Source organism: Carya illinoinensis, chromosome 1, assembly GCF_018687715.1.
Source record: "Carya illinoinensis cultivar Pawnee chromosome 1, C.illinoinensisPawnee_v1, whole genome shotgun sequence".
Taxonomy (NCBI): Eukaryota; Viridiplantae; Streptophyta; class Magnoliopsida; order Fagales; family Juglandaceae; genus Carya; species Carya illinoinensis.
In genome coordinates, this window is record NC_056752.1 from 56,590,549 (window position 1) to 56,661,971 (window position 71,423).

The window sequence follows — 71,423 nt, forward strand, 5'->3', positions numbered from 1 at the left end:
TTCTATCTTCTGGTATACGTTTTATGTATTCCATTTTATTTCTTTCAGGGATTTTCATATATATGACATGATCCAATGACTCATATAAATATGCATTTAATCATGCATATCCAAACTCTCAGTAATCTTCAAGTTAATAAAAACCTCAAGGAGTTCTACTGATCTAGGACTAACTTACTTCTTTATAATCGCAACAATCAGTCATCTCCCTAGGTGGTACTTCGATAACTGACCAATTAATAACTTAAACTTGAGACTTTCTCTCTTATGATTGTCATAACTCTTTTATCCATCATAAGTTATCAATTATTCTAACTCTAAATGATTTGTTCCTAATGTTCACATAAATTCTCAAGACCAAGATTTTACTCTTCATATAATAGTCTTCAAAAGAAGATCGATCTATGCATCCATAAAGATAGTGCTTTGCCAGAAATCATTTACTGGCGGCGTGGTGATACTATTATCATAAATGAATCCTACTAAGGCTAAAGCTTCTCCTAATCAAATTACTCTTCCAAACACAATTTCTATCGTATTTTTAGAATCAAAACAATTCTCCAAATATGTGGAATACCATTCATCAATCCTACATATCCTTTCTTATATTACTAAAATGTATTCTATATCTACATTGGTATGAACAATAATACTTCTAATGAAAATTGTTACTCTTACCACTAGCGTAACAATTCAGCTTCCAAGCTGAATTCTCAAGCACTACCACAATTAATAGAAATAATGACTCGTTTGAATCAAACAATGTACAATTTACCAACCTCAATGACTTGACTTATTCCAAAATAATAATAATGCAATATTACCATCAATTGCAATCAGATCAACGTTAACTATGTTTACCTCAACTAATTCTTTATCCATCGGAAAATTCTGATCCTTTTGATTGTTATCTCCCTTAGGATTCCAAAGTATTCTATCACGAGTCATGTGTCCCTTCTTGAAACACACGAGTATATATATTAAAACCACATACTACCCTTCATACCTTAAGAAATTCAAGCCTACTGACGACTAAAATTTCAAGCCTAATATTTGGTGCATTTCCTAAGGACATGTGGATTTATTGCCCAGAGACGTATTGCTCTGATACCACCCTGTGACGCCCCCAAATTCCGTTTGGGATCGGACGGACATTTGAAGCGTCGAGACATGCAACACAAGGTTACCTACCCCCGTTCATGACATATAAGATGCAATATTCCTAACATGCATCTAACAATATGCAATATTCGCAGCGGATAAATTTTTTCTTTAGCAATACTATGCACCAAATTGAAAATATCTCAAATGCTTAAAACATACTTCATACATAAAAATCCATTGAACAACTAAGATCACAACACTAGTCCAAAATGGTTATGATCCAAAAAGTAGTAGAGATGCAACTCAATCGTATAAGTAGTAATTTACGTTAATTACTATATCAACATTTATGTCGCACCGTCACTTAGTCAACTGTGTCTAGTTGATCAGCTCCTGATTCTCCTTCAGGTCCTGTAACAAAATCTACCATTCGGGGGGAATGGTAGTTGGGACTACCAAAATGAGATTTGATTACAAATCTCAGTAAGTTAACAAAAAACTTCCACACAAGCTAATAATGCATGGATGACAGTAAAAGCATAAATGCATAATCAAATTCATAAGTAATTAAAGTATAACTTGGAGTACAACATAGCATAATTGACATAACTTAAATTGAAATATGAACTGAACTTGACTTGACATGAACTTGATCTGAAACTTGACTTAGCATGAACTTGCTTTGAAACTTGAATTAACATGAAAAATACATACTCCACAGTTGTTGTGGCCCCATGTATTTTACGTGTAAATACATACTCCACAGTTGTTGTGGCCCCATGTATTATACGCAAACTTGACTTAACATGAAAAATACATACTCCACAGTTGTTGTGGCTCCATGTATTATACGTATAAATACATACTCCACAGTTGTTGTGGCCCCATGTATTCTACACAAACTTGACTTAACATGAAAAATACATACTCCACAGTTGTTGTGGCCCCATGTATTCTACGTGTAAATACATACTCCACAGTTGTTGTGGCCCCATGTATTTTACGCATCACAATTGTAGTTAAATACATACTCCACAGTTGTTGTGGCCCCATGTATTCTACACAAACATAATGTACTCAAGATGAAACGTGACTGGAATACAAAAGGACTGAAGCCTTGACGTAACATAACGTGACTTGAACATAACTTGAAATACATGACCAACTTGAGATAGAAACATTTCATAACATGGCATAACATATAATAGACAACATATTTAACATGACATATTTGTAACAGTGAATATTACATGACTTGACATATATGTAATAGATGGCATACTTAGCATGACGTACTTGTAATGTACAGTAATACATAACAGAATATATTATGTAACAGATAAAAATTGATGACAGAATAAATTCTGTATAATAGACAATTACGTGATAACTTGGCATGGCATGACATATATGATAACACACATACATACACTGTAGTTCTTTTACTTAGCACACATACACAGTAGACTGCTAGTAAGTTAGAAGCTAACTTACCTCGATCTCCGCGTTTCTTATAAAACTTCAAGTGCGATCACGAGGAACTGTAATTAGTGATTCTAAAAGTTAGAACTAAATCATTAAAAATTTGAAATATAAAAAAATACTAACTTAAAAAGTAAAATTTTCATTCTACTCTCTACATGTGGAAAAATGACCGTTTTACCCATAACTTAAGGATTTTGCATACTAACTCCAAAAGTTTCCAAAATTTATATTTCTAATGTAAATTTTGTCCTAAATTCAAATATCAACTCAGAAAAATTTAAAACAAAACACAACTATGAAGAACACACTATGGCCGAAACATCCATAGGCCATTTCCCTTGATTTTTGTTACAATTCCTTCCAACTTCAAAATTCATGCTTAAACCAAAATTTTGCAACAAACATCTTCCAATCTTAAGTTCAAAACCATATTTAAAACAACCATTTAGAAAAAGCTAAAAATTAACACCAAACTTTTTTGTAAAAAGATCCAAGCACTTGAATCACAAGTTTTGACCTTAAATCAAAATATCTCCAAGAATTTCAAAAATCAAATCTTACTTCTAACATATTCATAATATCATCCTAACATCAACCATGCTTTAAATCATTAAACTAAAGTCACCAAAATCACAAAATAACATTTGGAGTTTTTGGTTTTACACTTAGTCCAAAAACAGAAACTTTTTCCTCAACTAGTTTTGATAAATCTCTTGATCTATGACTTATAAATATATGATCTTCAAACTAAACCATCACATGGTTTAAAAAGATGTCCTAAAACATATATAAGCTTCTAATTCAAGATCACATGGTTAGAAATTAACCAAAACATAAATTTAGCCAAGAATATCCACACTTTGGCTTATTTAAATATCTCTTTGCATAAAATTTCATATCTTTGACACTAACATCAAATATTTTCAAAATAATAATATAACATGTATATAAGATACTTAAGATCCTCCAATAAAATTATTAAAGTCATTAGAATAGGTTTAGACAACCAAAGAGTTAAACTTTCTCAAAACAGAAACTGTTTTTCTTCTTCCAATTTCTAAGTTTCTAAATCTAAGAAAATCTTTCATCAAAACCTTTAATCATGCAAAAATCCTCAACCAATAGTTACATATACATGTTAACAATACTCCATAAAAATTTTGGATCAATATCTATCCATTAGCTTGGTCAAAAACTCCAAACTATAACATATTCTCCAGTTTATCTCCCAGAATGACCTTTCTATAGTTTACACAATATTTTACTGACCAAATGATCTTCAAATGGGGCAAATAAGATATCCATGTAAACTAAACTCAAAAAGGAACAACTTATATGAAGGAGACTTTATGATAAAACACTTACAAAAGCTTCGAAATGGGTGTACAAAAGACCTCCTAAAAGCTGTCCGAGAGAGAGTGTTTGATATTCTTTCAATGGAAAGTGTAAATGAAGATAATTTCGTGGGAGAGGTGGCTGGAGATACTTATGGATGAGATATGGAAGAGATGAGGCTGGAGTTGAGAGTTGAGTGTAGTTTTCTTCTACCCAAAAAAAATCTATAAATGATTATCTTATAATATTCTATCCAATAATATCTAAAAAAAAATCAACTTAAGATATTTTTATCTAATAATATCTATCAATTCAAAATATTTTTACCCAATAATATTCACGAAAATTACCTCAAGATATTTCTTTTTATCCAATAATATCTACAGTTTTGAACAGACGTTTTGTCCGAAAATATGAAAAAATGTTATTGCGCCATAAGACTTTAAATAATCCTCCGAGTCTAATGGCACAAACCATAATACATTTTGACACTTCTAACTATCTCCAATAATCAAAAATACACTTATGATACCATAGTAAATAATAACACTAACTATATAGTTAGACAAAAACATATACGATTAATGGATTCGTGAAAACTTATGAGGTTTTCACGAGATTCCTAAAGTTAATAGAAATTTCACAATTGAATTTCTAGCGGGTTGTTACAGGTGCTGTCCGGATTAAAATGGAAAATTATCCCCTGTGGTATAGTCTATATCTTTGTTTAAGAGAAAGCTATGTGTCAACTCCTAATTCGTCTCCATTTATCTCATTTTAAAGGTACGTTCGGTGCGAAGCGTTTTTCAAAGAAAAATAAAAAGACTGAAAGCGAGGGCGCTGGCATTGACGTATTGACTAACATCAACCATATAAAAAATTGATTTTTTTTTTTCATTGACTAATTCAACGATGCATTTAGAGCGTTACAAATAAAAATTTTCTTGGCCTCTTTTAACATGATTATCTTTTATTTTATATTTTGATCTCACTGAGGCCATGAAAGTAGAAAAATTCTATATATATATATAAAATCTTTTTATCATTATATCTTTTTCATAGTAGATATTTTTATTTAAAATAATTTTATTTTAAGATATTTGCATCACATACCATAAATATGATATACTTTAATTTAGAATATAAATTTTAAATTTTGAATCTTCTAAAGCAAATTATATATGTCGTATAGACTGTATGTAGTATAAAAACATTTAAATAGCATTACTTTTTTTTTTTTTAAATCAAGATGATCGGCTTGTTGTGAAAAATGAAAATGCTCTCATTATAAACATCCAATAATGGATCTCAATAATCTCTCATGCTCTCATTGAACAAAAAAAAACACACACACACGTAGAGAAGGTGGAGCTGTGTCGTAGTTGTGTACGTAGCTTCTATTGTGGGAAATATAATTAGAAAAATTTTACTCATCACACAATATAATTTTTTAATTTTCTTAAAAATTCTACTTATCACACAACATAATTTTTTAATTTTTTTTAATTTTCTTCCCTTGCCAAATATATAATATATGGATAATGAGTAAAAAAACCTAATTAGTTTAAGAAGAATAAAAATAATAATAATAAAAACAATAAAATAAGTGTGGTTTTAGCTAGGTTTAGAATATATTATGTGTGGTATGATGAGTAACAAATCTCGTATAATTATAAGAAAATTCTATATAACACAATAGGTACGTACCATCTCATTTTTATTTTATTATATAGGATGTGACATATTTATTATTATTGGATGGTTATTTATCATCTAATAATGATAAATGTATTACATATTACATAATAAGATCATAAAATAATATAAGGGCGTAGTATATAATATTAATCATAATTATAGGACATGTAAATTGTGAACAAAAGGGTTAACGAGCGGCGTATCCAACTAATTATTGAATTTATGGGGTAGGGCCGTAGCCGTTGGGGGAGTTGGAAACTTGTTGCTCTCAAATGATTAATTTTTAAACATATGTGGGTGACTTTCAAAACCCCAAACCTTGCTATTTAACTACGGTTTGAATAGTGAAATAATATGAGATAGTTTTAAATAAAAATTAAAAGTTAAATAAAATATTATTAGAATATTATTTTTTGATTTTATTATTAGGTTAAGATTTAAAAAAATTAAATTATTTATTATATTTTGTATGAATATTTAAAAAAATTATAATGACGATATGAGATGAGATAAAATATTTTCACTATCTAAACGGGACTCATGGTAAGCTGCGGAGCAGGTCACCCTTTTTTTCTCAAAAAAGATAAAAATAAAAATAAAATGTTTTATTTTTTGGTTTTGCTGATAGAAAAACGTAGGAATAAATAGTGTAAATTGTAAAAAAGGTAATGGTGGAGATAAGCTACTTTTTCAGAGTTATTGATAAAAGCTGCCCTTTTTCGCTGATGATTGGAAAATGAAAAGATATTATAATTTTTATAAATTTTTATATAAAATATAATAAATAATTTAATTATTTTAAAATTTAAAATAAAAATTATATTTTAATAATATTTTTTTTCAATTTTTAACTTATATCTCATTTTATCAGAGATAACCAAACAAGTTCCATGGTCTCGGTTGCATGGAATGGTGGTATTTTTCAAAATTCAAGTGAGGATCGCCGTTGACGTGTCTTCTGTGATGCAGTTATCTATTAAGTAAACTATTAAGCATGTATCCCTTTAAATTAAAAAATAAATAAAAAAATATTTAAAAAAAAAAAAAAAAAACCCCCAATGTACAAATGGGCCGTCTGGTGAGTTGTGTACCGTCCAATTTAGCGGCAACACATTTTTTTATTTTTTATTTTTAACTTGTATCTTAAAAAAAGTAATTTTGAGCCGAATAGCGGGATATAATGCCAAGTTGGCCCATAACGACTCCGGTGAGCAACCCAGATTGATCGGATGAGCAAAGGGATACATATAACTGGGCCTTTACTTTAGGCAACTTACCAAGGCTGGGATTCCTAAAGCCCACCCCATTGGGTCAGGTTTTTCCTAGCCCATTGTTGCTCCAGTCATCGTCATTGAAGCCGAGTAATCATTGTAACTTGGCTTAAATTGGCTTAATCATTTTAACTTCACCCACTGTTTATAAAAAACTGTTATAAACGTAAAGAGATTATATAACTTAAATTTATAAATTGATATAGCTTAATGAAATCCTTTAAATTTATTTTATAATAAAAATAATTTTACAATATGATATATCACATCAAACTATATAAATTTATGAGTTTATTTTTATGTAATCTATTTATAGCTAAAATATTTTCCTTGTAACTTTAACCTTTGTATAATATTAATAGATTTTTTTTTTTCTCAAATTTTCAACTCTTACATCTATCTCTTCTAGATTTCTTTTTCTCCGCTTCTTTTTTGCACGTGCAAATAGCAATAACTATGAAAACTGTAACAAGAAAAGCAGCACAGCTACCAATGGGAAAGATTATATATCCCAGAAAAAAGTTGAGACGGATGTGTTATAAAATCAAAAGCAACCAAGTTGAGATACTCTCAATAAAATCCATTAAAGGACATTACAACCATACAAGTGCTAAGTGTCTCAAGAATAAGCAATGCAGCTATGGGTTCCCAACAATTGGTTCTTCTTCTTCATCTTCTTCTTCGTGCAAGATTACATTTATAATACAAATACCATTAATAGACAGATTAACATAAAACACAAATAAATTGACTGTATCACACTTGTCTCATCCTTTCTATCACAGTGGAGATACGATAAAACTAGGTGGGTGCCAGGTGGGGTGCTTTTCCTTTATTTTTCTTTTACTAATTACCAAACAAAAAAGAAAGATAATATCGATTAGACGGAGACGTTTCCTCCGGTCCCAATAAAAGCAGGTCTTCGTTTCCTTGACTTGGGATTTTCACGTTCCAAGAGTTGATTCTGTCCGCTAATATGTCCCCACTCCCACTAGGCGCCAGTGTGTTACCTTCCTGCTATCATATACAAAGCCACTCTCGACATGATGAAGATAAGAGGAAAACAAAAATAATAATAATATTATTGCAATCATGCGACAGAGTTCATACATCAAGACTTCAAGGGATTACGTTCAGAGGAATCCATCAATTCCATGAGGCAAATCAAATTGCAGATTTTCTTACTAAACAATATGAGTTGGACTCTAATGCTACTTATGATAATTATGACCAGCTGCCGAAGATGTTAAAAGGGCATTATGAGGATTGATAAAGTGGGTCTCCCAACCAGTACTCGTCTTTAATTAGGTGTGTGGTTCGGTTTGGTGCTTGTATTTTATAGGCTTGTTTAGAATTTTATGTTTTTTTCTTATAGACCTATTTAGTTTCTTTGGTTTGGTTTTGTCTTTTTATTTTGATTTGGATACAATGGATGATTTTAGTGTCTTATCTGTAAATCTTTAATATCTGTCTTGTTATCACGGTACTATTCCTCCATCATAAAAGAGGGCTATTAATAAAATTGGAATAGGTCACTATTAAACTTGTGGCTTTGGGCTCTTCAAAAAAAATAACCACGAAACAAGTTATTTGCACTTGGGACAATGATAGTGAAAAGTATATACCAGTGGAAAAGATTATATATGCCTGAAAAAAGTTGAGACAGGATGGGTTATAAAATCAAAAGCAACCAAGTTGAAATACTCTCAAGAAAATCCATTAGGGGACATTACAATCATACAAGTGCTAAGTGTCTCAAGAATAAGCAATGCAGCTATGGGTTCCCAACAATTGGTTCTTCTTCTTCATCGTCTTCTTCGTGCAAGATTACATTTATAATACAAATACCATTAATAGACAGTAGAGCAAAAAGATTAATATAAAACACAGATAAATTGACTGTATCACACTTGTCTCATCCTTTCTATCACAATGGAGAAAGGATAAAATTAGGTGGGTGCCAGGTGGGGTCCAACTAACAATTTCTTCTTCCTTGCTTTTCTTTTATCCGACTTTTACTTACCAAACAAAAAAGAAAGAAAATATCAATCAGACGGAGATGTTTCCGCCGATCCCAATAAAAGCAGGTCTTCGGTTCCTTGACTTAGGATTTTCACATTCCAAGAGTTACTTATGTCTGCTAATATGTCCCCACTCCCAGTAGGTGCCAGTGTGTTACCTTGCTGCTTGCATATACAAAGCCACTCTCGGCATAATGAAGATAAGAGGAAAAACAAAAAAAAATAACAATATTGATCTTGCAATCATGTGGCAGAGTTCAGACGTCGAGACTTTGTGGAAATGTTTACGCTTAAACCCATGAAACAAGTTATTTGCACTCGGGACAATGATAGCGGAAAGTATATAAAATTCATCGAAATGAAACTTGAAAGAAATTTCCAAGGGTCGTGAAAGAAACGTTTTGTCGTGACAACAATATTATATTTTGATTATCAAACGATCGTACAGCTGAAGTTTCCAGTGCAGCCAATAAGTCCATAATTGGTTGTGTTTTCTCCTAGCACTTAAAAAGTATTCCGCATCGATGAACTAAATTAAATTTATATTTATATGAATTGAATCATCTGTTAAATCTAAGACCAATCATATGAATTGAATAGGGAGAAAGAATATTAACATTCTTTCTTGATTAAAGAATAAGAGCAATCGTATTTAATAAATATGAGTATTTCTCATAAATTAATCTTGAAAAGCTTCAAAGTTCAAATAGAAAGATGCATGGTGTCATTGACAGATATGATGATACATGTGTTAGTGAAATACATAATAGTATAATAAAAGTCACAATGAAATTAACATTCAAACGAAATTAATTTGGATTAAGGCATGAAGATCTCGTTCTATTTAAGAAAATTCAAACTCTCTGTGGTATACAAAATTTCAATTTAATCGGTACAACAAAACTCCTCTTGATAGCTTGACTCCTCTAGAATACAACAATCAAATTGATTGTTGTATAGCTTGAATCAACTTTATACAAATGGTTAAGCTCAAAATTTTACCAAAAGAATACTTTTTTTTAATCTAAAAATACTCTAAAAAATATCTACGATGCAACTCTCTTTTTAGTTTCTATACCGATTTTTCTCTGTATTGTATATTGTATAGAAAGACAACACCACACTCAAAAGAAAATCGACAAGACACACATTCTGTCAAAAAGTTAAACCATTCAAATCAAAAGTAGTCGTTTTTCAACCGGCAACTGTGCAATCAACGAAAAAAACAAATTAACTTACAAAAAGTTGACGTTTTACAAAGGAACCGGCAAATAGGCCATCAAGGATACTATGGGCAGCCAATTAACCAAGAGCCGAATGCAATAATTTATTGGACCATTAACAAAGAGCAGGTAAAGTGATAAATCAAAAGAGAAAAAAAAAAAATACCTCAAAACGTATAAGCAACGGTAAGAGGAAACGTTATTAATAAATATTATTTATTAAAAAATACCAACAATATGTTAAAATGAATTAGAGGAGAGAAATTAAGCATGTCCATGTGCATCTTCCTTTCCTCTGTCCCTTCTCAGGAACAAAACTTGAGTGAAAGTTCTTTCGCTGGCCCACCCTCTAGAAACTTAGCCGAGATGTAAACGCGTGCGCCTTTGCTGCCCTTTATTCTAGAAGCCCCAGTAGCATTCAAATAGAAGGAGCCACAACCCCCTGTATTTTAAAACCGAAAATTAACCCATGTCTTTATATCTCTTTCAGAATTTTGCGTGTAGTTTCTGGTTCAAATCTGTACTGAAAATGGGTATGCAGATGCGTTTTCAGCTCTTTTTCTGGCTCGTGATGATCCTTGCTTTGTATCAAGAACCGAGAGCGTTAGAAGCCACGTCAGTGACACTCAACGACCATCACCGAGGTAAGCAGATCATCAAGAACATTAATCCCAGTACATCAAAAACTTTATAGTTACATATATCTAGTTACAGAATTGATTGGCCATTTAACTTCGAAACAAGGTAATGACGCTACTTTGAGATAAATTTGTAGGGCATAACTTGAAGACGTTTGCGGCAACTCTTGGAATTGTGTGCAAATGCTGTGATGGTTTAAACGGTGAATGCAGAACCACGTGGGACGCTTCCTGCCCCAAGCTCAAATGCCTTCCATGGAAACTTCAGTAATACATGTGTAATATTATGAGAATATCTATCATCATGCTATAGCTAGCTTATGTGTGTCATGGAAACTTCAGTAATACATGTGTAATATTATGAGAATATCTATCATCATGCTATAGCTAGCTTATGTGTGTCCTATATATATATATATATATATATGCTTATGTGTGTGGTAACGTACACGAGAGTACGTTGGTAATTTGTAATACTCAACTGGGTTTCTGGTTTTATGTCTAGCACTGTAATTGGCTTGGAAATAAAAAACGGCTTGAATTAGAATTTTCCATGACAGGCCAGGATGCATGCAAGCTTTTGGGTAACCAAGGGCAGAAACGTACGTTAAGCCACGCACATTTAAATGGATTAGATCAATAATGACTATTCCATGCTGTTTCATTGTTGAATTCAAATTCGCAAATTCGATGGCATGGCTGTATATGCTTGTTGTGCCGGCAAAGACATAGCATATTGAGAGTAACGATATAAATCACACTGACGTACAAGAAAATATAAAAGATCAGAAATAATATAGTTACCGAAGGTTGGGTCCTGAATTGAGTCCCAATAATTTTTTTTTTATTTAGTGATTAAAAATTTTTTTAATGATGTTATAATTTTTTTTAAAAAAAATATTTAAGAATATAAATAAATAAATTAAAAAGAATAAAAAAATTTCTCCAAACCGAGCTCGCGCTACATCCTCGCGGGGTAATGCAAGGAGCTAGCACTGCTCATCTTTTTTTGGCGAGGAATGCTACACAACCTCTCAACGCTTTACACTCTATTTTTTTTTAACTTTTTAATATTTTTTTTTGGATTTATTCTTTTTAAATTAATTTAATTATTTTATTCATTATTTATATATTAAATATTTGATAAAAGATAAAATTATAAAAATTAAAAAAAAATATAAAGTGTGAAATATTGAGAGGTTGTGAAAATTTTTTCTTTTTTGGCATGGTGCATGGTTCCATTCCGCGCCGTACGAACGTAAACTCATATGATATGATCACCGTTGATCTGGCTATATATTTCACGAAGTTTCTTGACATAACATTTTATATAATTTTGGTACGCAAGTTTGTAAAATTTCTCCTGATCAGCAAGACAATTTCCTATGATATCTATACATTTGTCTCTTTTTCAGTAAGAACATTATATTTTCTGTCAATGTTAATACATCAGAATTAAATGAACTTAACAACATTTTTAAATATTCCTGTGCTGTAGCTTATTACTTCTGTTTTCCTCGCTAGTTTTTTGACAAAAAAATCAAAAGCTGTGTCAGTACTGGCACACAATGAGCCACGCAAGAGACAGTACTGGTGGCCGGGCTTATTGTCAAATTCTTCAGTTTATTCTTCTTGTGTTTTTTTTCTTTGAACAAATGGTCAGATTTCCAGCAGAATAGATAAGAAAACTCTAGATGTTAATTGAGGAGGTAAGTGCCATCGATCCAAAGGAAAACAAATTCCATCAAATCAATTCATGGATCCTAGCTACCACTGTAAAATATTTGGCAACAACAGGGAAACTGTCAGCAGTACTCAAGGCCTAAGAGAATTGTTAATAGATTATCCATATGTTAAAATAAAGTAACTTTTAATTATTAGAGATAAAAAGAGATCGGCAATGAATTAGCTAAATTCAAATTATTTAAAACCAAATTTGATTATTACTGTTTAAAGAACAAATGTTTATTTTATTATTTTATATTACTCCTGATTATTAATTTAATTAGAATATGATTACTAATTAACATATAATAGGTAGAATAGTAAAATATGATAAAATTAAATAAATTAATAATTAAAAAATTAAATATTTTTTTAATTATTAATTACTCATTATTATATAATAAATAAATAGATAATACAATATGAAGATTTGATGTGAATAATTAAAATCAAATTCATCTTATATTATTTTATTGTTATATAATAAAAAAATAGTTATTCTAATGTTGATACTTATGTGAATGAAATAATCAAAAATTAAATTCATCTAATATTCATCAAAATCTTTTAACTTTAGATAATCTACTTAGGATTCTCTAAGATTATAGGCTAAAGTAAGATTTATCAAGATCTAAGAGTTCCCTCAATATTCCTCTAGATGCGGAATTTTATAATCATTCCTCATAATTTAGTAATCGCATGTTCTCTTCATCCATTAGTGGAGAATGTACAAAATCAAATCCTTATCTGCATTTGCTGTACAGGTGAAAATGACGTGACAAATTAGCTTGAGATTCCATGTATAATAGAAGGAATATATTATTTCCTCTTATCTCACAACTCGCTTCTGACTAGTGGCTATCTAACCGACCCAGCACCATTGTGATTAGAACCCTTCAGAAGTCTTCTATCACTGTAACCCTCAAATATGTAGCAGCAGTCGGTCCCAAGTCTCCAAGCATTATTAAATAGACAATACTAGGGTCACCCAGAAACTAAGGTACTGGATCTGCATAGTGCAAAATATTTTCTCTTTTGTTTTAAACATTTTTTAAATTCAATAAAACAAATTCACACTCTCATCAAAAAAATATTTTCTTAATCATTAAATAAAAATAATAAATATAAATACAAAATCGATCACTTTAAAAGTCACTTTTCTCGATTGCCCAAACATTATCGTTATTAATTAATATTTGGGTCATTAACGTACTAATTGGGAACAACTAGATATTCTGGCTAGGTTATCAAACTAAATTATTTTTTAAAGTAATACTATTATGCCGGATGCTCCCTAATTTATATTACTTACTTTATTTTTTGATGTGACATTATAATCGTTGTTTATTATAAAAATAAATAAATAAAATAAAATAAAATTAGGGAGCAAAGTAGCAAAAGTAAAATAGTTTTTTTGCTTTATTTCTTAAGGGATATAATAGCATTACTCTACTTTTTAATTCTTGAAAAATTCTTTAGCTATAAAATGACTTTTGTAATCTAATTTAATATAATACGTTAAATTATAAAATTATTTTTATTATAAAATAAATTTAACGAATATATCAGCTTATAAATTAACTTTTGTAAAATCTCTTTATATATGTTTGACTTCTCCCAATCCTTTATACTTGAAATTAAGATTATAACCTCTGTAGAATACTGAAGCATAAAGAATTTGGAGTATATGCTTTCACAACATGCATCTCCGTCCCCCATTCGCAAATTCCGCGGCGTGCCCTAGAAAATCATGTTACATTCGATGAATGATTCAACTGCATGCATGCGTTTATCCGAAGTTATCCAAAAGGAACCTCACGGCCAGAATATTGACATGAAAGAAGATTCTTAAGCAATCGCATCGATCGTTATCGCAATATAGTCTTTAATCAGTATGCCTTTCCCGCGGGGCTTCTACGTAGGATTAGTTTTTTGTTCCAGTACTTCTGAGTCTCTGACTTCTCAGAGAAGACATGATCTGCTAACGAATGAAGGAGATTTCGCCAGAACCCTCTAAAAGACATCGAAACTCGCATATATGCTAGCTATATTAATACCAGTTTAATTGTTTTGTGTACAAAGTGACAAAACGCTTCAGGCGTTTCGTTTTCGTCCATAATTCTAGTTTAATTGATCTCGTTGGTCAGGACATGGACTCGAACATCATGTTTGTCTTTTTAATGCTTTCCTTTCCAGCTGATAACCTTATCATCAGTTAGTGTTTCATAAAGTATTCCATTGTAATCACGCTCTTGTCAACATTGAAAACATCACTACGGTATGAAACTGATTAGGATAGCACAAATAATTACGATAGCACTTATCCTGATCATGAGGCCCCCGATAATCAGAGATATTAATCATTCATATGCTTTCTGCTACTTGCCACAAGAGCAGACTTTAGGTTATTATGTTACCATAATATCTGATTTCTCCCCCCCCCCCCCCCCCCCCCCCCCCCCCCCCCCCCCTCCCCTCTCTTTCCTCTATTCTATTCAACCGGTCATCCTTCTTATTGTTTCATTATATATGCTCTAGTACCCTTTTCTGGGAGTGACTGTATTGCCCAATCTAACCGAAAAAAAGCAGAAGTTTCCAACCCATGATCTTTTTTTCTTTGTTCTTTTTTCCATGTAATATTGGACTCAGTTTATTTGATGGAATCGGGTCATATTCAATTTGGTTTTCGAAGAACATTCCGTTAAATCTTGAATCTTTCTCACTTGAACAATTGAAAATCTTTTGTTTTCACAGATTGTGGGGAAGAAAAGCTACAATATCTTCATTTTATGGAATCTCGTTTGAGTCAAAGCTGTTTGGCAAAAGTAGGCATAAAAACTCAAGTTGAGCCAGCCACCTTATCCATTAATTTATCTTCTTGTGGGACTATAGCAACATAACAGCTTTGAGCCTTCCCCAAAACTTTACATGTATATTGCTGTTTATACAAATTCTCTCTCTCTCTCTCTCTCTCTCTCTCTCTCTCTCTCTCTCTCTCTCTCTCTCTCAAATAACTTACAGAATGGATCATTGAACATGGATTAAGAATGGAGACGATAACACTTGGCAGTAGGGGTTTGGAGTTGGGAACGTGTCCACATGGAAGCGAAAGATACACCCATGTGTCAGAGAGGGAGACAGAGAGGACTGAATGAAGGCACATGGGGGACGCATCCAAGCACCGTATTTTGGGGCTTATAAATAGCTGCAACCGTTCACAAGACCTCCCACATCTGCAATCTTCACGTGCTCTGCTCTGCCTTCCTCTGCTTTCTAATTAGTAGTTATCCCTTTGTTTGTATCTCTGCAAATCTTATCCAATTGCCCTTTTTGGGTCATTGGTCGTTAATAGGTTATTCATCAGAGTAGTTTTGTTCGTTGGTTGACAAAAGAAGCCTTCCTATTGATACAATCATACAGTGCTCTAAAATGGAGAACAAGAAGCAAACAGGTGCCTCGTCTTCATCCATGACTTTAGATCACCTTTTTGGTCCGAAGAACCCCTCTTCATCCTCCTCTGGATTATTTGGATCCATTTTTCCACCCCCATCAACGGTATTTCTTTTTCAGAACTTAATGCCAAAAATTTATTTTTAGGTTTTTTGTGCACCTTGTTATTCTTAAGCTAAAGTTAACTGGCATGATAATTGAATGTGGTATCGACGATGTATATTAGAGGTGTGTGTGGCTATAGACATACAATACCATTGTGCAGACTCCCTAGGAAAACTTTGTTATTATCGCCATCTAAAAGATTGTCTGCACTGCATCATGGTCTGCAGGATGTCCTACAACTGTTCCTAATATTGTTAAAACTCAAATCAAAGGATTGAATCACCTCATTTCATTTTCAGTAATGGCTACGGCTTGTAAGAAATTTAGAAGATGAAAAACTTAAAACAGGTCCAGAAAGACTGGAGAGAATTTGTAGACCTCTTCGATTTGATTGATACTAAGAAACAACGTACAGTACTGACATAGAATCATAGATAGGTGCACCGAGATTAGTGTTTTTAGCAAGATTCATCGAGATAATACTTTCTACTTTGATTTGCTGGAACTATGGATAAGGGATATGAAATGGGTTTCAAGGATATATAATAAGTGGCAATTGTTCTTATATTTTTCCTTCTTTAACTTTAGGTGCTAGGGAGGGACTCCTCTCGCAACCAAGGTGGCAGTGGCAAATATGGAACTCCAGGTATTGTCTCTGTGGTTCAAAATTATATGTAGATATATCCTCTAAAAAGTTTTCCTTTAACTGATCTCATGTTGGTCTACCAGCCGAGCTTTGATCTATGTAAGGATGTAAAGTGGTTTAGAAAACAAAAAAGGGGTGAAACTAGACCCTCCACGGGCCTCCAGTACTACATACTACTGTTTGATTGATTTATGCGCAACCATAAGAAACTGGGTTGAAGTTAAATGCTCGAATTTATTATCTGTTCGACTAACTAATTAGACTATTAAAGGAAAGTCTTGCACCTGGAAAATATTCTACGGAACATTATCTGGATTCTCTGGGTTCTTTCAGATATTATTACTCAGAGCAGCAGCAAGGGTGAAAGCGTTGGTTCAAATTATAGAGAAAAGGGATCCAATTATCAGAATGAAACAGTGGAACCTTGCTATTTTAGCTCATCGATATACTATGGCGGTCAAGAAAACTATTCTCCAATAACCCGCTCCACCGAATCCCCTCATATGGTGCGTGTAGAATTTTTTAATCCATGATCAATAAATACATATGTATGTGCCAAGTATTTCATCATCTAGACTTCTAGTGTATACGTGGGTCATGCAGCATGCCGCATGCATCGTCAGTAGCCGAGCCAGTAAATAATTATGGAAAATAATAATAATAACACTTGACGCATGTGCAAGCGTTGAAACAATTAATTAGCATCTTAACTCTAGTCACTTGAAAGATCTGTTTTTTCTGTAATTTCTTATCCCTATGGTAATCTCTGATGTGACTAAACATATCTTCAAATTTTCAGTTCAAAGACAAGAAGGATGGGGGTGACGATGACTCCAATGGAAGCAATCCAAACAGCGCTTCTAGAGGGAACTGGTGGCAGGGTATGATCATATGGCTCTGGATTAATTTCGAGATTATAAATGGGTATTAATCTAATTATTAGTTCCCTGTGGTTTTAGAACTTTAACCCTACTTTTTGTTTCTGCAGGTTCCCTCTATTACTAACACCCTGCCCCTGCATCTAATCAACCCATCGCCTTTCAAAGGTATTCAAATTTCTCTTCGAAAATGATTGATAATGGATCTCATTAATTACGTGTTCCTCTTAGAACACTATGTCGTTTTTGTACAGATCATAACACATCATTTAGGCCTGGTTTCAGTAGTGATTTGAGATTATATGAAAGTTGAAAGTTGAGTAAAATATTATTAGATTATAATTTTTTAATATTATTTTTGTTTTAAGATTTGAAAAGATTGAATTGTTTATTGTATTTTATTTGAAAATTTAGAAAAATTGTAATGATGAGATAAAGTAATATGGGATGGTTTCACTAAACAAACGAGGCCTTATTATATGACTCATAACTCATTATAATTTTAAAAAAATCAAACAACTAATCATTTTTCAACTAATTCTGTAAAAATCTTCCATATTAGCATTGCCTTAGGTGTGTTAAAAATGAGACTTTCAAGTAGATTTTTTTTATCAACTTATAATTTTACAAGCTGCATTGCCTAAAAAACCCTGCATGAAGGTTTGAAAGCACTGTTTGGATTTTCATAGACCATTGCATCCATTCATTGCTTCTTCTGTTTTTGATGTCCTTACTGTTCGGGTAAGCTTTGAGTGTTCTTTGCTTTTGCCTATCGCCCTTAACACAGCTGACTGAAATGATGTTCTTTTACTACGTTGCAGGGGGGTGGTGACTGTATGATCGAGCTTAATATTTTGGAAATAAGATGGGAATGAAATGAGTAGCTTAACACTGTCAGGACTTGCAAAAACGTGTTGGGTTGTTTTTGTCCTAACTGGTCAATTTTGGCAAGTCTTACGCGAGCTGTCGATATGGTTTTAAGAGCTTGATGCAGTCCTTTAGGCACATGAAGTCTTGTCTTGAGTAACCTAGCTAGTGTTCCATGTACTTAAATTTTCTCTCTGTATTTAGTAATTAATATATCACTCGATCTTCTTGTAACTCAATATAGACCTACAGAACTCTCGCTCTCTCTAGTGGGCTAAAATTTTATTATTAGTACAAGTTAGACAATTGTCACGACTCACTATCAATTCAAACTTGAGTTGGTTATGACAGTTTAACTCTCAATTCAAAATACAAGAATGTGAAACGCGTATTTGAGGAGTAGATGATTTAAGCAAATGTTCCCTCCTCTATAGTTCCATTTTTGGCTAATCACCGCCTATGTCATCGGGTAGATAGACCATATGCAACGTTGTTGACACGCGAAAGGACCAAACTTAAGTTCGAGTCATTTTCTTGCTGTGTAATCGTTGTACTGGGGTGATTGCTCAATTCCCCACCATTTATACCTGTTCAAGCTGAAGTATACCCAGCTTGCCTAAAAAACACATTGGTGGTTATAAAAAAAAAGGAAAAATATAATTACAAGCACAATTGTGCACTAATCTGTGTACCAATTCAATGTGATTGGTCAAAAAGTAGATTTTATTGAAAATAGTGTTAATTTAAATTTTAAATATGAAAAAATCAGTATTGGTACGCAGATTAGTACGCGACTTTGCTTGTATGTAGCAAAACTCTATAAAAAATATCAGAATTTTTAAAAACGTACCAAAAAGTGTTAAAAAGTTATCAACTTGGATTGACCTATATTATGACTCTATCATGCATGCTTGAATAGAAATCATGAAGATCGGGAGATATTGTAAAATATTAAAGCGCTCTCAAGGAAACACTACCGATTGCTAAAAGCCGGTCATGTGTCCATGGCCCCTAGTCATTTATCCACACTCATGCAATGCATTCAATACCATGCGTGGCCGCGTAATGTGAGTGTGCTTGGTATCAGTTTTTCAGCTTTCTTAAGTTTATATTTAAGAAATACGTGGTACATTAAATTTGTTATCAATGGATTGAACTCGATCCAGGCCCCTGCAATGCTACACGATAGAGTCTGTGCCCATTGAACCATTTCAAAAGTTAATAAATATTTGGGTCCCTCGACTCCTTGCATCTTAAAATCAATAATGCAAAGAGAGAGTCTTCATGGGTTTTAAAATTTCCCATGGTTAAAGCTAACCCTAGGATTGTGTCTCTATACATGCTAAGTTTCTAACCCTTACAAGTCACGATTAATGGTCACCTGTAAACATAGGCAATCTTAAAAATATCTTTTACCAGTCTAATAGATTTGTTAAAAATAAATTGGTCTAGTGACTGAATGCCTATATAGATTGGGTCAGTTTTGCAAAACTAAAGATTAGATGATGCACATTAATGCAAAGCGTGCTAATGACCCCATTTTCTGTCAAACCCAGTCTAAGAAACATTAGTTGCGTTCAACCCTGACTACTAATGCCGAAATTTGAACTTAATTAATTTGGAACCTCCCCCCAACCGACCTGACCTCAGATCCATATATGAGTATCCCTACTACAGATCGTGCAAGAGTTGGCCCTCGATCTCTAAATGCTATATAATTAATTATATATTGGTCTCTTGGGGCCTCGACTTTTTGCCTCGCCTTCCAACCTAGGGGTCTTATGAGTACCAATTTTTCATGAAATGAAAATTATCAAGTACTCAATACGATAAATACTTAAAATTTTTAGAACTTAATACATGATGGGCATAAGCTGCCATAATTAACTACAAACTGCTAAACGACGAGAATTTTCATGAAATTAAGTAATTTCAGTGACAAAAAATGAGCAGAAGCTCAAGTCATCTACAATTCAGTGTGCCTGAGATAAAACTTCAATATTAGACGAATCAGAATATGAGCTCACAGCCTTTAAGCGTATCTTCTGTGCATGATTTTCCATAGTTTAGACTTTAGACGAAGAAACTCCAACAATACGCATAAATTACAAAAGAACAGACAAGAGAAAGTAAAAAGTTACATTAACCTAGCGAGTAAAAGCGTACAAAACCATACAAACATACACGAGAAGCCCAATGGGAACCAAAATCACGAGCGGGACCACAGCTGCGAAGCTTTGTGTGCTTCCACAAGCCAAAGTCCCAAGCTTGATCTGGACCACGTTGACCAGAGCCAGCATCAAGAATCCACAACCGAGAACTGAGCCGATACCCGACACCAGCATCCCGACACGCAGGAGAGACCGGTTGATGTGGGCGAGGAACTCTACTGGCGGGTGGTAGGCGGGGCTCTTGGTGATCCGGATGGCCTGCTTGAGACCCAGGGCGATGAGACTGGAGAAGAGAAAAGAGCTGAAGGAGTAGACGTGGAAGGCGACGAGGTCCTCGGCAACCGAAGGGCCAGGGTTGCAGGAGGGTTCCAATATAAGGTTGTTGTTGGGGTCGGTAGGGTTCCAGGTCAGGCCGATGAAGACGGCTAAGGTGAAGAGGGAGTTCACGTTTACGATGCCGTCTAGGGCGCTGATGTGGATGCTAGTGGGCATTTTGGCAGATGAGGGTGATCGGAAGGTGGAAGGGGTGGAGTTCGGGAGTGATCGGACGGTAGGGTTCCGGATCGGAGAAGCTTTTTTCAGATCTTGGGTGGGTAGTTGGGTCTAGAATGGGAAGTGGTAAAGTTGCAGACACAGAGAGTGGCTTTTGACAGCTGATGCTGCAATTTTTGGCCCAAGAAAGCAATAAAAGAAAAGAAAAAGGGCTAAGAAAACAACATAGGTGTACAAATGATGTTTGTTAGGACAAGCGTTCCGCTTTGCTTTATTCGACGCACAAGACTGCTTTGTACGCACGTGTAGTAAAGTAGTGGGAATGAATTTAGTTGCACAAATTTTGTGCTGTTCAGTTCAATTCTATGCCAGATTCGTTTGGCTTGATTAGATGAATGGGACGAGAAATTTATAAATAATAGTTATATAATTTTTGAATAATAATAAAATAATTTAAATTAAATTAAATTTTTTATGAAATTTTTAAAAATAAGCGAGAAAAAGTTAAATAAAAAAAATCTAAAGTTAAAAGAGTATTATAATATAATTATTTTATTATTTAAAAAATTAAATTGTTATTTGTATTTTATTTGAAATTTTAGAAAAGTTATAATGATTATGTAATAATTAAATAGAAAAACTTAAAATTTAAAAATTTAAAATTAAAATATGTTTGTATTTAATTAATATTTAGGCAAAGATGTAGCCAAATACTTATATAAAATAACATATTTTGGAAGTTGACTTTACCATTTAAGAAAGACTTAGTCACAAAAATATTAGACATGAAGTTATATTAATTTATGAATTTATTTATATAAAATCTTTTTATATCTATAAGTATTATTTTTATTATAATATTTTATGGCAAATAAATATTATTCCTCATAACAAATAAGTTATATATTGCCGCACTTACTGATATCATCCATTTATAATAGATGTGAACTGGCCGCAGAGTTTTTAAGTATTTAAAGTCCAATAGGCTGGTTTGAAACAACCATTCAAATACCGAAGCATATTGGGCTATTGGCTCACGAGGTGCCCAACATTGTGAGTTATATCACGACGCGTAATGTCACGAGGAGAAACATGGGAGCATCCAAGATATTCCCTAATAGGCAAAGTACAAAAATTTCGCCGTTGCCGGGGATCGAACCCGGGTCACCCGCGTGACAGGCGGGAATACTTACCACTATACTACAACGACTTTGTTGACTTGGTTCATCACTCGCTAGTTAATTCACATGATAAAAAAAATTTTGTAGCCTAGACTTTGAATTGGGCATAGCTTGTTATTAACTCTCTAGTTATAGAAGCCATTTCTTTATGGAGTAAATAGGGCATATCTTATAATTAAAAGAAAGAGATGAATATTTACATCTTATTCATTGAAAAATAAGCTAATTGGTAATCCTCTGGACTGACACAAATGACCCAAATAATCGTGTGACAAGCTTACAAACACCCTAAATATTTTCATCGGTCCTGCTTCCGTTTCCCACATGCTATTATTTGTCTCTGAACCAGTTAATCCGAACTAGCTCATCCATTCATAGTTTATCCGTCCTCGTCCTGATTAAATTTCCAACAATGATTCCCTGCAAGGATCATTTCACCATACGATTGCTTTCTCGATTACGGCATAAATTTTGTATGTACATATGTGTATATAGAAAGCTTTAAGCAGCTCGTCCCAGAATCCATATGGGCATTTGGTCTAGTGGTATGATTCTCGCTTAGGGTGCGAGAGGTCCCGAGTTCAATTCTCGGAATGCCCCATCAAGATTATTTTTTTCCAACCCATAAGTGAATAGAATTAACAGATCATTCTATATATGACTAAAGCAAATCGGTGACCAATACGTTAATTTTCCGAGCTCATAACTACAAATAAGTGGTTACAGCAGAAGGTTTTTTATATGACACACGTTTGTTGATCACAAGTGAATAAATAACTAGAAGCTCAGCGAGCCTGGCTCAATTTGGTCCCATTTTGGTGTGCTGTTGATTCTTTATGACATTCCAAACCTTCTGTGCTACTACTAAGCTTTGGCGTTGAAGTTGTTAAAACTTCAGTTGGATTGCCACTAATCCTTGCCTTCGAGTCAACACCAAGATAGTTCGTCAAGACTCTTTTTACCCCAAATCCACGGCGGGGAGGCTTGCTATGGCGGTTGAAGAGAAAAGGAGTTCTCTCTCCCCTGGCAGGGCTAATTAACGGTGCAGGTGAAAAGCTTGGAGTGGAAAAAGTTGTTTTGTATGGAGTGCTCGAGTCAGGCACCGAGTATGGGATTGAAACTGTCTTGTGTGAAATCACACTAACTGTGGGAGCTGATGACAGTCGGTCTGAATGTTTGGTCAAGTCATCCACATATAGTAAGTCATCAATACGAGCCACAATGTTGAATGCCAAGCTCTCCAAGACTCTTGAATAGCTCTCAATAATGGATTTTCCAACATCCTGTAAGTTAGGAAACAGAGTTATTGTTTAAGAGATAAGAAGGGAAATGGCATTAAGAGGGACAAGTTGATCCAAAAGTAGATAATCTGAACCTTATTGCATTGGATCTTGCTAGTATCGAGAGTAGTTTGTGTCAGACCAGGGAACCGTTGCTTCAAGCAAAGCAGGAGAGTCTCAGCTTTTTCTGCAAGCAGCTCCCTCTTATCCCCATCAAGCATTAGGTCCTTGACCATTTCCCACGACGACTTTGCAGTGGAGCGATTAGGATTAGGTGGGAGTCTTGTGTGAGCTCTCCTACGCCATACATATACGGAAGCTTCAACACGGTTGGCAATCTCAAGTGCAACATGTTCTGAGGATAAATCAAGGTAATCGAGCAGGCACTCTGCAGAGAAGTGATCTGATGTGATGTAACGGTAAATAACATCCCCTAGACACGCTCTCCCATTCTGAAGCAAATTAACAAAGAGTTCAATATCAGGCAAATTTGAATGGTGATCATTTCAGGAGTTGAAGAAATATCATGAACCAAATGGAGAAAACATCAAAGAATCCAACACTTGTTTACAAATGGCAAGGCTAAAGTTTTACGGTTGTGTCAGTGTGTGTGTATGTGTGTTGTTTTTTAGTTTTGCAGCGTAGTGTGGAAGGGTTCGAGAAGGGAAGGTCCATCAATAATTTGAAATGTAGACCCCAACTAAATATGTACGTAAAACATCTACATGTCCTGCTATGCTGGATTTTCAAACCTTTGGAAGAGCTTCCAAGTATGACTCAGGAACTTCCATTTCTGCTAAAGCTATACTGTTTATGGCCATTGCAGCTTTTAATATCTGACTTGCACATTCACGTGTGTGATGCAACAGTTTTCTTGAATTTTCACTGAGGCCGCTAGGAGCAACGCGGGGTACAGGTAGCCACCACTTCTCTTCTTGCCTCTGAATTGTTTTGCGAAAGGAGGCTGACCCATCAGCATCTGGAGCTACAATACCTTGATCAACATACCAAAACTCCGTATCGACAAAGCTATCTAATATTTCCTGTCACAAAGGAAAATTCCTAACAAATTAAGAATGACTACTAAATAGAAACTAGTATAGTGTGAAACAAGCAAGACTGAAACTTACAAGAAGCATGTTGTCTAGTTTACGCAGAGCTGGGAGATTGATGAAAATATCTGACCTCGGCCTGCAAGTCATGACCTGGAGAATGCACGAGAAAGAAACAAAAAATCTTGAATTAATAGTACATTACATAACTACTTGATGATCCTTTTGGGGTCTCGCCCATATTTACTTTCAAGATTTTTCTTCCGGACAATGTTAGGGACCGAGAATGGTGTTCTTGCATTCTACCGATAAGTAAATGCACTTTTATTTTTATGTTTTTCCTTCAACCATTGTACCGAGAATGTTTTTCAAATATTTAAAAACAAAAAACCCAATTCACTACTTATCACTTCTTCGCCTTTAAGTTAAAAAAATAAAAATCATAATCGTTCAATTATAGCGGTCGTAGCATTTTTTCTTCTACTTACCCAGTTTAATAGTGAAAAGTTCAAGATTCAAACTTTTGTTATGTTCTTCCACCGTAACCAAACAATATTTTACTATATTAATCTCGAGATCTTAACATGTACAAAATTGGAATTAGGACTACCATCTGCAATACCTCAAGCTTACTCCCATCGGGAAATGTTTGCCAAGTGGGTATCAATTCGACAATGTGATCACTGACGCAAAGTAGCCATTCCATCTCTCTTCTCCACATTGTTTTCTTCTCAGTAAGCAACGGTTCTAATCTCCATAGGTTCCCAAAAATGGTAGCTATATGATTTTATAGACACGGTCAGATGAAGTAATCGAAACATTAACCTGGGATAATTCCATCAAACGCTAAACAAGGGGCGAGGGGGGGGGGGGGGGGGGGAGAGAGAGAGAGAGACAGAGAGAGAGAGAGAGAGCATACCACAGAGGTTGGTAATGGCATTTGAGATAGCTAATGCTGTACAGACCCCTTTCCCAGACCCTGACATATCTTCACCAAGCAACAATTTTGAAAATCTTTCCTTCATCATATCCATCGCTGTTTGAGCATTGTTTACAAGAGATGGTCAGATAATAAAATGAGAAGGGTATAATAACCAACTCTTAGACAGTTTGGTTCTTGAGAAAACCGGAGAAAAGATAACATATAATTCCTAAGTTTGCGTTCTCTGGCTTTCCAAAACAGCTCTATTAAGCAAATTTAGTTGAATCAGACTCAGTCCGGTGGATTTTTTACCTCTTTCTCAGGTCTTAAAATACGAAAGAGTAGTAACGTTCAAAATCTGAAGTTATTGAGAATTTCTTAAATTTTGTTAGAAACCAAGCATAACAAACCTGAGTTTTGGGAGACCGTTTTCTCAAATGTCGAATCGGCCAAATGGGGTTGTTTCTGTTCACTTTGACCAATATCAGAAACCGAACTTTTGCTTACTTGAGCCTTACGAATAGGCCAACCCAACGGAGGCGGCGACGAAGACCCTTTTGCTTTCACTTCCCCACTCGTAGTCTCGCTGCTCGATCTTGAAGAACCGCTGCTCTCCCTAGACTCGGTGCTCGAATCGGTGTGCGACTCAGCTCGAACCCCATTATCACCAAAAGATCCAGACCCATCTTTTCTCTTTTGAAAATTTCCACTCTTCTTTACCAAAGTTTCCATCCAAACCTTTATCGAACAAGAAAGTTTTCGAAACCCAAAAGCGAAGTCAAGTAAATGAGCCAGTATTGGTCCTACGTTTCAACGAGTATAAGCATGGTTATAGTGCTAAGTGAGGAAGCAGGGTATGAAAAATCAAAGGGTTCTGTGAGGTGGGCTAGCCTGAACCATGATTGCTAGGCCTGCTGTTACTGTGAGGAAGATGAGGGGATCAGATAACTGGGGCTTGGCCTTTTGATTTGGTTCTCTGAAAATCTTGATTTTCAAAAGCTTTAAGGGTCACTGCAACTCGCCACATGCCTTTGCCAACGTCTCTCTCTCTCTCTCTCTCTCTCTCTCTCTCTCTGAATGCGTACAAAGTTCAAAAAACTAATAAAATAAGGCTAGCTGTTGGCTCAGGAGTGGTAACCATCGTCAATGCCACTACAAAGTTTCACATTTTCACCCTTGGCTATGCACTTCTTTCCTTTTTCTTTTGGCAAAAAGAAAAATTATTTTGTGGGCAAAATGGCCTTCAAATTAAAAAAATTTATTTGTTAAACCGCTTTGTTTTGGAATTTTATAATTTTTGTTATAGACTTGGCAATTCTTTTGAGAATGTTCAATTTCATGGTTCAAGTATTTTGATTTGATTAAAGAAATCCACAGCCTCCTAGTTGTGAGAATGAAGTGTTGAACAAAAGAAAATTGATGAGAATATGGGAGAAATGGGAATCACGGTATGGAAAATGTGGAAATAAATGGAAGGGGTGGGTTAGGTTCGGGGGACATGTGATGGGTTTTAAGAAAGGATTTGAATTTGATCTTCCCAACCCATTTTATCAATGAGTTTTAGGAGTGATTACAGCCTCTGAATTCGGGTACACAATCCAACTCAGTCCTGTTAAATGTGTACTTTGATTTGCACCATCAGCATTTAGAACATGTCATTTTTTTTAAGCATATGACTGGGCGCACCACCAAACTTTACCAAGAGATGTGTAATTGTTGTGGATGAAGGACAATACAGTAATCTTGCACTCGTTTTTTGAATGAATTTGAGATTAGGTAATATAGCCGTTTAGTAGCAGTTATTTCCGTCCTCCGCGAAAAGGACCTCCTCTAATCTAAACTTATTTTGAATTTTTTGTAGCGACTTGCCGTTGCCTTTTTCTTTTCTTTTCTGTTTCCTTTGGCTGCTGCTTGTTGATGACTTGGCACCAGTTTTATATAATTTCTGAATGAACCCAGTAACAAATATTGTTTACAATATACGAATGAGGCCAATTCTATGCCCAAGTTCCTAACAGCATTCCACTATGCCTAAATCATCAACTCGGCCCCAAGTTTCCATTCCTCAAAGCATGCTGTCTCATAATATGGTAAATCAGCATTTACAACACAATGTTGGCTATGAATAACATTCGTACGGGTTTCACTTTAACTAGTGCATATGGAGAGGCAGTCGGCTTCGTATTGGCCTTTCCCCTCCACCTCTCCCTCCAATCGGCCTATTCCATCCGATCCCCAACCCCCTCTCCAACTCCAACTCCAAGTCCAGCCCCAATTTCGCTTATCATTCCTCTAATGTTTTGGGCTCTTTAAATTTCTTCTATCCTTTTGAGTCGAATGACAATCCCAATTACGTGCCTCCAAAGTTCCTACTAAAAAGTAAACAACCGAAAACATAAAAAAGTGCAAAAGGTCAAGGTTCCAACAACGGCTAGCAACATGTGGTTAAACAAATGATTGATTTTCTGAGAAAGAGCAAGTGTGAAAACAAAAAACAAAAAAAAAAAAAGCATTTTTCTATAGCCGTTTGAGAAAGCAAAAGCAGAAACCCTTGACTTTATGCAAAAGTTCAACTACTTCAGTAGAATTGTATCCCTCCTTTCCAACTCAATTTTTTAGTCCCATTTCGAAGATGGGGTGGATCGAATACCCAAATGTGCATGCAAATCAGTAAACCAAAAAGAACACAGATTTCCCTTTCGCATTTATAAGTGTTCGATGTGCCCACAAATTTACTTGCGCTGGGTCGCTAATTATTTCGCCAATTATGCTGAGGTCCCTTGGGCGGATAGATCATGCCAGTGTTTTAACCTTTTTCCGCTCGTTTTAAATTTACATCTTCAATTTAAATGCTTTTACACTATTATTTAAAATTTAAATATTACAAATTAAATTATATCACGTAAATAATATGTGTAATATAAAGGTTTTCAAAGAGTACTTGAAACAAATTGTCTTTTTAATTATTTTACTCCTACTTCCCTTAAAATGCAAAATTTAATTTGAAAGGTTACTCCATAATATGTCAAAAATAATACTAATATTCTATGTTTTAAATTTTTTTTATCTTTAATCACATATGCATCAGTAATTCAGTATAGGTTAGTAAATTGAGACGATACAATTTGGGCACAACCGATATAATACTTTCAAGCAATGCTATTCAACCTTCTCAACTTCTGATTTTGACTTGGGGATGGGTGTGTCTTCTTCGTATGTGAGATGCTAAACAATCAAGTACCTAGTCTTAATTTCGGTTTGGTAATAAGGAGAGAATTTTAAATTTTAAAATAATATATTAAAATATTATATTTTAATATTATTATTATTTTAAAATTGAAAAAAATTAAATTATTTATTATATTTTATATAAAAATTTAAAAAAATTATAATAATAAGATAAAAATTTAAAATTTAAAATTTAAAATGATAAATTTGAACTGTCAAACCTAACTTAAATGAAAAATGAAAAGAATTTGTGTGGGGGTGGTTGGCGGCCAGCAGTTTGAAAATGTTGGACCACTAACCCTCGACCGTGACTTGATGGGACTACTATAAACGGATTACTCTTTCTAACTATTAAATTGCAATGGACCACCACCGGACCAATCCAACAGGCAGCAACCGTTGTTTCTATCTCTTAGAACCCACATTCAGCTCAGATTTGGATAGGAAAGATGTAATGAAATAGTTTTTGATAAAAATTAAATAAAATATTATTATAATATTATTTTTTAATAATATTATTATTATTTTGAGATTTGAAAAAGTTAAATTATTTATTATATGTAAAAATTTAAAAAATTTGTAATGATGAGATGAGTTGAGATAAACTCTTAATCCAAATTGAGCCTTAATTATTTTCTAAACAAATATAGGAGTTGGTTCAAGTGGTAAAGGCTTTAGTGCATGTTTGAGATTGCTATAAAATATGACAATCAATCATTTTTAATATTTTTAAAGTTCAACCCTTTAATCATCTTGCTCATTCTTATTTTTTTGATGTGCTTGACTCCATTGTTTTTTCGTCTATTAACGGTCCTTTTAAAATTTGAATTACGTTCCACATTATTTGAAAAAATACGTTTGAAGAAAAATCTTGATACTTTTCCTCATATGTCATTTTTAGCTTCTTTGAGATTGTTTAGCCTTCAAGAATTCTCATCTCAAACTCAAAATTCTCATCTCATCATTACAACTTTTCCAAATCTTTATATAAAATATAATAAATAATTTAACTTTTTCTTAACTTTTTCAAATCTCAAAAAATAATATTCTAAAAATATAATATTTTAATATTTCATCTTGAAACTCAAAATCTTCATATCAAAATTCTCACTTACCAAACTATACCTAAAATACTTTAATATATAACACTCAAAATAACTTAATTTTCCATTAAAGAGTGTTGCCCAGATGACTAATACGAGAGGGGGTGAATTGAGTTGTATTTAAAATAAATAACAATTATAAATCAAATATACCATATAAAATATAAACAAAATACGAAATAGTAATAAATATAAAGAGTAAAGGTAAGAGAGAAGCAAACTCAGTATGTTAACGAGGTTCGGCCCCACTACCTACGTCCTCACCTCAAGCTATCCATTGAGGATTCTCAAATTCACTATTCAACCTCTTTCAGCTGGAAATAGAAACCTATTACACATTTAAATAACACCGCTACAAAGGATCCGTGTAGAACACCATCTACACTTGCCATTACTTTACACGTGGTGATTCAACTATTCCCTGTGTAGAACACTTTCTACATGCACAAGTGTTATACACACCCTTTTACTGATACAAGAGCTGATAGTGGGTAGGTTATCAAAAAATACTCATCAATGAGTGAAATAAGAACAATACAGTGCAAACTATATCTCTCAAAATGAATAAGGATTAAGGCTCAATGTTTAGAAAATGGAGGATGAAAGTTTTGAATGAATATTGTATGCTCTAAATATTGTGAATGTGAAGCTCTCAAATGATCTATTTATAGGCATATAAGACTTCATATTCAAATTTAAAAGATTCACATGTCAAAGACAACATCATTCACGTTTTCAAAAAATTCAAATAAAAGGTTTTTCTTTTTCAATTGTCAAAGACAACATCGTTCATTTTTCAAATATTTCAAACCTAATCTTTTACTTTTGGCATATGACAAAATGAGCACACTTTACTTTCAAAAAATTCAAACATAATCTTTTACTTTTTGCATATGACAAAAGAGCACACTTTACTTTTCAAAAAAATCAAACATAATCTTTTTACTTTTTGCATATGACAAAATGAGCACATTTTACTTTTCAAATATTTCAAACAAAAACATCTACCTTTTGTATGAGTCAAAAATAGTATCAATCACTTTTGAAAATATTCAAATAAAACATGCACATATGAAATATGACAACCAATCATCTTTAATATTTTTAAAGTTCAACCCTTTAATCAAGGTATGCACATGTGAAAGATGACAATCAATCATCTTTCAAAATTTTTAAATTTAATTTTCAAAATATTCATGCACATGTGAAAAAAGTATTTTAATGCTTTATGATAAAATATTAATTTTGAGTTTTAATCCTAATTTCTAATTTTTAAGAGATTTACAACATTACTCTATCACTTTAATGTGAACTTATTTGCTTTTTGCTTATACTTATTTTTTTGATGTGCTTGACTCCATTGTGTAGACAACTTGAGCTTGAGACTTCTTTATTCTTTAAATTCATTTGTTATCATCAAAATCTATGTGTAGATATATGATTACATAAAATTTAAAACCTTAGGTTCAACAAAGAGCTTTTTAAAGCTATTTAAACAATTTTTAAAATTCCAACCATAACCCCAATACAAGCCCTTTAGTCTTGATCGTATGCTCTATTCAGGTCCAAATTTGAATCCTCTTTAGTATAAACAATTTATAAAGATCATTGGACTAAAAGAACTTATCCTAGAATCACTTCAGATGAGCTTGCAGGAAATTCATTATGGAGAGGTTTAGTGCACCTCAGGATTAATCAGAACTTTGTTGTCAAACACCAGTGTGAAGGGGGAAAAAAATAAAAATAAAAACTTCTCTTATAAACAACCGTATATCAGTCGTTACCTTGGACGAGAAACATAGAAATTATTTACAATACCAATCACGTATTATAGGTACTTCCGTTTTAGCTAATGAAGGAGTAATTCATAAAAAAAATTTTGAATTTAGGGAATTAGGGAAAAATAAGTTGATAACTTATGATATTTAAAATGTGTCGCAGCTTCTTCTAGCAATCTCAATTAATTATAGTGGCCACGTTTGCTAACCTGAGCTTCGGCAATTGCCTTAGAGGATCCGTATCAGTATCGCCAATGCCATATGCAAGTTTAAAATAAATAAACTTGGAGACGTGAATGGCTTGTAATGGCCTAGTCAAACTTCAAAAGTTTGACATAAACTGTACAGTAATTGTAAGCTGCTCGCTAACATTGGCGAGCTACTGTACCGAGTCCATGCATTAGTTTATAATTTTTTTTTTCACCCGCAACCTCCCATTTCCCTCGGATTCGCACTTTTTGTATTTACTCGTTTCCTCGCAGTTGTTTACAATAACTCGTTTCTTTCTTCTTCTTTTTTTTTTTTTTTTTTGTCCTCTACGCCGGAGCTCCGTCGCATGGAATTGTTTTCGTTTTCAGTAATTGGAGAACCTCAAAACATAGTAGAATGTTGTGCTCTCGCCCGTTGCACAACCATACGTCGTCGCCTACGCTGCTGCACCTCCACATCGCCTCAGAAGATGCCGCCGAGTACTTGACCAATGAGCTCTGTTTTTAGAAAAGAAAAACAGGGCTGCCAACCGGAGCCTCGCTTATGCTGCTGCACCTCCACATCGCCTCAGAAGATGCCGCCAAGTACTGCACGTCAGCCGCACTAACGGCTGCGTCTCACAGTGAGGTTCTTTCCCTCAACGCCGTGCGATCTGTTTTTTAAATTCATCTCCGTTCTCTCTCTGATGATCACTCTATCTCTCTCTCAGTCACGGGGCCATGCAGATCGACGGCGTTTTCTTCTGGCGCAGTTGACCTCCGTCGAGCCACTTGTGGGCCGCCCAGCTCCGTCGCCACTTGTGGGCCGCCTAGCTCCGTCGTATGCCTCTGTCTCTGTTTTTGTTTTCATTTTCATTTCTATTTTTGCATGCCTCCGTCAAGCCACTTGCATAAATTGTTCAGTGTTTTGTGTTGTATAGCCAAATTATTATTTAAATATATAAATATTATATTATTATTTTTACTTCAAAATAACTAATTCAATATGATAGACTTAGCTAAAAAATTTGGTTATAGCTAAAATTTGCAATTCTAACTAAAATTTAGACTTGACATTGGCGAGACCGATATGGATGCTCTTAGAGCATTGACATTGGCTTCGTCAAAATCCAAGCCAAATGTATAAAATGATGAATATGTGTAAATTATAGCTGTCAAATGAGAAATTGGGAGTTTTGAGTTACAGTAAATCTATAGTTTCTTTCAAATTTGAAGGGTTACTATACACTCATCAACTAGTTATTTTACTACATTTTAATTCCCAACTGTTGTACTTTATTTTTTCTCTCTCATTTTTTCCCCTGCAACCTTAATTTCATTTCAGTTTTGGATTTATGGTCAGACCTAAGTATAAAATTAAATTATTAATGTACCTATAGTTAGTTTAATTGCTAAAAATGAAAAAAAAAAATTATTATTAAAAAAATAATATTATATTATTATTTTGATGAATTCAATAGATAATCTAATATAAGATTATGGATAGGAATATTTTAAATTTATGAAAAATTTGTACTTTTTATCAAATTTTAAAAATAATTTTAGTGAAGTTAATGTGAATACTCTTAGCGGTCTTTCGTAAAGTCGAGTTCAGGAGCCCATATCGTTTTAAAATCTCATCCGTCACTATCAGCCTTTTAAACCCAACCCAATTACCATGAAAAATCATTAAAGGATAATGCTAGATTACCAGTCCCACCGCTGGTAGCTCCCTACCGCCGGGACTAGTTTATTGCTTTTTTTTTTTTTTTCCGTAATTAAGAAAATATTTTTTAATAATATTGTAAATTGTTTTTCTTTTTAATATTTAAAAATGTTACAAAATTATATATAATAAAAAATATTTTAAAAAAAAAACAATAAAACTATTAACGTCAGCTCGCAAGTGGGTGTAGCATGATCCATCATTAAAAGCTAAGTATTTTGACTACTGTATTATGGCAAGGATCTTCCAGACCAGAGGCATTGTCGCACAAAGTATGCTCAAAATGAGCAAAATCCGTTTCCTCCATCTCGGATAACCATTCAGGTCTATTTCTAATTATGAATTTTTCGAAGATTGATTCTGATTTTATTTTATTCGCTCCTCTAAAGCTCCATGACTTGGTTGGATTACCGATCCCCCTTTGTTTCTCTGCAGTTGAGTCTCTGATGATCAGTACCTTGTAATCGCTCCTTGAATTCGTTGATGGATGTTGATGCGAATTGATTTTTCACCATATCAATGAAAAATCGTCATATACCGACTTGAGTTTTTTATATTACGCATGCCAATTCCATCGAACTTCATTGCCGTTAAGCTATACTATGCATACATACATACATACATACGTGAATTGCACGGATTTGTGATGGAATTTTATGCCTTCGGGATCCGAATAGCTTTGTGTTCAAGGCTAACCGAATAATTACTGCTCAGGATATTTGTTTCTAATGTACAAGTTTTAGAGCCACAGCGGCAATTGCGTAGTTAATTAGGCCATTATCATGTGGCCGTTATATTTTCTGTTCAACAAGATTCCGAAGACCGATGAAGAAGAACGGGCAGTATCAGACGGAGATCGTTTAAGGTTGGTAGAATTACACCATGAGGAGGTCTTGCCCCGCTCCTACTTTGTTGAAGTGAGTAGATTGTCATTCTGTCCATACATTGAAGTCTAGTTTTCATGGATATAGCTATTTAGTTTCATTTTGTTTGAATCTGTCAAGGTCGATCTGTTGGTGCTTATAGGTACCCCACATAAACCAGCTAAATTCTTGGGATTGCGGCCTCGCCTGTGTTCTGATGGTCCTAAAATCTCTTGGGATCACCTGTAATTTTGAGGTGTTAAGTGAATTGTGCTGCACAAACAGGTGATTTCTTTTTGATGAATTTATGGCTTCAATCCTTTGGGTTTTGTAGTTTGCGGCTTTTACCAATTTAGTTCATTTTGGTATGATAAGCTTAATTTTAATAGGAGGTAAAGTTTAAGGTTTCTGTTTAAAATAAAAACTATACAAGTCTTAGACACTTGAAAACCAGCTAAAACCCCAGAGTATGCAAGTAGATGACCTAGCGCTTAGATTTTGTACCAGTTAATTACTTTAATTATTAATGTCAATATTAGTACTGTAATAATTGATAACATTAAACAGTTGTCCATTGTCATATGCATACTTTCTATCTATCTTTGCCGTTGGCTGTATAAGGTTCAATAAGCTGATCTACATATCTCGTTGTTGGCACTTTGTTTGCAGCATTTGGACCGTTGATCTCGCATATCTGCTGCTTAGGTTTCCTGTTAGTTTTTCCTTCTTCACGGTAACTGTTGGGGCCAACCCAAATTATTCTGGTGAAACATTTTACAAGGTGATCTTAACATTCGTCCATTTTTTTTCTATGGCTTGATAGTTACTTTCATCTGCTTCCTACCCAGCAACAGATTTTTCCATCTTGTTTGTTGCTAGTGCTAAACATTTATTATAACTAGGGACTATATTATATTGCTGAAATGGGTGCATTAGTCTACAGTATCAGGTTTATAAAATACCTTACCAGATGAAACGATGCGAATGCTTTGTATTGCTTGGAGTGTCTTATCAATGCTTAGTTAGTTCTAAGAGTTGATTTTTGCATTACCATCAACACAAGCGAAAGGCAATAATTAGTTTTTGTTTAATCTGTTCTCATTACATGTAATTTGGTATCTACCACCTACTCTAGAGCGGTTGTGACTTATGCCCATACATTTCTTTCAGCTTACATGCTTTACATCAGTTTAGAGAAATATTGCAGTTTTGTTGGTGTGAAGACCATATGAATTGTTTTATCTTTGGCAATCTTTCACATACAAAATATACTACGTATATGCACACACATATATAGTCCATTAGGTAGGAAGGAATTTTCCTAATTTCTAAGATGTGACATTATACTTTGATATGCCTGCTTTTAGTTCTTGTTATTATTTTTGATCTGGTATACACTATATAGCTTGTCATGCTTTTGAAGAAGTAATTTTGAAGTCAAAAAATTTTGTGTCATGATATGTGAAGGACTTAAAGTAATTTTATATTTCACAAGCTCCCCCATTTAATCAACTCACCCATTGTATAGATGTGATCTGTTTGTGGAACTTGAAAAGTGAAATGGCTAATACGGACATCAAAAATAGTTTGTCTTGCTGTCACTCTAATACATACTCATAAAAATACAATTTGGATATTGTGCAGGATCAGTTACCTAATGATTTGGGGCGAGTTGATATGCTATTTCAAAAGGCACGGGAAGCTGGAATTAATATAAATGTATAATCCATTCATTCGAGTGTGCATTCTTTTAATTATAGAACCATCATGTCAGTTTTACACGGCTAAATCTTCTTCTTCTTTTTTTGTAACTTCATTGCAGCAAATTTTTCTGAAAAAAAAAATGACAAATAGGATGGCTATGTTTGTTAGTTTCTAATCAAATGTAACACTTGAAGCTTTGTGTAAAAGTATCTAGATTTATTTCCTTAATGTTTATAATTTTATTTGGATTCCTTTGGAAATCACTTGAAGACCTGAATGCTCACATTAGAGTGTTAAAATTATTGAGTCTAGGGCCTAATTAGTTGGAAAAAACCAATCAAAAGACCTAAAACTTTTGTCATGTTTATCGTCCTCTCCCAAAACAGTACCGTCTTTACATTCTTTATTCAGGTGTTGTGTGACAATCTACTTGGACCTCGTTACTGAACCTTATTTTTAACAGTGCAGTTCAATCAGTGGTGAAGAAATCTCTGTCTTGATTTTGTCGGGGAAGTATATTGCAATTGCGTTAGTCGATCAATACAAGTTGAGGTATGGGATCCCTAATTTCTGCATTCTACTTTTTTCTGCTTAAATTTCGTTCTCCTTTAATTGAAGTTATTGTTTGACAACCATGTAGCATTCATTTTTGTTGTTACAACCAAATTTCCAAGACTTCATCTAGCCATAGTATTTGCATTGTTTATTTTCTTTAGTTCATGTTGTTCTCCTGAATATGCATGTGTATCAAACTAAAGGCTTTGCTTCTTCTTTTATAGGAATGACTTCGTAGTTTATATGAATGTTTGTATGAGAAATGAGCTAAATTAAATGCTTCTGCTAAATATTTGGCTTTGCAGTCAGTCTTGGCCTGAAAATTTTAGTGTTCCGAGCTTATTTGCCAGCAACTCCGGCTACACTGGTGAGGGGCGCATTTCTTTTTCTAATGCATTAGTTATGTTTATTTGACCATTACAATTAGTATATTTATCTTTCTTGGCCACTATAATCTCTTGCTGCGTTATGAAATCATAATTAACAAATGATGCTCCCTTGCTGTAATGTATGTCTTTATGTTTGTTTGTTGAAGTTATTTGCATGCCCCCTGTAAATTCTTTACCAACTATTTAATGTCTCTTATAGGTCACTATGTCGTGATTTGCGGCTATGACACTGATGCAGATGAGTTTGAGATTAGAGATCCCGCAAGTTCCAGGTATTATCCATTTTTTTTCACCCTCACTTTTAATGACATCCATGATCATACTGTTCACCATAAGAGATTATGTTCTCTGTAAGATGATTACAACTATAATTATCATCTTAATGGGTACCTTTGGCTCAACAACATTGATAATGTTAAGGATCTCAGAGATGGAGAGTGATTTGACAGTGAATTCTTTTAATGCATCTACCATAGTGTTAAAATGCACACACCAGACAAATAGATCCACTCACGCCAAGGTGAGATGGCAATGTAAGAGAATTCATGAGCAGACAAATTATTTAAGTTGAACAAAGAGTTACAACGATACATGCTGCTTTCATTCAATTCATATCCGTTCATCATAATTTTGGCTTTATTATACTTTCCATGAGTTTCTCGATCTATGAGCATCCCAGACCATGTTCTTATTCCAGCAGAGAAAGTTTAACGAAGTACAAAAAATACAGATCCATCTTCTTTCCAATAATTACTTCCTACTTCTATTGCTGTTTGATGAAGTTAATAAATGGTGGTTAGATTTTGGTTCAGCATTCAGAACCTTGGTGGAACATCGAGGTTGTAAAAAATTTACAATTTATGTTATGTACTTTAAATAGTTGAGCGCAATTTATGACCAACTCACAATGATCAGCTGTACGAGCATTGATGGCCAGATTTGTTTACAAGTGCAGTAGCATGCATGCACAATGCAGCTGAACTGAACTTAGTGGCACAATTTTGATATTACTGGGAGTTCAAGCATCCACGTAGCTTTAGCCTTTAGGTTAGGATTAATGTCTGTATGTATACTTAAAAAGTACTCATATGTTAAGCTGACCATGTTACTTCAAGATGGTTCACTAAACATCTTGATATTTCCTCGTGTTTTTTTTTCCCTCTTGTGCTTAAACATATCATATAGTGCTTAAAAAGTCTAGTCATATTGGTATAATCTTTCAGATGCATTTTCTTAGTGTACTTGCACGCGCAAGTTTCAACTGCATTGATTATTGGTGAAAATTTTGGTTACCATGTAAAGGAAACATGGACTTGAAATATTGTGCAGGAAACATGAGAGGGTCTCTTCAAAGTGTCTAGAAGAAGCACGGAAATGCTTTGGTACCGATGAGGATCTTCTTTTGGTAATCAATTTTATGATCTGTCAACTCATGCTTTTATTGACATATGGTGTAAACCCACGCATATCTACCTATCAAGTATAACGATCTAAAACCAGTTCCAGTTGTACTTTCAACGTGTCCATACTTCTTCCCATGGTTGATCTCAAATTGTCAATGGTGGACTCCATCAACCCTTTGGTTGCCAGTCTTAAAAAAGAAAGGATCTGAACAATAATCAGCCTACTTGGCCTTCTCCCAATAAATCCGATTACCCCCAAAGAGTCCCTCCTTCCCCCACGCTTCCCCCCCCCCCCCCCCCCCCCCCCAAAAAAAAAAAAAAAAAAAAACAGAAAAAAAGAATTAAAAGAAGAATAAGAGATTTTGAGTTCAGCTTGTACTTCAAGTGAAACCAGGATTGGGTGTTTAGGATGCAAGGGCAGCATTCTATCTTTTGTGGTAGCTAACTGCACATCTGACCTATTTGGCTAGTGTGATGAAGCTAAAAAGTGTAAATAAGAGGAAACAAAATAAGAGATAAATCTATGCATGATACAAATTTCAACTGACAGCTGTACCGATTGTCAAATTTTTGGTTTGGTTATCCGTGCAGATATCTTTGGAGAAGAGTGAGAAGCAAAACAACCCTTCAGTGCTACTTCATCCAGATGTGAATATTCATTTGTGATTTTTATTTTTCTTGGATTTTCGTCGCTTCTTAAATCATTTTCTTGCATATGTAAAAGTTCTTTGTTGTATAGTATTTACTTTTAGAAATTTGAGTTTTTAGTTGTCATTGTTTGTTATCCCAGTAGTAAGCACCAGTTTGTAACTACTCGGGATTGCGTAGATTGTAGCTCTATAAAGTATTTTGTACAGATCAAACATGAGTTGTACAAAAACCATGTAGTAATTGCTTAATTAGAATTGAAATTTGTGTATTGTTTCCCATAATGTTGGCGAGTGTGCTGTCTTCCCATATATTAGGAAAGCTCATTTCAGTACTAGACTTTAATTAATTGAGATGGCGACTTCTACTTTCCTAATCGGCTGTATTTTCTGCCTTATGTTCTCTCTGTAGAAGTTTTCACAGGTATTCTTTTATGTGGGATATTGTGATTAAGCATCAATCTTCTGATCTCTCTCTCTCTCTCTCTGGTCAATTCGTATTCCTTTTTCTTTTACTATTGAATATAATATTTCCTCTTTTTTTTTTTTTTATGGGAATATTTCCTCGTGTTATTCATCTAATGTTTCACTATGTTTGATGCTCGAAGTTAGAAACAGCATCTATGAGGCAAGGCAAATCTGTGTGATCCAGAAAGCGATATTCCCCAAAATTGGAAAGGAGAAAGGGATTGCTGGCAGCTTTCGCGACTTAATTACACGCATGTTTATTCAGCAAAAGATAAATGAAGGCGTGCATATTTTTGTCATGTAGCCATTACTCTCAAGAGAAGCATTATCCTAGTTCATGAGTTCCTCGATGCAGTAATAAAGGCAAGGAAATTGAAGGCTTTGTATAGCTAAAGGCAAACCTCGCTATGGCTGAAGATTTGTAGCTTCGTGTTTGCCTTAAAAGCATGCCTGCGTTACGCATCTGCGAGTCGGCAATCAAGTAGTTGTGCGTGTATATGATGGGCGCCTCTGTGGGTGATCATACTGTGACGTTTTGAGTTCTTTGCAAGTAGTAAAATTACAACTCTGGTCACTTTGGTGTCGCGCGCGCGAGAGAGAGAGAGAGACCCCACAAGCATGGTGCCGCCCTTATTTCGGGGGCTCTCTCTCCACATTTTTGGGACACCCTTTGTTATATCTTGACCTGTCATTCAACTTCTTTGTACTTGGTCTTAAATAATGTGTAAATGCGTTAGTCAAATATAGGAAGCTAATTTTTCAAAGCAAGTATTATTCAGAGTGGCATGGTAGCCTTATCCATATTGATGCATATTCCCGATAATCGATTGGATGGAGGGAAGATAGAAAAATATAATTGCGTGAGTGTACAAGCATATGCTGTAATCATTTTAAATAAAATAAATAAATGTTAGATTTATATGAAAAAATATTAAATTTTTAATAATAAACTATTTTATTTTAAAAAAACTATATAATTTGTATACTCTACAATTATATGTATTATTAATCGAGAAGATATTCTATTACCATTGATTATTATTATTAATTGGGTGGCCATGGTGTAGCCAAGGCAGCAAGAGATGGAAGATAAAGTTCGATCAAAGTGACGGTGGAAGCGGTAGTGGAAGACATATTTCCAGCAATCTCTCAAAACAATGCTGCCGACATAAATTATAATAGCTCTTTCCCTGCAACAATGGAACACGTAGCTCCTTACACAGACCCCATGATTCTGTGTTCTTAGTGATCACATGATCTGCTATAAGCCTTATAGCATTCACATTTGGTGCTTCAAAGCATCAAATTCTTTATAATTTAAAGTTTATTATACAGTTTTGATTAAAATATCTCTTACATCCGAAAAAAATGGTTAGGGATTAAATAGTAATTCTTTATATTTGAAAAACTACTATTTATTTTCTAAATTATTTTTTCTCAATATTTTATTCTAATACATAAAATAAATTATTCTTTCAATCATGTACAATTTCTATCTTACTAATATTTGTTATAGTTTTAAATAATAATTTTAAAAATAATTTAAATAATTACAAAAATATAAAAAAAAATTTTAAAAATATTATCATAGCCGCAAAAAAATAATTTAAATTTTTGTTTAAGATATTTACTAGAGTCATAGTTCAAAACATAACAAAGAAATATTGAGTAGTTAAGTTTGTAAATAATAGTAAGAAAAAAGTAATAAAGAAATAATAGAGAAATATTATTTTAATAGAATATAGAAAGTATAGGGAATAGAATGTAAAAAGTTTTTGAAAGATGAGTAAAATTTAAAAAAAACTTTTAGCAAATATTATTTTTAGCTAACTTATAAGAAATTTTATTGAGAACAAATGTGAATGTTCTTAGTTTTGGTTTAATTTCGCGACAAAGCTAAACCTGTTCTCTCTCTCTCTCTCTGTTTTAACTGCAAATAAGATCATATGCTCCCCTTACGCATGAACTCTTACACAATAGCGTTAACTAATTGCGTGTCTATTTGTTGCTAACTTATATTTACTCAGAGGATTGAGAGTATATATACCTGATTAAGCCCATTTTCTTATATTTTATCATATTGGCACAGGGAAAGTGCTTACAAAGGAGAACCCAAAAAACAAAACAAAACAAAACAAAACAAAAACGAAAAATGCATGTGCAGCCATTCCTAAGCAAGCTGCCTATCGCTATACGACAATGATCATGTGAACATTACAACCGACGACTAGGAAGTGCAAATTAAAGGCCATGTTAACTGTTACAAAAGGGTTGAGATCTTTGTATCTCTGTCATTAGATCCATCTCACTGTCTTGTCGCGATCTTTGTACACAATTCGTCTAACAACCAATAAAATGGATGATCTACCATATTCAATGTAAGCAATTTTAAGAAGCTAAGTTTTATAAATCCCAATCTCTCTTTCTTCTTATTTCTTTGTCGAATAATATCCCAATCCCTCGTTTATTTGTTCTCTATGTCCAAGTTCAAGATTGTATTGAAGTTCCTTATCGATAGATCCAAAGTCGGATTTATCTGCAGCTCCATTTGTCTTCACAACTGGAGACAAATTCTGGATCTGCAACTCCCAAATTCAACGGATTGTACTGGTTTATCAAAATATATTCAAGGAAAATCACATTTCATCCAAGATGCCTTCTGATCTACGTTGTATGCCACACAATGTTGGAGCCCACTATGTTGCGGAATGAAAACATCCGATTTTAAAGGGAGGATGCTGGATGCATGCAACTTTTTCTAATTGGCTTCTTTTCTTTTTCTTTTTAATGGGCGAGAGATGCATGCAACTTGGTAATTGAACATAAAATAAGCGATACGTTTAGCGCTTTGCCATCTCGAAATAGAGAATCAGTGCATAGAATCATGTCGATGATTCATCATCATACAAAATTCTAGCAAAATTTTTATGGGGCCCCAATCGATAAATTAGGTAGGTAGATGTAAGGGCTAAAGTCAAATGCAGTGAAGGTAATATAAGGCAGTACTGGCAATAATTAGAATTTTGGGGGGCCAGTCTCCTTTTTCCGTTAATTAGGTAACCAACTCCATAAACAGACATGGGATTCAACAATGCTAACTTCTAATTTATGCGGGAGTCTCCTCCTACTTGTTCTAGTCTGGAGTCTAATATGAGTGGGACCTCATTGATCCCCCATATGGTGTTTGTATAAATTTTGTACAAGGTGTTGAATGCCAATGCTTGCACGTAGAAGGCACTATACATCACCAAACACAAGACAAGAAATGCGAATGAATGTATGTTTTGTGAGATATCTGCCGGAGGCTCATTGGAAACCCTTGTTTTGTCGGGTTGGCTCATTAACACTCTAACTTAATGCCCATATTATAAGTCAAATTTCAGATAATGTTGATATGCTTGATCTTGAACCAAGGGGCGGACAAAATTACCTTTCTATTCAATGCTGCTACTCCTTTTCTTTTTTTTTTTTAAAAGGATTGTCTTAACGGCTATTTAAATAATTACAATTTCTATATCATTATTAACACACTATTTAGCCGTAAAGAGTTTTTCGTAGCCGACAAATGACGCAATTGAATTTGTTTTTAGTATTTTGCTTGGTTAAGGGCCGAGGGGGTGGTAGAGCATGTGGTCACACAGGCCTTGGAAATTTTCCAGTACACGAAAACGCAGAGAAGAGAAGCAGCCCACACGTGCACCAGTTCCATGTTGCCCATGTGACCCACTCTATTGCTAATGTAGTCTACATTATTCTTTCTAACAGATTCAAACTAATCTTTGACTCTTTATCTGAATCCCATTCAATTTGAGTACACCATGCATGTGAAGGTGGGAACCACACCACCCATGAAAAAAAAAAACAATTTGAAATTACTTACTCAATATCCAAGACAATATTATGAGGTACCACTCCACCCCACATCTCATCTTGTGTACCATATATAGTACTTTAGCTGTGTAGGCAAATCGAGGGGTTGTGATGCTTTCCTTTTGTGGGTCCGACATAATTAAAAAACAAACCTAGTAACTTTAAAACAGAACATCTTTATAAAAGCTTTTGGTTGGGTGTTGGTGGCATGGCAGAATGGAGTAGGCCCCTATCCCGTAAAACTTTGCCAGCTCAGAAGTCCAGAGGACACGTGGGAGAGTGGAAATGGTTGGAGTTAGTTTTATTGAGAGAGAGAAAGAAGCTTAAGATCTAAGGGATGTTGAGATGGTATGACTTGTAAGGTAGATGGCCCCAATAATGTAGGACACAGCATTCATTTCACCCTCTTTCCCTCAGTCCCCACCAAGGAAACAAATAACAAAAGATATTTAAATCAATCAAATATCTACTGTTCATCACTTCACACACTCGACTCCAGACTGCAGACATCCAAAATTACAAAAATAATTACTGGTACGTACAATCATGATAGGTGCTTCTGCCTCACCCTGTTCAATCACTTTGACTCTATAGTATTTCTTGCTATCTCCTCGCCTGTGTAATCCCCTCCCATACTGTAAATAAATAATGCTATTACACAAAGTGGTTCGAAATCCAACAAACTATTATAATATGACAACTTTCACGTCAGATTTTGAATTTCGAAGTAGCATCAATCCAAGAGAGGTACTTTTGTACCGAATCATCATACAAATATCAAATATCATCGCTCAGCTGTTACCGCGGGCGTGCTACGGAGGTCCTTTTTTGGAAAAAAAAAAAAATTATTTTATTTTTTAATATATTTAAATATTTTTTAAAAATAAAAAATATATATTAATACACTTAAAATTATTTTTTAAATTAAAAAATAAAAAAAATTTATCAAACGGTTGAACGGTACCACTCAGGTATAATAGCTTTATACAGATATATATATATATTTATTGTTTGAAATAAATGTTTCGCCTCGATGCACCGAAGTACGTGAAAGGCAGTTCTTGACTAGATTATTATCTACTCCACTGAACAGGGTGGGACATGGAATTCAATTTAAAGAAAAAAGCAAATAACAAAGAGATCAGCTCAAAAAGGAATTCAATTCCATGTTTTTATAGTTTTACTCTCTCTCTTTTTTAAAACAGTATTTCAGTGAAAGAAATGATTATTATAAAAGTGAGTGATGTAATTATTTTATAAATAAATAAATAAAGGAAATTTTATTTTATTTTTAAAATGACTATATAGTATTTATCCATTTCACAATAATATGTAATATTACTTTTTTAATAAATTTTAAGTGAGATAAAATAATTTTAAATAAAAATTAACATAACCTAACCACTACGATTTATATAATTATTTGCAGAACGGTACAAATTATCATATAAAGCCGCCCCTTTTTTATTTGGGGCATTCAAAAGAGGTTCAGAAATGTTGTGGCCATATCTATATATCAAACAGCTGATTCCTATGTATGTATCGTCTGCTAAAATCTTCACAGCACAAAAACAAACCCAGCTTGGTAATGCCAAAGTCCAAACGTAACATACTTCCAAACACCAGAGAAAAAAGAAAGGAAGTCGCATGTGTTGTTGTTGATATAAGTTCCTACAATGCAGAAAACAACAAAAAAACAATGGCTTTAGCATGAAGCTTCGGCTGTGCCCCCAGATGAGTGGGAAATAGCTGCAAAACAAAACAAAAAACAAAAATCTGACCGTTGAGTTCAAATTTCGAACGACGAGGAGCACGAGATCAGAAAAGCTAGATACAACTAATGACAAATAAAAGATGACGATGATAACATGTCGTAGTCCTAGATATCATTTGAAAGCGACGGTTGAGTTGATTTGGGTGACCGTCTCGCTCTTGGCTTTCGGCGGGAAATTCAAACAATGTTTTCGCGGGAAAACGAAGCAAACACCTCCACTCTCTCTCCTGTATTAATATAATATAATATATTGCCATAAATGAATAACAACAGCATAGCATTGTTTGAACTTCAGCCTGCTGTCTGCCTCTCTCTAATTTGCTACTCACTTTCTCTTATAAAAGTTTTACGGTAAGAGCTCTCTCAAATCTCAATAGATTATTTATCTTATTTTTTCAAATATATAATTAAAATATATTTTTTCTATTTTATATACTAATTTTTATAATATATCATACATTAATTAATTTATTTTTATTTCATATCTTTTAAATACTATACTTTTTAATATTTGATAGGACCAAAAGTACAAATAGACAAATTATTGTGAGAGGCAAAGTACAAAAAAATATAAAAAAAAAATAATTTTTACATTTGTAGACAGTCCATTTTATATATACAGAGACAACACTGTATATAAATTGAAAATAAGAATAAAATGCATAATCTCTTGGATGCACTTTTAAGCTCTTTTCTTTCAGGATTTTAATCAATTGTGAGTGCTCTAATAGTAGTGGTTTGTATAAATGTTATATATAAAATTTTAAAATAAATAATAATATTATTAAAATTAATGTTTTTATGTTAATCTTATATTTATTTAAGTTTCTTCAAAAGGAGAGCGAGACAATTTGGCACTGTATAATTAAAATTATCATTTTTCAAAAGTTTTCTCCAAAGACGAAGCCACAAATAATATATAAGTGAGAGTAAATACAGTCAAGTAGTAAATAAGTAGCGTCCAATCATATTAATTTCAGTTCGTTGTGTGAAATAATTTTTAAGAAAATATAGTTGCAAGTATAATTGTGTATTAATATGATGTGATTGGTTAAAAAATAAATTTTATTAAAAATAGTGTTAATTTAAATTTTAAATATGAATAAATTAATATTTATATATAGATTAATATGCGATTGTATTTATATATAGTAAAATTCATAATTTTAAAAAATAATATATAAATAAATAATTGTATAAAAATTATGTAATAGTTTCTTGTATAAATATATTTTAAAAAGGAAAAAGGACCACACCGTTCCCTTTCCTTTGAACAACGCCTGTCCTTTTCGGCAGGTAAGTTCCTAACTAAAGAATAAGTCCTTTCTATTCTGGCGGGAAACTCATTAAATTCCAATTGATAAGAGTTTGGAATCCGTTTCTTTTTTTGGGGGTGTTTCAACTTTCAACTTTCAATTTCGAATGACACGACAGTGACGACAGGCCGTTAACGAGGGGGTGGGGGAACGACCGTTAAAAGAGACGGAGAGGAAGTTGAGTAGGTCAACGATTAGAGACAGATGACAGTTAAGCGGATGAATCTGCTAGGCTGCCACGTCAAGAAGATTCATATTCGCAGTAGAAAGAGAGTGAGGAATTATCTTCAGATAACTTGAGAGTTCACGGGTTTTCTGTGAGGTCTTGGACTCTTTCCTCATTTAGACATGAGATGAAAAGAATAATATATACTATTAATTTTACTTAAAAATTTTAAAAAATTAAATAATTTATTATATTTTATAAAAATATTTATAAAAATTATAATAATAAAATAAAATATTTTGAATAGCGAAACGGAGCCTCATTCGCCACCCAGTCACTCGTTCTTTGTCAGTAAACCAAGCCGCTTTTCATGAACTCTCCCAAAGCACCATCGGCACGGCTTCAAATACTTCATATTTTTTTTTTACAAGTGTTTGAATACGCCTACATTGTTTTCTTTTCTCGGTCGTAATAAATGTACATTGTTGATGCCATTGATTTAGGTATTGTTTGTCCACACAATATTTTTATTTCATCATTATAATTTTCTTAAATCTCTATATAAAATATAATAAATAATTTAACTTTTTTTCATATCTTTTTAAATTTTAAAATAATAATAATATTAAAATATAATATTTGAAAAAGTTATATAGATACAGGAGGATAAAGAATTTGAAAGAGTTATATACAGATTAATAAGATGAGAAATGATATTTGCAGTCGTGGTTATGCAAGCGGCGTGCAATCGCTTTGAAAAAAATGAATTAATATGGGACTTACATGAAAAAAAACTAACTTTTTAATTGTGGACTCTACTCTTTTTCAAAGCGATTGCACGGCGTTTACAATTCCACGACTGTATGTAGCAGTACTCAAATAAGATATATTCATAAATTTAAAAATTTTAAAAATTGATATATGAATGGGCTAAAATTCTACAAAGTAAAATTTAAATAGTCATTTATCAAATTTATGTATACATCTATTGATTGTAGAAAAAACTCTTGCATAAAAAATATATTTATTATCTATTTTCTCATCATGTCAAGATATAGAAATAAATGATAGATTCACAAGTGAAATATAAAAAAAAGTTTCAAATCATCTAATGTCACATTATGAAATGATAAAAAATAATAAGAATTGAAATGATGATTAGCATTATTCTTGATTGTAGCGCTGGGTTTTCCTAATTACTTATTCATGAAGGGATGATGTGTTTGTTTATTATTATTATTTTTTTTTTTAATGGGAAAATGATGATGTGTTTGTTAGTGCTGACTGATTCCGTATTGCTTGGTTTATTTGCAACATCACGCCCTAAGAAGAGCAAAAAATGCACGTTCCTGCATTAAAAAGATTGGATGCTCTTTAATTTAAGTATCATGCGTGCATGCACATCCGAAAGGTATGCCATTTTCTTAAAGTCTGACCGCTATAAACCAAAACCAACCACTTTTTAAATGTTGATAGGGAGTGAGGCGCAGTATTTGAAGTCGGACCATTTTTGAATTTATGAAATTGGCCGATCACCGTGGTTAAACCACCAAGGTAGTGTCTTTAAAGTTCAAAATGAACGATTACGGACTCTGGATTTTTGACACATCCTTACATCCAGTATAAGATTAAATTGCAAAAAGTAATCAAGGATGTCTTAGGAATGCTAGATTGTCCCACACTATGTCCTTTACATGTATGATCATTTACAATGCAAACGAGCCAATCATTTTAAATAGTGGTTGTAGGGGGGATGGATACCATCATGGCAAATAATAATCACTGGGAATATTTAAAATGGTTAAATATTATGAAATTGTGAAAATTAAACCTGTGCAATCGATTATAGTGATGATGTGTGTTTTTATGCGGTGAGATGATATGTAGTATTCGTCTTGACAATAAAATGAGATAAAATGTATTGAGATAGTTTGTATGATATAAGATGAGATGATTTTAAAAATTTTAATATGTCTAAATTAGGAAGTGAAATAAGATAAAATAAGTTAAGATAATTTTTAAATAATAGTTAGATTATTTAGTTGAAATCATTTTTTAAATTTGTATATTTAAATTATAAAATAAAATGAAATTAAATTATTTAGTAATTTTAAAAAAGTGTTTTGTATGTGAGAATTGACAGGTGTGAAACCAAACGGCTCCACAACGGCCACGCTCACAGTTCGCTAAGAGTATCCTCATCCCATTCATCATCTCCATCCTTATAATTTAATTCAAAATCACATTTCCTCAAATTTTTTCCTAAATTTTATTCATCTTTCAACAACCTCATACATCTCATTCCCCATCCCTATCTCTATTCTATTAAATAATATTTTTCTATTCTTTTTTATTACTTTTTTCTTTCACTTCTATTTACAAATTTAACTACTCAATATTTTTTCTTATTTTTTAAACTATTACTCTAGTGAATATTTTAAACAAAAATTTAAATTATTTTTTTGTGAATATGATAATATTTTTAAAATTAATTTTTTTATATTTTCGTAATTAATTAAATTATTTTTAAAATTATAATAAATATGAGTATGAGAAAAAGTGTAGATGATTAGAAAATTATTTATTTTATATATTAGAATAAAATATTAATAAAAATGATTTGGGGAATGAATAGTGAGTCTCCAAATATAGGAACTTACTGTTTATTTTCTAAACTTTTTTCCTAAAATAGGGATCCAGATGTGAGGGATATTTTGATTAAAACTCTAAAATAAACCCTAAATTATGAGGAATATAGTGCTTTAGAGAACTGGACGAGCATCCCATCCCATTCCTCATCCACATCCTTATAATTTAATTCAAAATCGCATTTCCTCAAATTTTTCTTTAAATTTTATTCATCTTTTAAAAACCTCATACATCTCATTCCCCATTCATATCTCTATTCTATTAAATAATATTTTTCTATTCTTTTTTTATTATTTTTTTCTTTCACTTCTATTTACAAATTTAACTACTCAATATTTTTTCTTATTTTTTGAACTATTACTCTAGTGAATATTTTAAACAAAAATTTAAACTATTTTTTTGTGAATATGATAATATTTTTAAAATTAATTTTTACATATTTTCTTAATTAATTAAATTATTTTTAAAATTATAATAAATATGAGTATGAGAGAAGGTGTAGATGATTAGAAAATTATTTATTTTATATATTAGAATAAAATATTAATAAAAATGATTTAAGGAATGAATAGTGAATTTTCAAATATGAAAATTTATTATTTATTTTCTAAACTTTTTTTCTAAAATAGAAATCTGGACGTGGAAAATATTTTGATCAAAATCTCGTAATAAATCTCAAATGATGAGAAATACAGTACTATAGAAACCGAATGGGAAGCTCTAACACCAATAATCTGTGTGATTTTCCTACGTAGAATGAAACATGCTCTGTCGACGTTACGTCTGAACACGCAAGTCCTGAGAAGAATTTCCCAAGTACAATTGTTTAAAACGGAAATGAGTAGTATGGAAACGGGATCGAAAACCAAGAGTAACTACTGATGAACTGACAAAAGCGAGTGTTACAGCTGGAAATATGTATTACCTGGAAACCCAATTCTCTGACTGCATAAGGAAAAAGAACCTTAAGACTATATCCTAATCACATTATATTAATGTATACGATAATCCATACTAAAGTTGTGTATTTGTGAGAATTTAGACAAATGGCATTTGGGCTGCACACAATGACAAATCTATCCAACCACTGGGCCATGTTCCAGTTGTTTTCACGTTTACTCTCTCGTTTTTTAAAGTTTGTCTCAAAGAGACCCTGAAACCTCAATAAAAAGCAGCTTGTCTTCAGCATTTTCACTCCGCACCCTCTCTCTCACACGCACACAAATACTCCACACACTTCTCTCTCTCTCTCTCTCTCTCTCTCTCTCTCTCTCTCTCATCTTTCCTTCTTTTGTTGGGTCCCTCCGCCTGCAAACCCAGCAAACTCTGCCGGGCTTTTATTAAATCTTCCCGAACCAGCAACCTTCTCATCGCTTTCTTGTTCATCACCATCACAACCTCCCATTTGGCTCTCTCTCGCTCTTCTTCAGTTGCTCTTTTATACTTCTTTGGGGCTTTGCATGTCCGAGTCTGTCACTAACCCGGAGGCCTGGCTTCCCCTGCCGCTGAAGTTTCTCACTAACGAAGACGTACTCATGGACAAGGAGAACTTCAACAAAAGCGCACCGAGTATCAGGTTTCCCTCCGAGTTTCCGTACGAGTTCGAATCGTTTGGTTCTAACTCGTCTCTCAGCTCGCCAGTCGAGTCTGTGGCGAGTTCAACAGAGACTGAAAGCAGCGACGAGGACGACTTTTTTGCCGGGTTGACTCGCCGCCTGGCCCAGTCCTCGCTTCACGAAACTCAGAAGCTCACCGTTCCAAGTCTATCTCGGAACAAACGGGAGGTATAACCCTTGTTCTACAGAATCTTTAACTCTCTTCTTGTTCTTATATTTTGGGTTTTTGGAAGCGAGTTTTCACGCTGATTCTTTTATTGCCTCAGTGTGTAATTGCCGGGGGGTCACCTCAATCGACTCTGACTGGAATCGGAAGCTGGTCCGGTCGCAGTGCTGTTTCAAGCAATGGAAGCCCTAACGGTCCCTCTCGGTTCCCATCACCGCCAACGACACCGTTTGGTGCTAGCAACGACACCTGGGATCTCATATATGCAGCTGCTGGGCAGGTTGCGAGGTTGAAAGTGAGCAGTGAGTCTCCCAAGTACAACTACCAGAACAGAGGACTTCTTGCACCTCCTAAGCTTACAACTCCAGCCTCCACGGAGAATGGCTGCAACATTGGGTTGTACTCCAACCACGGTCTCTCTCACAATCTTCCACAGACGACTCAGGTGAGTTATGAGAGCTATATAAAAGCTCAGGATTCTTACAAGACGAGTTATGTGATGTTTCAAATGGAAATCTCAGATTTTATTTTGCCTGGGCCTTGATTTTTTTGGGTCTCGTTTATGCAGTCTCAGCACGTCAGGCAGGACCAGGTGCTGAAGCCCCAGTGCGCAGCTTCCATCTGGGGAAGACAGTACCAAGAGAAGGCGGGCTGGTCAACTCAGAACCAACAAGAGCTACAGAGTCGGAACTGTGCCAGAAATACTGTGTTCGAGAGTGGAAGATGTGGCCCGTGTGGGCGCCCTGTGAGTACTGTGCCCCTATCTGCGTGGCCTTCACCACATTCTCAACCTCAACATCAACCGCCTCGTCACACTGGTCCCGGTAATCGAGCTGTTGTCCTCGGTGGATCTGGTGGGAAGAGGGAGTGCGCTGGAACTGGGGTTTTCTTACCCCGCAGATACGGCAGTTCTCCGGACATTCGCAAGAAAACATGTATGTGCTTAAGTGGATTTCGGTGTTTGGTTATGGACCAGTTCTTCTCCATTTCCTTGGAATTTATCAATTGTGGGCTATTCGTTTTACTTTTACAGGTTGTCCAGCAATAATTGTCCCGGCCAAGGTTGTTCAGTCCCTTAACTTAAACTTGGATGACATTAGTAGTCACGTTCAGCCACGCTACCACACTGGGTTCACCTCTGAACACGGTAGAGTCCATTTTCTTTGCCACTCTAAAGGAGGGCCGAATAAATCTCATAGATCTGTTACTCCCTAGTTGCCCTAATATCATAGTTTTCTATTGCAGATTTCATCATGACCGGGGGAAATGCCCTCATGACTCAGCAAAGGCGGAGTATACGGCCGGAGGGGTCGGTTAGTCATGAAATACGCCTGCCTCAAGATTGGACGTACTGAGAGTCCTATATATGTCCCCCGATAGGATTTGTTTGTTGGTCACAAGCAGTAATAAGAGTGTAGAAGTTTGTAATTGGATATGTGGGTATTTTGGTTTTGTAAGCTAGGAAATTCAAGAATCCGAGTGCAGTTGTTTGATTGCAATAAAAGATCCAGCTTTTTGAGGACGTAGTCGCAGTTATCGTGTACTAGGCTTAAGGTGAATTAATTGGAGAGGGAGGCAGATAGGTGCCATCTTCTTGTAATAAATGGGTAGAAAATATGTTATTTGGGTTGGGTTGGGTTAATCTTGTAAAATAAATATTTCTTTAAAATATAAAGAAATGTGCTTAAAAAACGTCTCCATTGAATCTTGTATTTTACAAATATTTTACATTCAACTACAGTGTTCCCTCTACATCTACATGAAACTGTTCAGAAATGTAAACTTTTTTAATTCATTTTCTTTCCTCTGTGCGTTGATTTTCTCCATTTATTCAAATTTCCTTTATTTTATTTCAGACCCCTCTCCCTCGTTCATCATTCCCACGGTTTCTCTTTGCCTGGCGCGAAAGACAGAACCAGAGGCTTCCAACGCTCCTCGACTTCCCACGGTTTCTCTTTTTCTCTGCATTTAAAATTCATCTTATTTCACGAAAGAATCACTGTGTGATTGGCGTCATCTTCCCTCCCCGTTCTCGTAAATTCTAGCATTCACCGTTCTAGCTTCTGGGCAATCTTCCATGATCTCATCCAAAATTCATCTTATGAGGCTCAAAATGAAGGGTTTGTGAAGCTGAAGGGTTGCTAGAAATGGGTTTGCAGTGAAACTGGTTTAATTTGGCGGGATTGTATTTGTGGGTTTTGGAGTGTGAGATGAGGGTGGGGTTTGCTTTGGTTGGAAACAAAGGGGGTGATGGGTATGACGAGAATAGTGCCATGGATTTGAGGAAGGGACAGTGGTGGGGTTGGGTATGGATTTGAAGGCAATTTTAGTAGATTGGAGGTAGGTAAAGTCACGAGTTTCAGATTCTCTGTGATTTCTGGTTTTCGAAGAGATAGAAGCAGGGAAGAAGATGGAATATATTGTAAATATTAAAAGAGACGAGGATATTATTGATAGGTACAGGAAATATTGAAAATGAATAAAAAATATTATAAAATATAATATTTAAATGATATAAAGAAAAAATAGATAAGCTGATGTATGGTATATTGTAAAAGTCAGTATATAAAATAGAAAAAGTAGGTTTTGATGATATATTTTAAATGATAAGATAAAAAGGCCATTGTGAGTGCTCTTAGTTGAGGTTGTTCTTGAGGTGTAACTACAAGCGTCTTTTGTAATATCCCCTTCCTGAAAGATTTTAGTAATAAGAAAAGCTCGAAGTTATGACCCTCCTATATGTGCTAATAAGTAAAGTTGTAAAGTTATGACTTCCCCGGTCAGGCGAGTAATAAAGTATTATCTTTGGGTAGCAGAACATGGGTGATGGGAGCCACTTTGATTGTGGAATTACTCAATCCATGAATAATTGCTGCGTAGCTATCTTTGAAAATCAAAGTCCAAACTTAAGTTACAAGCATTATTCCTGCATTATCTAATCTTTGCTAACAATTCTCCTGTTAAAATTACAAACCAACAGTGCTATATTTTATCGTATACGACGAGACTGAACGCCAGATTTGTTAAAGCTAAAAGGAAAAGGACCATAATCGGAGCATGATTAGTAATTCCTTCAGCGTAAAGTAGCGATGGGGTTGAAATTTGAGGTACGTGTTTGCTTGATTTTGGTGGGCCCTCCTTTGATCGTAAGGATGAGACTGTGCCCTTGCGTTTCCCGTTTCTCTCTTTGTTAATAATAATAAAAAAATAAAAATAAAAATAAAAAACAGAGAGAAGAAAAGTAACTGCAGACAGCTTTGGTAGTAGTGTTGGTGCTGCAGACGCAGTGCAATGTTGACTGAATCAACTCTGATATTTTTCTCTCATTAATCTTAAATTATCTCTTTATGTGTGTGGATGAGCAGCGTTGCATATGAGATTTTTTATTTATTTATTGTTTTCTTGCGTTTTCCCTTGTAATTGAAGACGTTATCGGGTCATATCAAGTATCAATTTATGTACGGTTTCGATTTATGGATTGCATGAATCAACGACATTTGTCTTGCATACACACACGTACACAATAGGCACAATTTCCATTCCGCTGCCCATATATTTCGGGTGTAAAGAAAAGGAGAATGAGTACGTTAGTATTAGCCATTGTACAGACTAAACAAAAATAAATAAATTATATAATAGTGTTAATATAAATTATGGTTGCATAATTACTTTTGAAATACAACACTCGTGTTTGCCATCGAGGTTATCTTTCACTTTTCAGAACTGAAGGTGATGTTTCCGAGTTTCAGAAATGGTTAATTTGGAACAGTGAGTGCTTTACAGTTGGTTTTCTTTTTATTATAGTTAACTGGGTACGGTTTCAGCTTAATGTTTTTGTTTAAACTAATTTATAAATAAATAAAATGGCTTCAAATCGGATGTTTAAGCAGGTAAGTACAACTGAAAGAAATCATGAAACCTGTCGTGCTGGTTGTAGGGAATTATTCTAAAGGAATGATTTCATTTTATTAATTTAATTTTTTTAAATTTTCTTATAAAATATAATAAATAATTTAATTTTTTAAAATTTTAAAATAATAATAATATTAAAAATTAATATTCTAATAATATTTTTTTAACTTTTAATTTTCATTTTATTAACTCATTATGAACATAAGTCTATTTGCCTATTTGGCCCTTTTTTTGTCTTAAATATTTTTAAATAATCACAATACCATTAAAAAATATTTTCTTCATCACTAACAGAAAAAACAGTCAATAACTTCTGTCAAACCCAACGAGAATATTATACAGTTCAGATGAGATGAGATGAAATATTTTATTAAAAGTTAAATAAAATATTATTATAATATAATTTTTAATATTAGTTTTATTTTAAGATTTGAAAAGGTTAAATTATTTATTATAATCTTCATTGGGTTGGCCAAAATTTGAATTATTTGTATAAAAAAGACTAACATTGGAATGAGCTAATTTTGTGTAACCAAACTAATCCTAAATTTTAAAGTTAACCATTAACCTCTTAGAGCATCATCATTGACTTGATCAAATGAGAATGTTGGCCAAAATTTGAATTATTTGTGTAAAAAAGACCCACATTTTATATTTTTTCAAATCTAAAATAATTTATATTTTTGTTACAGTCATTAGCTAAAGATAGAAGATCACTTTCTTTCATCAAAAATTAAAATATTACTTTCTCCATCTTACATTTTCATTTCTATACTTTCATTTCGCCAATTAAAATATTAAAGTATTCTACACTTTTATTTCACAAATTAAAATATTAAAATATTCTACAATTTCATTTCAAGTGATTAAATGACCTTTGAAATATGTTTTTTTAATCTTAATTTAATTATAATATAATATATTAAATTAGTAAAATTATAAAATGTGAAAAATAATTTTTTTTTTTAAATATTAATTTAATATTATTTTATTATTATATAGATAATAAATGACTAATCTAATGTAGGGATTGAATTTATATGGAATAGACAAATACAAAAACTGTTGATATTAACTAAATGGTTCTAATAAAAATGCTATTAGAACGGATGTGCGCTTATGGTATGGATATGGAATAAATTGAATAATAAAACATGGCAACGCTACGCCTCGTAATATTGGGTTTAAAAAAAAAGAAAAAAAAAACTTTTTAACAACTGGAGGGGGAGTTGCCAGCACGAGGAGGGGAAGGAAACATACGAGGTTCTTTTCTTTCGGTATTTTTAAGATTGATTCTTTTTAGTTGGGGCCGAAACTTGCTCGATTTATGGCCCATTTCCAGCCGTGATTCACGTTCCCTCCCTTTGGGTCCACTGCGGTTCGTTTGGTGAGTTTACGAACTACGGATCTTCCACAAAATTTTCTGGATTTGCACCTAACCTGTGCATTGCTCAACCGTGCTTCCACCGGATAAGTATGGTATTCATATTATCTAAAAGGAAAATGATAGTGTGATTCAAATATGTCTAATCATATATCTTTATTTTTTATTTTTAATAATTAATAAAATAATTATTAGTGAATTTATATATATATTATTAATGATTAAGAATGTTTAAAAAATGCTTAAAAAAAAAAAAAAATTCATTTGTTTGTGCACATTTGATGAGCACGTTTAGTAGGTACCCTAACATTGTCCTATCTAAAAGTTGAGATATTCTTTTATAATTTTAGTGATTTTCAAAAAACTCAACGATCAAAATTTACATATTTTACAATATTTTTCATTTCAGGCGAAACGAAGAAGACTTTATTCTGCTGCAACCATCTAATGTTCTTTATATTAAATCTTGTGGTCTTTAATATTCATATTTTATGTATGTTACATAATATTTGCGAATGGAAATAATAAAACATAGGATAAAAATTGATATTTTTTTTAATATGAGTAATGATACTTGTATAATCATTTTCACAATCTTGTATACAATTATGTTTTAAAATTAAGATAATTATATAAAATGATGTTACTTTTATAAATTATTTTATAAAAATATCCTTCATTTAAAACACAGAGAGTTGTGAAAATTATTGTATGTCTGTCATTTTCATACTTCTATACATTTTTCTTGCTTTATATTGAATTATTTTAGATGCTATGGGGTAAACCAATAAAAAAGGTCCACGCATTCACAGACGTTGATGTCGTCTATGATTTTTTTTGTTTTCTATGATCATGCCGTCTATGATGCTTCCCCCACTGTCACAGAGCGTGCTTACAGCAATCATGTGGGTGGTAGATTTGCCAATTTGTGGATAATGATGTTAATGATGGATTCAAAGGATCAATTGTTTCCACTTTGATAATAGCGGTGGATTATTAGAAATTCATTAAATTTAATTTACAGCTAAAAGTGAGTTTGGTGTTGTTGTGAAGTTATAAGAAACAACCTTTGTTTTTAGATTTTAAATATATTTTTGGTGGACCTGATTTTTTGCTTCGGCCCAATCAATTATGCCCGAAACCTTGCATGGTATGTGGGCCGAAAGGTCATTTGTGGCTTGGGTAGGCTTAGATCTTTTTTTTTTTAACTGCCCACTGAATAGCCGAAATTCGAATCTATATTGCAAGCTTTGGAAGCTTAACGGCCTTAAGTGAAGCAGAGTTTTTCGAGATAGCTTGGAGGCTATCCTACAGCAAACAGCCTTCTTGTGGATGGTTCAACTTGGATTAGTCCGTAGCTCAGATTGGCTTTAACCATTAATGCTAAGTGGGTTCCTCGACACTCTGGATGGAAGGGGCCGCGTTATCAAATGGGCTCACCAACAGAAGGTGCTGGTGCAGGGTGTCTTTTGGACTAGCCGTGGTTCGAATTCAACATTAGAGAGTATCTGCGAGGATGCCTAGTTTCACTGACCAAAAGGTGAATGCCAAGTACGTTACAGATGTTTGGAAGGTTGGGCTATGACTAGAGAGCGAGCTGAAAAGATGGGTGGTGGATAAGATTATCAGAGACCGATGGTAGAAAAAGAAGGGCAGGAGATTAAAGATAGAATTTCAGAGTTAAAGGAGAAGGCCAATCTTTGCTTAATTGTAACAAGGGTGCACCTCCAGCCAATTCTTGGACAGCTTGGTTATTCACATATCTAAATTAGAATTATTCATCTTCAAATCTCAGTATGCTTGATAGACATGGAAACTCAATATAGCAAGTAAATGAGCTATTAATTGAGGTTCAGGTCTCCATCTATACGTATATTTTGGCTAGTGATTACCCACGTTTTAGTACAACATTTTCATGCATTCATTTATTTCTCATGGCCCCAGAGCGTTCCTTCAAACAGCTGTATTTCCGATGATGTTGTGCCTGCGGGCATAATCGGTGTCCCCAATGCTTCTTGAAACTAATATATGTCGATGGGCAATTAGGGTCAAAGTTAGGTGGGCAGCCACCGTACTTATTGTGGTTATTATTTTGGTCAATTTAATTCTTTCTTAGTTTGTGCATTTATAGATTTGATTCGGTATGGTGAGTTGTTTTATTCATTATCTTTTTTTTTTTTAATTAAAGGTCCAAAAGAATCTATTTATGTCAAGTCTTAATTTACTTATTTATTTATTTTGAAAGGATATATCAAGTAATTGAACTGAAGATAAATTACTTTTTGAAAGTTTGGAAGGTTAAGAGGACGAGTGACCCGAGATGTGGGTTTTGGAAAATTTATGGGTGCACAAGTTTCGCAATCTAGGTAATGCTTGGGTGCTATTATTATTATTATTATTATTATTATTATTATTATTATTATTATTATTATTATTACCTGCTTTATATTTTAAAAAATATTTTAAAAATTGCTTAAACCGATAATGATATTGTTAATATTTAAAAATAACACCACAAGTCGAAAGGGGATAAAGAGTCATTCCGAACTAGTTGTGGCGATCAGGACCTCAATCATTATGGTTTGGAGCTCTCGACAGTGGTCTGATGTGGCTGTATGATGTCTGAGCATATATCTGTGGCCGTAAACAAAAAATATATACAGAGAAAATAAAAGAGATAGACACTTAGATTTACGTAGTTTGGTATAATGCTATATCAATAGGACGTTTGGAAAAATCCACTATAATATATTTGTTTTACAATCTATCGTCCTCACTATACAATGAAGATCAAAGCTCTATCTTCTGAAAGAGATGTTATCACTAGAGGCCTAGTTGAGAGGTAGAAGAAGCTGGAGCCATAGCTTGGCCAAAAAGTCATTTGAAAGAAAACCTCCAAAATCTTCCTCAAATTGTTTGGTTTTCCCCTTTTATTTTCAGTCACTTATTCCTTTACGTCACATTCTTTCCTTTTATGTCATTTTTCTCCATTTCCTCATACACCTTTTCTTTATCAACCTTTCTCCCCTCCTTGTCTTTTCTTCCTTCCTCTTTATATTGTCTTCTAGTGGAGACCCTTCATCTTGGACTAGACTTATAAACTTATTGTGGGCCTGGGATAAGCCTATTGTGGGCTTGGGATATTTTATCTATTTAGGATACATTTATACTATTTTACAATTATTCATTATTAAAAATAATTTTAATTTATATATTTACCATTCATTTTAAAAAATTGTAAGTTTATTATTTTCTTAAAAATTGTACTACTCATCATCCATACATACCACACACTATAGTTATTTTTATTTTATTATTCTTAAACTAATTGAATTCTTCTACTTATTATGTATAGGGGTGTAAAACTAGACCATTTTTTATTTTTAGTCCAATTCGAAATCCAAAATCGGGGTGCATCCGGTCTGGTAAGATAAACTTGGATTCTGTTACAGATCCGGTTTTGCAACCTTGGTATCTGTAATCGGATACTTTTTTTTTAATACATATATATATATATATATATATATATATATATATATATATATATATATATATAATAATCCATGCTTCCAAAACGAGAGGAACAAAACTTTTACTTCCGATCCAGTTAATTCAATTCAGACAATGAAAATCAAATGTGTAGAGTAAGACCCAAAAGAGAAAATGTAACAAACTCTTAAGGAACAGATCTTTTGTTCACAAATAAAAAATAAAAAATAAAAAATAAAAAGCTATCAAGAAAACCACCAAATTTAGCTTTTCTTAGTATAAGAGTATCAACAATGAACATTACCTCTATGACCATGGCATTAACAGCTTCCAAAAGTAAGAAGTGAGTAAAATTGATGATCAACAATAATTTATTTTGTAAATGAAAATTTTATATTGTCATGTAACAACAACAGCATTTATTTTGCATTGTTATTTATTTTATTTAAAAAAATTTAAAAAGTGTTAAAATTATTATTATTTTTTTAAATTTGGGTAATTTAAACATGATATTATAATTTAAAAAAAATGCTATAAAAATATTTTTTAAAGTTTAAACAGTTTTTTTTTAGGATTAATAAATCCGGATTAAATCCTGTTACAATTCAGATATCCAGATTTATAGCTGAAAAGGAAAAAACTAATATCTGGATATCCAGATTGAATCCAGTTATCCGCCTATATTATTTCCGGATTAATTCAGATGGTTTTTAGAATTTGTATCCAGATCTGGTTATGGCCAATTTAAATTATTCAGATTCGATTGTACACTCTTATAGCATTAGTAGTGACATCAACAAACTTTAGCTAAAAAATTCACTTTTACAAATTTTAACTAGTCACTTTTTACAACACCAAATAATAGATTCAACAAATCTTTCATTATTTTAGTAAAATATTGATTTTGAACTTTTGCTAGTCTCTTTCACTCAATAAATTTGGCCAGCCATATAGCCAAAGGTTAAATTCACTGTATATTTGTTGAGCCTATTGTAGCACTTTATTTTGTACTTTGGTTATTTTTTAACTAAAATTTAATTTTGTTGAGCCCAATACTAGTACTCTTAATAATCTATATTTCATATATCACATTTTTTACAAGAGAAAAAAAAAATTGTGAAAATTATTAGTATCAAGCTGGTTGGTATTCTCTCAAACCCAGTCTAAGAAACATTAGTTGCGTTCACCCCTGACCACTGATGCCAAAATTTGAGGTTAATTAATTTGGAACCCCCCCCCCCCCCCCCCCCCCCTAATTTGGAACCCCCCCCCCCCCCCCCCCCCCCCCCCCCCCCCCCAACAAACCGACCTGACCTCAGATCGATATATGAGCATCCCTACTACAGATCGTGCAATCTAAATCCCATATAATTAATTAGATATTGGTCTCTTGTGGCCTCGACTTTTTGCCTCGCCTTCCAACCTGGGGGTCTTATGAGTGCCAATTTTTCATGAAATGAAAAATTATTAAGTACTCAATACCATAAATACTTAAAATTTTTAGAACTTAATACATGATGGGCATAAGCTTCCATAATTAACTACAAACTGCTAAACGACGAGAATTTTCATGAAATGAGCAGAAGCTCAAGTCATCTACAATTCAGTGTGCCTGAGATAAAACTTCAATATTAGACGAATCGGAATATGAGCTCACAGCCTTTAAGCGTATCTTCTGTGCATGATTTTCCATAGTTTAGACTTTAGACGAAGAAACTCCAACAATACGCATAAATTACAAAAGAACAGACAAGAGAAAGTAAAAAGTTACATTAACCTAGCGAGTAAAAGCGTACAAAACCATACAAACATACACGAGAAGCCCAATGGGGACCAAAATCACGAGCGGGACCACAGCTGCGAAGCTTTGTGAGCTTCCACAAGCCAAAGTCCCAAGCTTGATCTGGACCACGTTGACCAGAGCCAGCATCAAGAATCCACAACCGAAAACTGAGCCGACACCCGACACCAGCATCCCGACACGCAGGAGAGACCGGTTGATGTGTGCGAGGAACTCTACTGGCGGGTGGTAGGCGGGGCTCTTGGTGATCCGGATGGCCTGCTTGAGACCCAGGGCGATGAGACTGGAGAAGAGAAAAGAGCTGAAGGAGTAGACGTGGAAGGCGACGAGGTCTTCGGCAACCGAAGGGCCAGGGTTGCAGGAGGGTTCCGATATAAGGTTGTTGTTGGGGTCGGTAGGGTTCCAGGCCAGGCCGATGAGGACGGCTAAGGTGAAGACGGAGTTCACGTTTACGATGCCGTCTAGGGCGCTGACGTGGATGCTAGTGGTCATTGTGGCAGATGAGGGTGATCGGAAGGTGGAAGGGGTGGAGTTCGGGAGTGATCGGACGGTAGGGTTCCGGATCGGAGAAGCTTTTTTTAGATCTTGGGTGGGTAGTTGGATCTAGAATGGGAAGTGGTAAAATTGCAGACACAGAGAGTGGCTTTTGACAGCTGATGCTGCAATTTTTGGCCCAAGAAAGCAATAAAAGACAAGAAGAAGGAATAAGACAACAACAGAGAGGTACAGATGATGTTTGTTAGGACAAGGTTACGCTTTGCTTTATTGGACGCACAAGAGTCTATTCGCAACCTTGAGTATAGTTTTACGGTTTTATCACGCAACTGCCTCATCACATATTCTACCTTGAAAGATCTGAGCTCATCTGAACCAGGAGCTACCGTCGGCTCCTTACTCCAACAGGTGGCCAATATCTGCCCTTACCACCGTCGGCTTCCAACTCCAACGGCTGGCCAATTTCTGAACTTCCTTTAAGTAAAATTCAATCCCGTTTCGTTTCGTTTTGTTTTTGTTTTTTTTTAAAGAGAAATGGTAGATGTTAAAAAATAAATAAAAAAATAAAAGAAAAGAAGAAGAAGAAGAAGAAAAATGGAGAAATGGTAGATATAATTTTGAGTATACAAGTACAATTATTAAAAAAATAAATAAATATAAACTCTCATTAAAAAAAATTAAATTTTAAATAATACATTTTAATTTAAAAAAAATATCTATACAGTATTTATACACCCCATAAATAAATATAATATACTTAACACGAAAAAAAACACAAAGAAAGGTGGTGTATTAAGGCACTGAGCAGCGTCAGTAATTAAAAAACATCGTGCGTTACGTGTTGTCTCCTTCGTACTTTACGGACACAGATAAGAGAAATGCTACTCTTACCTGTGGGCCACCGACGGCGCCCCTACAGTTTTTTTTTTAAATAATTAAAGTAAGATTTTTTTTAACGATATTATAATTTTTTTTAAATATTTGTAAGTGTTAAAAAATAAATAAAAAAAAAGTAAAAAAACAATGTTGGGAGCCCTATGTGTGGTTGTCGAACTGCTCTGCAGTTTGGATTTAAATGTTGAGAAATGTTGAAGTATATTGTAAATAATAATAAAAAAATTTATAAAAAATAATAATAAAATATTAAATAGTAATAGAAAATAATAAATAGTAATAAAAAGTAAGTAAAAATTAATAATAAAATAATAAATAATAGTGAAGAAGGTTGAGAAGTGCTTAAAAAAGTATCTCAATACCCAAACTGGCTTGCGCCAACCGATGGTATAGTTCGAGGATGTATCTCAATAAGTTTACTTGGCTTTTCTTTTTATTCATTTTTGGTATATCCTTATATATTTAATATTTTTTTATAATATTATTTAAAAATACTTTATTAATCATTATGTAAAAAAAATTGTCGAGATTCATGTTGGGACAAGTAGCATTATCATAAATATTATAGGTTATGCTTTTCATCATTCTACACTCAATATTATATATATATATATTTTATTTTATTTTTATAAAATTAATTGAGTTATTCTAAATATATTTTAAGAATAATTCTATTTAACATCTCACATATTACATCTCTATTAATTTTTTTATATAAGAAATATGTTATGTATAAATAATAAGTATAAGAGGTCGGTTAATATAGCAGCATTCATTCACAGTTCTTTGTTATTTTAACCATTATAAGTTTTTACATTTATTAACGTTTGTTTTAACATGATTGGTGTTAGGTATTCTCAAAGTTATTACAAATTGACAGTTTCCGCTCTCTATTTAGATCCTTTAAAGAGGGAGAATGGAGATGCAAATTGCAGAAAAGAAGCTAGCATGGAAAACCTAGGAGGAAAGTACAACGGGGCCATGCAACCAAGGGCGGGCCGCCCTTTGATGAGCACGTTTAGTAGCTACTCTAACATGGGTGGTGATAGGTTATTATCTTATTACTACCTATTTACAATTTTAATTCATTTCAAATTTTATTATTATTTTTTAAGTAATTTTTTAACATTCTTAATTATTAAAAAAATATATATAACTTTACTAATATTCACTTTCTTAATCATTAAATAAAATAAAAAATTAAAAAAAAATAAATATAAAAATAATAGTAGATGGATAGTAAGTGAATTGTAACCCTATCATTATTCCTCTAACATTGTCCTATCTAAAAGTTGAGATATTCTTTCATAATTTTAGTGATTTTCAAAAACTCAACGATCAAAATTTACATATTTTACAATATTTTTCATTTCAGGCGAAACGAAGAAGACTTTATATATTCTGCTGCAACCATCTAATGTTCTTTATATTAAATCTTGTGGTCTTTAATATCCATATTTTATGTATGTTACATAATAGTTGCGAATGGAAATAATAAAACATATGATAAAAATTGATATTTTTTTTAATATGAGTAATGATACTTGTATAATCATTTTCACAATCTTGTATACAATTATGTTTTAAAATAAAGATAATTATATAAAATGATGTTACTTTTAGAAATTATTTTATAAAAATATCATTCATTTAAAACACAGTTGTATAGAGAGTTGTAAAAATTATTGTATGTCTATCATTTTCTTACTTCCATACATTTTTACTATTGAACAGTTGAGCTTTTCTTTTTTTTTTTTAATTTTTTTTTCTATTTATTTCAAACTATACATTTTCGGAGGCACTCGTAGGGAAAATTAAAGTACCTCGTAAAGTTAATTTGAACTCAGATGGTTGTGTATTAAAGTACGTGGACTTGCTTTGTATTGAATTATTTTAGATGCTATGGGATAAACCAATAAGAAAGGTCCACGCATTCACAGACGTTGATGTCGTCTATGATTTCTTTTTTTGTTTTCTATGATCATGCCCGTCTATGATGCTTCCCATTGTCACAGAGCGTGCTTATTGCAATCATGCGGGTGGTAGATTTGCCAATTTGTGGATAATGATGTTAATGATGAATTCAAAGGATCAATTGTTTCCACTTTGATAATAGCGGTGGATTATTAGAAATTCATTAAATTTACTTTACAGCTAAGGGTGAGTTTGGTGTTGTTGTGAAGTTATAAGAAACAACCTTTGTTTTTAGATTTTAAATATATTTTTGGTGGACCTAATTTTTTGCTTCGGCCCAATCCATTATGCCCGAAACCTTGCATGTTATGTGGGCCGAAAGGTCATTTGTGGCTTGGGAAGGTTCAGATCTTTTTTTAAATGCCCATTGAATGGCCGAAATTCGAATCCATATTGCAAGCTTTGAGAGCTTAACGGCCTTAAGTGAAGCAGAGTTTTTTGAGATAGCTTGGAGGCTAGCCAACAGCAAACAGCCCTTCTTGTGGATGGTTCAACCTGGATTAGTCCGTGGCTCGGATTGGTTTTAACCATTAATGCCAAGGGGGTTCCTCGACACTCTGGATGGAAGGGGTCGCGTTATCAAATGGGCTCTCCAACAGAAGGTGCTGGCGCAGGGTGACTTTTGGACTAGCCGTGGTTCGAATTCAACATTGGAGAGTATCTGCGAGAATGCCTAATTTCACTGACCAAAAGGTGAATGCCAAGTACATTACAGATGTTTCGAAGGTTGGGCTGCGACTAGAGAGCGAGCTGAAAAGAGGGGTGATGGATAAGATTATCAGAGATCGATGGTAGAAAAAGAAGAGCAGAAGATTAAAGATAGAATTTCAGAGTTAAAAGGAGAAGACCAATCTTTGCTTAATTGTAACAAGAGTGCACCTCCAGCCAAATTCTTGGACAGCTTGGTTATTCACATAATGGCCCCAAACGTTTCTTCAAACAACTGTATTTCAGATGATGTTCTTGTGCTTCTTGAAACCAATATATGCCGATGGGCAATTAAAGTCAAAGTTAGGTGGGCACAGTCACCTTTTTTTTTTTTTTTTTCAATTTAATTCTTTCTTAATTTGTGCATTTATAGATTTGATTCGGTATGAGTGAGTTGTTTTATTCATTATCTCTTTTTTTTTTTTTTTAATTAAAGGTCCAAAAGAATTTATTTATATCAAGTCTTAATTTTTTTTTGAAAGGATATATCAAGTCTTAACTGAACTGAAGATAAATTACGTTTTCAAAGTTTGAAAAGTTACAGGGACGAGTGACCCGAGATGCGGGTTTATAAAATACTTCAAAAATTATTTACATTAAGTATAATGCAACTATATGATGTTCGAGTGTATATTCATGACCGTGAATAGAAAATAGAAAATATATGTAGAAAAAATAAAAGAAATAGATATTCAGATGTACATGATTTGACGTAATGCTTATATCCATACGACATTTGAAAAAATCTACTATAATATGATTGCTTTATAGTCTCTCGTCGTCACTGTAAATGGAGATTGAAACTCTATCTTATGGGAGAGATGCTATCGCCAAAGTTCTAGTTGAGAGGTAGAAGAAGCTGGAGCCGTAGCTTGGCCAAAAAGTCATCTGGAAGAAAACTTTCAAAATCTTCCTCAAATTGTCTGGTTTTCTCTTTTTCTTTTCAATCCCTCATTCCTCTACGTCACATTTCCTCTCATTTATGTCACTTTTCTCCATTTCCTCCTAACACCTTGTCTTTTTCACACTCTCTCTCCTTGTATTTTCTTCCTCCCTCCTTATATTGTCTTCTAATGGAGGCCCTTCATCTTGGACTAGACTTAAAAACCTATTGTGGGTTGGATATTTTATCCCTTCTTGATACATTTATACAATTTTACAGTCATTTGTTATTAAAAATAATTTTAATTTATATATTTACCATTCATTGAAAAAAAATTGTAAGTTTATTGTTTTCTTAAATACTATGCTACTCATCACTCTACACACCACACCACACATTATAGTTATTTTTGCTTATTTTTATTTTATTCTTCTTAAGCTAATTCTTCTACTTATTATTTATAGGGGTGTAGAGTCGGGCCGATTTTATTTTATTTATTTTTATTTTCAGTCCAGTTCGAAACCCAAAATTTGGGTGCATCTGAGTGGGTGATCTGGTTTTTGTGACCTTGGTATCCATAACTAGATACTTTTTTTTTCTTTTTTTTTTTTTAAATCCGTGATTCCAAAATGAGGAGAACAAAACTTCTGCTTCCGATTCAGTTAATTCAATCCAAATGAAAATCAAATATGTAGAGTAATACCCAAAAGAGAAAATGTAACAAACCCTGAAGGTACATATCTTTCGTTCACCAAAAAAGACGAAGAGGAAGAAGAAAAAGAAAAAGTGAAAACATCCAAGAAAACCACCAAATTTAACTTTTCTTAGCATAAGGGTACCAACAATGAACATTATCATGGCATTAACGGCTTCCAAAAGAAAGAAGTGGCCCAAGTGGGTAAAATTGATGATCAACAATAATTTATTTTGTAAATAAATATTTTATATTGTGATGTAACAACAATAGTATTTATTTTATATTGTTATTTATTTTATTTTAAAAAAAAATTAGGTAATTTAAACATGATATAAAAAATGCTATAAAATTATTTTTTAAAGTTTAAAAATTTTTTTTACAGTATTAATAAATTCAAATTAAATCGGATTACAATTTAGATATCTAGATTTATAGCTAAAAAGAGAAAAAAAAATTAAATGTTCGGATTGAGTCCGGTTATCCATCCGGATTATATCTGGATTATTTTTGGATTAATTCGAGCGGTTTTTATAATTCAGATCTGGATCTGGTTATGACCAATTATTCCGATTCAATTGCACACCTTTAATAATCTATATTTCATATAATAAGAGAAAAAAATAAAAAAAAATGTTATATGTGAAAATGATGAATAAAAAATTTCTTATCAAATAGGAACAAGCTGGATGGTATTTGCAACCTTGAGTATATGTTTACGGTTTTATCACGTGATATTGCAACTGCTCATCACATATTTTACCTTGAAAGATCTGAGATCATCTGAACCATGAGCTACCGTCGGCTCCAGTGGCGGAGCCAGGAATTTATTTGAGGAGGGGCCAAATAAAATTAGAACAATATATATAAAATATTTTTTATTCTATTTTTATATAACTTTTTTACGATATATAATAATCTGATAGGAAGATTATAATAAAAATAAAATACGTTTGATATAACTTATGTATTAAAAAAATATTTGAGATGTCAAGAACAATATATTATTGAAATAATAGAAAGACATTCATACAAATATATTAAACAAAAAAAAATAAAATGTCTAAAATTATAACTTGCGTTCTTTTAAACAAATAAAATCATCAAGTATTGAATTCAAATCAAAATTCTTAACTATTTCTTTTCAATATAGACAATGGAAATATGTTAGAAATACTAGTAGTTATAGTTAGAATTTTTTTTATTTATAATAAAAATTATATATTTTATTTTATATGAGATGTGTTTTATTTATTTTATTTTTATATCAGATTAAATTTTATGGATGGGCCAAAATAATTTTTAGAGGAGGGGTCAATATATAATAAATTAATATTATTTTATTAAATTAAAAAAATTAACATATATATTTTTCTTTCAAATTTGGAGGGGGGGCCATGGCCCCCTCCTGCCCCAACGTGGCTCCGCCACTGGTCGGCTCCTAACTCCAACAGCTGGCCAATATCTGCCCTTCCTGCATATGAGTAAAATTCAATCCCCATTTAAAGAGAAATGGTAGAATTTATATACAATAATACAAAAATTAATTTTTAAATAATAAATTTTATTTTTTTAAATAACTTTATAATGTTTGTACACATCTTAAATATATATATAATTTTTTTTTGGGGGGGGGGGGGGGGGAAGCCGGCTAGTAATATAATATGGAAAATGCCATTTACAGTCGGTTTGGGGAGCGGCGGCGTAGTCGTGGTCCGACGTGGCACCTTTAAATGAAACGGTTCATTTCAATAAGGGTAAATCAAGCAGGTATGCCATTTTGCCCGTGAAACGGTTCGTTTCATTAAATGTATTTGAAAACCAATACATCTGCCACCGACTACGCCTTTTGCTCACTTCACCCCTTCATCTTCCCTTCCCTCTCATCTCTCATCCGATGCTCCTCACGAAGAACCCTAACCCAAACCGATACCCTTTTGGTCTCACTTCACCCCTTCATCTTCCCTTCCCTCTCATCTCTCCTCTCTCATCTCTCATCCGATGCTCCTCACGAATAACCCTAACCCTTCAATCCCCTTCTCTTGCCTCTCATCTCTCCTACGATTTTTTTTTTTCTCATTTGTTTCGCAAATTTCTCATTAGCCACCAAATTTCTATTATCATCTAACTGTATGCAATGCAAATTTTTTTTCTTGTTAAGTAAATCAATACGTGCTTGATTGTTTATCACTAACCGGTATTTATTTAAGCAAATGCAACCATCTAGCTCAGATTGAAGAATGAAAAAGGGTTCCTACAGATTACACTCACCAACCAGATCCACGCAAATGATCCACATAGATGACCCACGGAGCTTCCCCACGAAATGGATGACTCGATATCTTGGCACATGAACCTGACCCAAACCGAGCCCAGCACATTGACCCAACCCGATTCACTGCCTTGGCCCTTGACCCATGACCCACACCAACGAACGCTCCAGCCCCACCCAATCCGTTTCTGCACCCACACCAACGAACGACCGACGCATGCCGTGAGCTGGACGCAGTGGTGCCGTGAGATGGAGTTGCTTCCTCTGCAATACTCGCACAAATGCCTGTAACCAAAACAGAGCAGGAAATATGAAACCATTTCTGCGCATTTTCGATCTCTTCTTCTTCTTCTTCTTCTTTTTTTTTTTCTAACGTGGCCTGACGCCACGTCAGCCAACTGCGCCCCGCTTGTATTTGACGACTGCCTGTAGAACTATTGATATAATATATACTTTTTGAAACTCATATGTAAGACAGAAAAAAATACAAAAAAAAGGTAGTGTATTAAGGCACTGAGCAGCTGTGTCAGTAATTAAATACTGAAAACAACGTGCGTTATGTGTTGTCTCCTTCTTACTTTACGGACACAGATGAGGTAAATGCTACTCTTACCTGTGGACCTGTGGGAGCCTTACGTGTGGCTGCAGAAGTTAGAACCACTCCACAGATAAATATTTACCATTTGTTTATTTAAATTTAAATTATCTTATTTTATTTTATTTTATTATTATAATTTTCTTAAATTTTTATATAAAATATAATAAATAATTTAATTTTTTAAATTTTAAAATAAAATTAATATTAAAAAAATTATATTATAATAGTATTTTATTCGATTTTTAATAAAACATCTCATCTAAACTGTATAATCAAATGAAGAGTCATGCTGCACCCATCAATGATATAGTTCGAAGATGTATCTCGATAAGTTTATTTGGCTTTTCTTTTTATTCATTTTTTTATATCCTATTTAATATTTTTTATGAAATTATTTAAAAACACTTATTAATCATTATGTAAAAAAAATTGTCAAGATCCATGTTAGGACAAGTAGCATTATCATAAATATTATAGGTTATGTTATTTATCATTTTACACTAAATATTATATATATATATATATTATTTTATTTCTACTAAATTAATTAAATTATTATATTTATCATCTATATAATACATACTTATTATGAGAAAAAAATAAAAGATATATGGGTTGTTAAGTAGAATTATTCTAAATATATTTTAAGAATAATTCTATTTAACATCTCACATATTACATCTTTTTAATTTTTTTATATAATAAATATGTTATGTATAAATAATAAGTATAACAAGTCGGTTAATTTAGCAGCATTCATTCACAGGTTTTTTTTTTTTTGACCTTTATAAGTTTTTACATTTATTAACGTTTGTTTTAACACGATTGGTGTTAGGTATTCTCAAAGTTATTGCAAATTGACAGCTCTCTATTTAGATCCTTTAAAGAGGGAGAATCGAGATGCAAATTGCAGAAAAGAAGCTGGCATGGAGAACCTCGGAGGAAAGTACAACGGGGCCATGCAACAAAGGGCGGGCCGCCGGGTGGTTCTTTTCCCGGTGCCTTTGGAGGGCCACATAAGCCCCATGCTTCAGCTTGCAAACATCCTCTACTCGAGAGGCTTTTGCATCACCATAATACACACATGCTTCAATTCTCCCAACTATTCCAAGCACACCAACTTCACCTTCCATTCAATTCCCGACGGCTTATTGGAAAGCGAAGCA

The 71,423-nt window shown here is 33.4% G+C and overlaps 8 protein-coding genes and 2 non-coding genes across 11 annotated transcripts in view; 6 read left to right on the forward strand and 4 right to left on the reverse strand.

Moving 5' to 3' along the window:
* Positions 1-10,498: 10,498 nt before the first annotated feature.
* On the forward strand, positions 10,499-11,327 carry LOC122303733. The gene is made up of 2 exons (XM_043115656.1): positions 10,499-10,781; positions 10,913-11,327. The coding sequence occupies exons 1-2, from the start codon at positions 10,607-10,609 to the stop codon at positions 11,044-11,046; spliced, it is 309 nt and encodes a 102-aa protein (XP_042971590.1). The 5' UTR covers positions 10,499-10,606; the 3' UTR covers positions 11,047-11,327.
* Positions 11,328-14,975: 3,648 nt separating this feature from the next.
* Positions 14,976-18,685, forward strand: LOC122291621. Its single transcript, XM_043099429.1, has 6 exons — positions 14,976-16,055; positions 16,644-16,701; positions 17,035-17,207; positions 17,501-17,582; positions 17,690-17,747; positions 18,401-18,685. The coding sequence occupies exons 1-5, from the start codon at positions 15,930-15,932 to the stop codon at positions 17,704-17,706; spliced, it is 456 nt and encodes a 151-aa protein (XP_042955363.1). The 5' UTR covers positions 14,976-15,929; the 3' UTR covers positions 17,707-17,747; positions 18,401-18,685.
* A 1,691-nt stretch (positions 18,686-20,376) lies between these two features.
* Positions 20,377-21,357, reverse strand: LOC122291651. Its single transcript, XM_043099486.1, has one exon. It carries the CDS (start codon positions 21,107-21,109, stop codon positions 20,594-20,596), a length of 516 nt encoding a protein of 171 aa, XP_042955420.1. The 5' UTR covers positions 21,110-21,357; the 3' UTR covers positions 20,377-20,593.
* An 890-nt stretch (positions 21,358-22,247) lies between these two features.
* Positions 22,248-22,319, reverse strand: TRNAD-GUC. The gene has a single exon. It is a non-coding gene; the product is annotated as a tRNA-Asp (tRNA).
* Positions 22,320-22,818: 499 nt separating this feature from the next.
* TRNAP-AGG lies at positions 22,819-22,890 on the forward strand. The gene has a single exon. It is a non-coding gene; the product is annotated as a tRNA-Pro (tRNA).
* A 29-nt stretch (positions 22,891-22,919) lies between these two features.
* On the reverse strand, positions 22,920-26,619 carry LOC122291628 (rop guanine nucleotide exchange factor 5). Its single transcript, XM_043099441.1, has 7 exons — positions 25,955-26,619; positions 25,542-25,658; positions 25,245-25,399; positions 24,701-24,775; positions 24,323-24,613; positions 23,666-24,022; positions 22,920-23,573 (listed from the first exon to the last, which is right to left on the reverse strand). The coding sequence occupies exons 1-7, from the start codon at positions 26,274-26,276 to the stop codon at positions 23,076-23,078; spliced, it is 1,815 nt and encodes a 604-aa protein (XP_042955375.1). The 5' UTR covers positions 26,277-26,619; the 3' UTR covers positions 22,920-23,075.
* Positions 26,620-33,731: 7,112 nt separating this feature from the next.
* On the forward strand, positions 33,732-39,413 carry LOC122291642 (guanylyl cyclase 1). 2 transcript variants are annotated; one of them, XM_043099466.1, is made up of 10 exons: positions 33,732-33,891; positions 34,003-34,484; positions 34,594-34,715; positions 35,100-35,211; positions 36,075-36,149; positions 36,598-36,686; positions 36,995-37,056; positions 37,278-37,350; positions 38,408-38,483; positions 39,073-39,413. In XM_043099466.1, exons 2-10 carry the CDS (start codon positions 34,350-34,352, stop codon positions 39,145-39,147), a joined length of 819 nt encoding a protein of 272 aa, XP_042955400.1. In that variant the 5' UTR covers positions 33,732-33,891; positions 34,003-34,349; the 3' UTR covers positions 39,148-39,413. The 2 variants fall into 2 exon arrangements, with proteins under 2 accessions (XP_042955400.1, XP_042955410.1); XM_043099476.1 differs by lacking the exon at positions 33,732-33,891 and having other exon boundaries at positions 34,341-34,484; positions 34,572-34,715.
* Positions 39,414-50,559: 11,146 nt separating this feature from the next.
* Positions 50,560-52,905, forward strand: LOC122291633. The gene is made up of 5 exons (XM_043099454.1): positions 50,560-51,155; positions 51,254-51,598; positions 51,722-52,088; positions 52,187-52,300; positions 52,399-52,905. Exons 1-5 carry the CDS (start codon positions 50,832-50,834, stop codon positions 52,506-52,508), a joined length of 1,260 nt encoding a protein of 419 aa, XP_042955388.1. The 5' UTR covers positions 50,560-50,831; the 3' UTR covers positions 52,509-52,905.
* Positions 52,906-61,686: 8,781 nt separating this feature from the next.
* On the reverse strand, positions 61,687-62,719 carry LOC122291659. Its single transcript, XM_043099498.1, has one exon. It carries the CDS (start codon positions 62,229-62,231, stop codon positions 61,716-61,718), a length of 516 nt encoding a protein of 171 aa, XP_042955432.1. The 5' UTR covers positions 62,232-62,719; the 3' UTR covers positions 61,687-61,715.
* Positions 62,720-71,176: 8,457 nt separating this feature from the next.
* LOC122303737 (UDP-glycosyltransferase 76B1-like) overlaps positions 71,177-71,423 on the forward strand; it is a 1,709-nt gene continuing 1,462 nt past the window's right edge. Inside the window, exon 1 of the mRNA XM_043115669.1 lies at positions 71,177-71,423. This exon is cut by the window's right edge and continues 265 nt beyond it. Coding sequence (XP_042971603.1) covers positions 71,184-71,423 — 240 coding nt within the window. The 5' untranslated portion in view covers positions 71,177-71,183.

Coding starts and splice junctions, on each gene's coding strand:
- LOC122303733 (XM_043115656.1), top strand. CDS start 10,607: ATGTCTTTATATCTCTTTCAGAATTTTGCGTGTAGTTTCTGGTTCAAA. Junction 10,782..10,912: donor ACTCAACGACCATCACCGAG/GTAAGCAGATCA, acceptor ATAAATTTGTAG/GGCATAACTTGAAGACGTTT.
- LOC122291621 (XM_043099429.1), top strand. CDS start 15,930: ATGGAGAACAAGAAGCAAACAGGTGCCTCGTCTTCATCCATGACTTTA. Junction 16,056..16,643: donor TTTTTCCACCCCCATCAACG/GTATTTCTTTTT, acceptor CTTTAACTTTAG/GTGCTAGGGAGGGACTCCTC. Junction 16,702..17,034: donor TGGCAAATATGGAACTCCAG/GTATTGTCTCTG, acceptor GGGTTCTTTCAG/ATATTATTACTCAGAGCAGC.
- LOC122291651 (XM_043099486.1), bottom strand. CDS start 21,109: ATGCCCACTAGCATCCACATCAGCGCCCTAGACGGCATCGTAAACGTG.
- LOC122291628 (XM_043099441.1), bottom strand. CDS start 26,276: ATGGAAACTTTGGTAAAGAAGAGTGGAAATTTTCAAAAGAGAAAAGAT. Junction 25,659..25,954: donor AACGGTCTCCCAAAACTCAG/GTTTGTTATGCT, acceptor ATGCTCAAACAG/CGATGGATATGATGAAGGAA. Junction 23,574..23,665: donor GCAAGATCCAATGCAATAAG/GTTCAGATTATC, acceptor CCTAACTTACAG/GATGTTGGAAAATCCATTAT.
- LOC122291642 (XM_043099466.1), top strand. CDS start 34,350: ATGTGGCCGTTATATTTTCTGTTCAACAAGATTCCGAAGACCGATGAA. Junction 34,485..34,593: donor CCCGCTCCTACTTTGTTGAA/GTGAGTAGATTG, acceptor TGGTGCTTATAG/GTACCCCACATAAACCAGCT. Junction 37,057..37,277: donor CAGCAACTCCGGCTACACTG/GTGAGGGGCGCA, acceptor TGTCTCTTATAG/GTCACTATGTCGTGATTTGC.
- LOC122291633 (XM_043099454.1), top strand. CDS start 50,832: ATGTCCGAGTCTGTCACTAACCCGGAGGCCTGGCTTCCCCTGCCGCTG. Junction 51,599..51,721: donor ATCTTCCACAGACGACTCAG/GTGAGTTATGAG, acceptor TCGTTTATGCAG/TCTCAGCACGTCAGGCAGGA. Junction 52,089..52,186: donor GGACATTCGCAAGAAAACAT/GTATGTGCTTAA, acceptor TTACTTTTACAG/GTTGTCCAGCAATAATTGTC.
- LOC122291659 (XM_043099498.1), bottom strand. CDS start 62,231: ATGACCACTAGCATCCACGTCAGCGCCCTAGACGGCATCGTAAACGTG.